General features: G+C 34.6%; 1 pseudogene; it reads right to left on the bottom strand.

Moving 5' to 3' along the window:
- Positions 1-33,841: 33,841 nt before the first annotated feature.
- Positions 33,842-58,504, bottom strand: LOC149569008 (basic helix-loop-helix protein A-like; annotated as a pseudogene).
- Between the last annotated feature and the right edge of the window lie 13,585 nt (positions 58,505-72,089).

Below are 72,089 nucleotides of genomic sequence, written 5' to 3'. Positions count from 1 at the left end.
ATTGGCCATCTCCCATAATGTTCTATTCTTGCACTCTAGAACCCCATTCTGCTAAGGGGTATGGGGAAATATTAAATGATACTAGATAAACTAGCCCAGTGAAAAAATATTTAAAAGACTGATTCACATATCCCCCACGATTGTCAATGTGAATATGCTTGACATTAAGACCAAACAAATTCTCCACAAATGTCTTAAAGATTGAAAATGAATCAAAGAAATCAGACTTGTACTTCAAAAAGTACACCCATGTGCATCTAGAGAAGTCATCTATGAAGGTAAGCAGATATCAAGAACTTGAAAAGGATGGAGTGAGGAATGACATAAGATCACTGTGTATCAACTCCAAAGGTGCCTTAGCACGTGTAGATCTACTTGATGGAAATGGATCTCTGTGATGTTTTCCAAGTGCATAACCTTGAAAAACATCATTAGTATAAGAGATCTAAGGTATCCCAATCACTAGCTCCTATGTACTCATCTTTTGTAAATATCTATAGTTTATAGGACCACAATGCTCATGCCAAAGCTTGATCACTGTGTCTGCATGAATAATAAGAGAAACACTTGTAGAATCAGAGCTCTCAAAGCCATCAAAATGATAGAAGTGAGACTGAAGATCAACACTCCTAGTAGAAACAACCAAGTCAAGATCATGGAGGTCTTGAATAACCACATCATGTGGTGAGAACTCATCTGTCTTACTAGAGCCAAAATAAAAAATCTGAAACATAGACAAGAGGTTCATAGAAATGGTTGGAACCAAGAGAACATCTTGTAGCAAACTACCCTCTAAAGAGATAGTCTTGAACCTAAATTTTGAAATTTTTGTAGAGTCACCAACTACAATCTATGTAGTAACACTCTGGGGTAAGTGCACCAAGTTGTGGTGCCAAAAAGATGACACCTTTTTTTTCTAGTTTTAAAAAGCGTGTATGTGCTATAACACATATGCACTTTTCAAAACAAAATAATTTTATAAATGGGCTACAAACCTGCAACCTATTTTATTTTAAGTTCATTTTGCAAGATTTTCTCCTCAAAAAATGTACACGAGTTGAAGATTGAAGATTTTTGTCACCTACCTCCATAAAATGCCTCCTCGTCGTCGAAGTTCGTGATCAAGATCACACCATATATTTTCTACCCTTGTTTTTGCATTGTTTTATATGTTTTTGCATAGTTTTGTAGGTATTTTTCAATTTTTATTTTTATTTGTTTATTTATTTAGATTGCAATTGGTTTCTTATCAGGAAATGTGAATAATGAACCGAAAAATCTCCAGCAAGATCAAAACCAAAACCCTCAACAAGATGAGAATCAAAACCCTCCACAACAAAAAAAAAGAAATTCTGTAACCTACACTGATTGGAAGACCTCCTCCTAGCATACAAGACAACATAATAAATGAAATAGAAAGACGGAAAAATGAATTACAAGAACTCATTGGTAGGTTGAAAGCTTGTGGACAAACCAATCCAATGAGAGCACAATTGGCATCCTCCCTCGAGTCCATTATGACACATGTATCTTCTATTAGTGGTCAGTTAGATATTTGGCATGTTGAGAGGGAGGAACAAAAAAGATATTATGCAAACAAATTATCATATCAAGATGTAAAAAAAAAAGATATACCAAAAGGTAGCATTTGGCATTGTTTAGAAAGCCTGGTGAACAAAAAATTATTAGAGAGATAACTAAATGGTTCCCCATCCATTGGTTCATACGTGTGGTATTAGAAATAATTTTTGGGATAATGGTGGATGGTCTTTGATGCCCCTCCCTGCAATAATCATGAGGTCCCAATGTATTTCTTAAGGAAATTGTATTGTGAATTTGTCCTTGGGGAGATCCCCAATTATTTTGATATATTAGAATCTTAGGGTAGAGGTAGGGGGTCATCATTTGAGAGGCCAAGGGCACGTCGTGACCCTAACTTAGTTAGGGAACCTATTGTCAAGCCACAGGGTGAGCATGTAATTATTCCTTCAGTTATGAAGGGACATGTAGCGGCCAACAATCTAGGGACTATTAATGCTTTGATGTAGACCCTCATTCATTGTATGAGTCCATTAGTTGAGGAGGAGCCTTCTGTGCATCCTGGTCACATGTGCACATCATGTAGATCCTTATGCACATTTAGCAGTCATGCTAGAGATAGTATCGATGATGGGCTAGTCATTGATCAGTTCCTGAATGAGACATTTTGCATTGACACACAAGTAAATTAAAATTATAATAAACTAATTTGATCACATTTCATATGTATAGTGAATGACTAATTAATTAGCATGTATTGACATTGTTCAAAATTCAGGGTCAGAGTGTTGGCAACCATAGTAGAGATCACTTGACCCTATTTTTTGTAACGTCAACGAGTCCAGAGATATGTATCAATTTAATCATTTAAGTTAATACATATATTTATTAAGTAATCATATGAAGGCTTGACAAATTTTTTTATGCATGTGCGACATTCACTAGGGACTCCAAGCCTAGGCATGATACGAGCTTTGTAGAGGTACATTTGTTTCATGTTAATTTAATTCATTTTATTATATTTGTTTCATGTTTCATGTTACATGTAATGTGTATTGTATGACATGCAACTCTTGACATCTGAGACTCCTCCTCATCTTCGAAAGTCCATCGATTGTGGAGTGGCTGCAGCTATGGCTAGTTCAGAGCCATTGACTAAGGTATAAAAGAATTTTCTTGGTTTTAGTTTTTGTTTATAATAGTTAGTATCGAAATTTCTAATGTTATTTATAAGTGATTATATTGATTGAACTGTTGTAGGGCCTTGTTACACCCGATCGTCCATGAGCCTTTGAGGTGGACTTGCAGAGTGACTATATGATGGTGGTAAGAAAATAATTAATTTTGTGTGTACATATATTTGATTTCATTGTATAATAATTATTGATTCATATCTACTTTGTTTGTATCAGCTTGATTTAGAGAAGAGCCTAAAAAAAAGGACAAGCGAACATGTGAGGAAGACCCCATCATCCCCATCATCTCCCTCCACATGACGATTGAAGACCTCTAGAGATTTGTTTCCTTCCTCTCGTGGGAAGGAGAAGATATAGTTGATAGAAACACATGTATAGGCATCAGTGGAAACATATGTTGGATTTTATGTCTGTGGACATATTCTATATACATTTGATGTATATATGACATTTTATATTTGATGTATGACATATATTTGATGCATGATATTATTAGACTTATGACATTATTGGTTAATATATGATATGTTTGTTCATGTACAACATAATTGGTTATCATAATATATTATGTGTTTGTTAATGTATGAAATTATTGGTTATCATTTTATATTATATATTTGTTCATGTATGATATTAGTGGTTATCATAATATATTATATGTTCATTCATGTATGACATTATTGGTTATCATAATATATTATATGTTCATTCATGTATGAAATTATTGGTTATCATAATATATTATATGTTCATTCATGTATGACATTATTGGTTATCATAATATATTATGAGGTTGCATGGGTACTTGTACCCACACCCCTGGTACTCATACCCATGTACCCAAGTACCAAGTACATGTATCCCAAGTACTGGGTACTCGGTGGAGAGCATCATAGCTAAGGACAATAAACTTTATCACTATTCAAGCATAAGTATATCATTTCCAATATGTCATCGTCATATGATTTATGATCTTGTTTATATTTATAGTTTTCCTTCTCTGTTATTTGTTTATCAAGCTTAATTCAATACCTAATTAGTTTGAAACTTTGACACAATATTGATCAACAATAAACTTTATCAGTGTTAAAGCTAGAAATTTATCATTTGTAATATGTCATTTTCATATGATTTATGATCTTCTTGTTCATGTTTAAAGTCTACCTTCTATGTTATGAATCTAAACATTTATCATAAATTATTATTACAAACATATAACAAATCTGAAACTGAAAACAATACATTACATTTGCAAATTTTATCACTGTTCTCATTTTCATGACTCATAAATTCAGGTTTCCATGATGTCCTAAGGTGTTATTGGAACACTTGTACTATGCTTGAATGGATAAAAACAATGGGTTTGTACCCGATTTCAAGATTTCTTCACAAAAGGGCTACAAGGAGAGCCCCTAATTAGGCCTCCACCTAGATTTCTAGGGCCAATAGCTCCTTTGTCTTAGAGTTTCAACACCTCTAACCTTAAGAAAAATTGATACATAGGACCATGCTCAAGGATTTTTAGGGTCTCAGGGTGCCTACAGGCTATACAACAACAATAGCAAAATTGAGGGTCTGGTAGGGTTTTCTTGGCTGCCAGTTGTCCCCACTTTTAAGACACCTTCCACACTTCATCAAGAATCCTCCTCCACAATTTAGAATCTCCTCATAACCCTCTTCAATCCCTTAGAGGGGAAAGTCTTCATTCTTCAAGCTTTTCTCTCGAGAGCTCTTTCTTTGCCGACAGTCCCTAGCTGAGCATTGCCTAGCTTGCTTAGGGCTTGGTCAAAGAATTCTTTACACTCACTTTCAGGGATCTTTCTTGCATAATATAATACATTAGGGTATATAGCCTTGAATTCCAGAGGACCATGGAATTTCCATGGCGGAGACAAGACTTATAGCCCTTTCATGATATACAACTCCAAAACTAGCAGTAGACAGGTATCTTTGAAGAAATTTACAAAACCTTTCAAATCTTGGTCACAAACTATAACTAATGCATGGAAAATGGAAAAAAAAAAAAAAACTACAAAATGCAACAAAATGATAATATCCACGTGATTTTCCTCCAAACAAGATTAAAAACTAGTAAAATTTGTGCTAAAACAGTCACAGTATGTGGCATGCATTCCAACAGTACAGATTCATACAGGAAATGAGTTACCAACCCTTGATTAGGGTTCCTCCAAGAATAAAGAGGTTGCTCCTTGAGTTAGAGATAGGTTTTAGGGCTTTTTCAAACCTTCTTTACAAAGTAGGTCTTTTAACAACAATTGGAAAAAGTTGCTCAACAACTTTTACAAATTGCAAGCAATTTTGGGATAATTTTTATTGCTAAGGTAGTCTTGTTTTGACTCACATTTCAAGACCATGCTACGCCTTCCCAGAACATCCTTGGGAGTCAAAATTTCACTATCTTTCTTCACCTAAGAATCCCCAAACTCATAATAACATCCCTTCCATAAGGTGGCACATTTACATAACATTGCATTATTCATGCACTTTGGCCTTCTAAACAAGTAGTCCACCTTGGAAGGTTCTTTTAATGCACACCCAGGCCTAAAATGAAATAAAAAATCCTAAATAAACCTTCCACCAACAAAGAGTTAAGAAGGATACCAACCCAAAGTCAAGGTACCATTCTCAACAGAGACCAAAGAGGAAACTTTAAGACCTATCCTACCTTGGAAACACAAGCATGAGCTAAATGCCTTTATTGTATTCACATACTTCTTCAAAGAAGTTAATCACACCAAAAATGATATGGTGGAAGCATTGAAAGGGTGCTCCTACACCACCTTCCAAAAGATTCTTCAACATCCTATGAGTGAAAACAATCTTCCAACATCCTATGACTGTATTTTCTTTGCAACAACATGTAATTTGTTGATTTTTTGACAACTCTTCACAAAGGGAAGTGGTTATGTTTCAAACCCATGAAATGAATATTAAGACAACCAAGAAGATCATTAATATCTTCCACTAACTCCATTCAATGATAACATGTAGCTATATAAGGTGTAATGACTCTCAAAACACTTATTGAGTTAACTTATTTACAAAAACAACAAAGAAAGAAAAATCGTTAGGACTAAGGCAATTTGGGTTTATAGGTAACCTCAAGTTCCTTGACCTTAAAAACAAGGATTACCTTATTACCATTAAAAAATAACATGTTCAAAATGATGTGTATGATCACCCCTTTACCTTCTATCATGAGTTTCAATTATTGGATGAGATGACATATCTAGTTGCCACAATCAAAGATCGCTGCCCTATGGCATTTAGTGACTCTTAGGGACATTTCAGTTTAGTGTGCTCGAGAATGTTTGAGTGCTCAATGGGATAGGATGAGTTTGGGCCTAGGGTTTACCCAGCCACCCAAAGCTAATGGAATAGATAGTTTGATTCCACGATGAATGATGAGGGAGATTTGGCAGTTGGCAACTTTGTACTAGCCAACACTACAAGTTTTAGCATCACCCGAGATGGAATCACAAAATCAAAATGGAGTAAGATCTCTAAAAAGTGAGAGAGGTTATTGTAGGTCTCTGCAACATGGTCCAATAGGACCTAGAATTACATCCATACCTCGCACGAGCTCTGAGATATGCCTCGCCAAATATCACTACCTTATGGCATTTAGTGACCCTTAGCGATGTTTTAGTTTGGTGTGCCCGAGAATGTTTGAGCACTCAATGGGACTGTATGAGCTTGGGGATAGGGTTTACTCAACCACTCAGAGCTAACATAATAGATAGTTTGATCCCACAATGAATGGTGAGAGAGATTTGGTAGTTGACAACTTTCTACTGGCCAACACTATGAGTTTCAACATCACTCAAGATGGCATCACAAAATCAAAATAGAGTAAGATCTCCAAAAAGTGAGAGAGGTTATCGTAGTCTCTACAACACGGTCCTATAGCACCTAGAATTGCATCCATACCTCACACGAGCTCTGAGATATACCCTATCAAAGATCGCTGCCATATGGCATTTAGTGACCCTTGGGATGTTTTGATTTGGCATGCTTGAGAATGTTTGAGTGCTCAATAGGAATAGATGAGCTTGGGGCTAGGGTTTACCTGACCAACCAGAGCTAATGGAATAGAAAATTTGACCCCATGATGAATGGTGAGGGAGATTTGGTAGTTGGCAACTTTGTACTGGCCAACACTATGAGTTTCAGCATCACTCGAGATGGCATCGCAAAATCAAAATGGAGTAAGATCTCCAAAAAGTGAGAGAGGTTATTGTAGGTCTCCACAACATAGTCTTATAAGACCTAGAATCACATCCATACCTCACATGAACTTCAAGATATTCCCCATCAAAGATCACTGCCCTATGGCATTTAGTGATCCTTAGGGACGTTTCAATTTGGCATGCCCAAGAATGTTGGAGTGCTCAACAGGACTAGACAAGCTTGGGGCTAGGGTTTACTTGGCCACTTGGAGCTAATGGAATAGACAGTTTGATCCCACAACGAATGGTGAGAGAGATTTGGTAGTTGGCAACTTTGTACTGGCCAACACTACGAGTTTCAGCATCACCAAAGATGACATCACAAAATAAAAATAGAGTAAGATCTCCAAAAAGAAAGAGAAGTTATTGTAGGTCTCCACAACATGGTCCTATAGTAGCTAGAATCACATCCATACTTCACACGAGCTTTGAGATATGCCCTGTCAAATATCGCTGCCCTATGGCATTTAGTGACCCTTAGGGATGTTTCAGTTTGGCATGTCCGAGAACGTTCGAGTGCTCAACAGGATGAGACGAGCTTGGGACTAGGGTTTACTTGGCACTTAGAGCTAACAAAATAGATAGTTTAATCCCACGATGAATGGTGAGGGAGATTTGGCAGTTGACAACTTTGTACTAGCCAACACTATGAGTTTTAGCATCGCCCAAGATGGCATTACAAAATCAAAACATAGTAAGATCTCCAAAAAGTGAGAGAGGTTATTGTAGGTCTCCACAACACAGTCCTATAGCATCTAGAATCACATCCATACCTCGCACGAGCTCTGAGATATGCCTCATCAAAGATCACTGCCCTATGGCATTTAGTGACCCTTAGGGACATTTCGGCTCGATGTGCCCGAGAACATTTGAGTGCTCAATAGGATGGGATGAGCTTGAGGCTAGGGTTTACCTAGCCACCCAGAGCTAATGGAATAGATAGTTTGATCCCATGAAAAATTGTGAGAGAGATATGAGCAAGATATGTATGCGTAGGCCACTTTGCGCAAGATATGAGCAAAAGTTGCTAATTAGGCCAAATTGAGTCTTTTTGAGTTTTTGGTCAAGATAGCCTAGGATTAGGTGTTTTTAGTTGTTTTTTTAATAGTTTGGAACCTTTTCTAAGTCCTAGAAGTGAAATCTAGTGAACTTTACATTAGTTGCACTTTTTGTGCAAAATTGCAAAAGTTGCTTAAAAATGCAAATCTAACTAGAAACCTTCTAGCCTTCGAAAAAATATTTCCCATGCTTATATTCCTGAGCATAGATCGTTACAATTTCCCAAACTTCCAAAATTGCAAAAGTTGCTCAAGCAACTTTTTGAGCAACATTGCAACTTTGCATTTATAGGACTTGGGAAGCCAGGATACTCAAGTTGGGCATGATCCCTCAAAGTTCTCATTGAAATATATTAGTGATCTTAATAGAACAACAAAAAGCTCATTGCCACCTTTAAATGGAGACTTCAACTTAAATGGAGATTGTCAATTCCCAGTCAAGTAGATGACTAGTTTACAAAGAAACAAATAGGAAACAGGGTCATGGAAATGAACTCAATGCTTAGGAAGGTTTAGCAACACCAAAATAACTTATTTCCAAATGCTCAGCTCTTCATCAATTCCAAAACTCCTGCCATTCACAAATCAACACATTACAAGAGGTCAAATCCTTGATGGTACTTGACCTAAGGCTTGATTGGAAAAATCACAAAATACATCCTCTACTCTTGAAACCCTAGAATCTTAAAAAGGATGCTACTAACTACCATTTCAAAAGTAGGAATGAAATTTAAACCAAAGAAATTGCAGTTAGAGGCCCGTTTTTGCTGTGTGCACCAAAATGCTGTCCTAAAAACCTAGTTTCACTAAAAATGCAATAAGTTGTGTTGAAAAACACGTAGAACGATGAGACAAGAAGAAAAAGAAATTTGATTCAAAGATCTATCTCAAAAATCCATCACATCTAGTTTGAAAGTCCATACATTTCATGCAGCATGCAAACAACAGTAAAAATGACTCGAAAACTGAATTTCTTTCTTTGCAACTTCTTCCAATCCATATATTAATGCCTTCTAGACCTCACAAATGAGGTATATATATTTCCTATGTATATTTTAATGGTTATAACCAATATTTTAATAGTTATAACCCTATTCCCACTAAGTTGCAAATTTGAGCAACTTTTACAACTTTCAACAATGCAACTTTGCACAAAAAGTGCAACTTTTACATTTTTCAATTGATTCCACTTCTAGGACTTGGAAAAGGTTCCAACATACCTACAACCAACTAAAAAAATCTTAGTCCTAGGATTTCTTGATGAAAAATAATAAAAATCTCGAATTTTCCTAATGAGCAACTCTTGCTTATAAATTGCATAAAGTGCCTTATGCATACAAAATGGTGTCTTTCTTTGACAATCATAGACTTCTCATCCAAGGGTTGTTTATTCTAACCTAAGTAGGTAAAAAAAACATGAAAAATAAAATATAAACCAAGTGCCTTGGTGCTCTGCACGAGGAACATACCCCCAAACATGAATGAAAAGAGAACAATGACCATGGACATAATGAGATTGGTGAAATGCAACAATAAAACTCTTCGTGTTTGCAAGTTTGCAATAAATGGAATCCAATACCCATACTAACAAACCTAGGTCCAATTTGAAGTTTTCATTTATTTAGATGAAGTTCTGTAGATAGTCATTTTCACATTGTTTTTGATGCAGAGCTTACAACCTTCTTTCACCAAAACCTTCCTAAGTGCTTAGTAGCACCCAACCCACTACAAGATGCCAATCAGGCTTACCAGCCTTTACCCAATGCTAACGACTATCTCACCAAGTGGACTCCACTTTTATAAGGTCTTTCCCCTTCTCTAGGGCTCTTAGCAAACTTGGGTCAATTATAGGTTTTAGGGACACTAGCCCTCAACTAGGCCAAATAAGGCAAAATGTGAAATTTGGTTTCCAAACTCCAAACTTAGACTAGGATCAACATCACTAGGCTCATAACATAGACATTCATGCACTTTTAGGGTTCTAACACCCCCAAAAGACCAAATTCCCAAAATCAGGCCTAGAAATCCTAGTAGGTCAATTTTTAGTTTTCTATGGATAACTTCCAAACTTTCCAAATGAGGTATCAAAAAAATTACCTTTTTAAATACCCCTTACTAGGTTCTTGAAGACTCCAAAATATCTTGGGCTAAACCTACTCCAGCATGTCCTAACTCCCAGTTGGTTCACTGACCTAATAGGCCTAATTAGGCTAGTTTTCCAAAGAAAGTGTTAGTATATGGGTTCATAGAACCATCACAACTACATGGAACTCTTCCTCCCCATGCCACATCTCCATTTTACCCTTTTCTTGGGTTAGATAAGTTGGTTTGGAAGTCTAATCACCACTTTTCCTACAAATCTAAGCTGAACACAGGGATGTTCAGCCTAGGGCCAGCTGGTAAAAATATGAAACCTTCTCCTCCAAGATTGAAACTCTACCATATCAAAGTAAACTCCCCTAACTTGCATCCCTCCAAGTGGAATTAAATTCCAACAGTGGGATTGCAAGTTAGAGGCACATGTTTGCCAAAACCCTTGAATTCAACCCCAAACAAGTAAATTGAACAAAAAATGCAATAACTTGAACAAATGGAAAGATAAATCCTTCAAACCAAAAGAAAATGAAGCCTATTTCATCAAGCTATCCAACCATGTCAATTGATCCCTTTCCCAATCCGTACAATTCTATACAACAAAAGAAGAAGTGAAAATGACAAAAAATCAGAGTTTTATTCATGCAAATGTTCACCAGTCTGTACCATCTTGTTGTCCTCTCCATGTACAACATATTTAAACATGTCCTCTATGTCTTCAATGGTCATAACCATATTTTAAATGGTTATGCCAACGTACAACCATTTTTGCAACCATATTGCAAAGTTGTCAGCATTTTTGCAATTTTTCCAATTTTTGACAATTTTTGACAACTAACTTCCTATACACCTAGGACTTGACCAAATGACCCTAAGGACCATTAAAACCTTCTAAGGATCACAAAGATCCTATTTGCATTTAAAAACCATCAAAATTGCTTACTTTTGACCCATTGGTACAATTTGACACTTTGGCTTATAATGGCACCTAGAGCCCAATTGACCTTAAATTTTGGTCTTATTACAATATAATTATTAATGTTCCAAATCCAAAACTAGGACCACTATCCATTTGCCTTGGTGCCCTGCATTAGTTTCCTTCAAGCAAAATGATGTAACCATCCCCTTTGTTTTCTAACTATTACTTGGGGATGGATTATTAACATGTATCATATGTAATTATGCATACTAATTTAGGGAATAGTCAAAGGATGTAAATGATTATCCAACTAGACAAGTTTGTAGTGCTTGGGTGCATGCAAATGCATTAAATTTGATACCATTGGTATAACAGCGAGAGATATGACTAAAGGAGGCCATGATTTTATGTAAAATAGTCAAATTAATCATCATAAACATGGTGTAGGATCAACTAACAAGTCCTGGAAGTGATTTCTTGGTCAGATTTGAAGAGGCCCTAGTTTTTGGCCTTGTTTGGTGAGGGTTTCATAAAAATCACATATAGAGAGTTTATGGGTTCAATATAATAAAATAATCCTCACTTTAGGATCATATTAAGATACTTTACCAAGTTTTATAGCTGGGGGATAATTATTCCATATAGTTCCTTTGTAAATGGAAGGGTTTTTATACCTAAAAAGTGGCCCATAGAGTAACAAGAGAGACTTGGTCCAAAAAAACCATACCTCATCTTTTGATATGTTATAGAGAAGCCAAATGGGTATCCTAATATTTAATTTATTTTCTTGATGTTATGGAAAAATGTGGAGAAAAATGCAAGAGGACAACATTTGAGGGCTAATTGGGGCTTGTAGGCCTAGTAGGCTAAGATGATTGGTTTACCTTAGAGATAGGCTCTTGGTATTTGGTAAAATGGCTATTTGGGGTGTATTAGGGTATTCAAAACCATTATATTACTAGGAAGTCTTTGGATAACTCATTTACCTGATTTGGGAAAGTTAAGCCTTAAGGTTGTATTCAAAAACCTTTGGGAAAACACATTGTTCAAAATATTTTCTCATAGAACTTGGAAAAACCCATCTTGATTTGCATCACTTTGCCTACAAGTGTCTATAAAGAAGATATGCAATCGTATGCTAAAGACTTGATTGCAAGTGTAGAAGAGATACAATATGTAATTAGGTCCTAGAGCTACATTATAAGTTGTAAGTTCAATACATGTTGATATGTAGTCAAGTCTCAAATACTTAACTATGATTGTGTTAAGAGGGTGATATGAAATTAGGTCTTCAAGGCTAGATTTTAGGGATGCAAGACTTAACCCAATGACATATGAAGATGCTTAAGGATCTTGCAATCAATTGTTAGAGACTTGATTACAATACGTGCCTATCGACATAAAATGATGACTTATTGGTTGGGTCTTAAGGCCTTCCAACCACTTAGACATGAGAAAAATTGCAATTAATTTTGTGAGACCCAATTTCATTTTGTTAATGCATGTAACTTATGACTTGTAATTGATGTCAAGGACCTTGACTACATATGAGAACTAAGACAAACTATTCACATGTTGAGATTCAAATATCAACCTATACACTAGTAACTCTGAGGATAATGCAAGGGAATTCAAAGACATAAAAAAGGGCCTAAGTGATGCAAGTGGTAGGGTACTAACAAGGTATATTGGGAGATTAAAACCTACAAGAACAACCTAACAAGGTTTGATAGCCCAAACAAGGCTCAAGACCCCACACTTGCACCTTGACAACAAATATTGCTTAATACAAGAAACCTACACCAGACATGGAACCAAGAACTTAGACTCAAGAAATGATGTTCTTACATTAGAATAGGCATATCGACTGGAATTGAAGACCCAAAATTGAGAAAAGGACATAATTCCTTCATTAACCTCTTGGATTCCAAGTAGCCCAAGGAATGAGACTTAGGTCTGCAACTTGTACACTTAGCATGAAAAGAAAATGCTAACACAAAGATTAATTACTATTTCTAATGTACTATCAAATTCCAATGTGGAGAGATCCCATTAGCAAGAAAATTGTCAAAACCCATGGGGACAACATTTAGACGCAAGGGCTAAGTAGGCCACATTTACAAAGGAGGTACCATTTAAACGTGTGCTAGAAACATGAGACTAATTGGAGATGTTGAGGAATGATCCAAATATGCTGATTACCAAGTTGTAGACCATAATATGAAGCTTTGAGGCCTTTAAGTGCTGGGACAATAGGTTTGTGTATTGATGCATACAAGGTATATGCATATAGGGCATCATATTTCTTCCTTCTTGTATCTTATCACTTGAAACTGAAAGAATCTTAAAGTGCATAAAAAATACAAGGATTCCACCCAAGGCCATAATTTTCCTATGGTGGAATCTCACATTATATCTTGATTTCAATCAAAATGCTTGAAACGCTTGAATTTTAGACTATTAGTAATAAAATAGGAATAACTTGAGTTCTATAGTGTTTAAAGACCTCAAACCAATTGCATTAGAAAGGTGATTCAAATATCTATCCAAGCATACTAAAAATAGATCCCTAGGCATCCATGCATGACCATACCATCTAAAAAAAATCCCAGAATGCAAAAAACAAGGTTCTTTTTATTGATTTCAATGCCAAAAACATAAATTGTACCTTCCACCTACTTGAAAGGGCTATATGAAGGTCTTCCCCAACTGATCCAATCATATTTGAAAGGTTGTGAGTATTGGAGGAAAGATTAGAAGCATTTTTGCTTAGTTATTCAAAAAGTTGTAAAGTTGCATAGCAACTTTTGCACTTTTAATGCATCTTTTACATTTTAGTGCCTAAAAGGCATTTTAACCATTCAAATGAGTCTAGATTGACCCAAAAAAACTACAAGACCCTAGATTATAAGTATATTCATTCAAATTACATAAATTGTGCCCTTGTGACCTAATTCAGCAACGAGTTCATAATATACCCAAATTGCTAATGGGCCACACAAAAGTGTTAAAGGTGAACCTAAGAGGTCCAAACACCCTTATTTCATCATTCCATGTGAGGGTGCTCCTAAACCACTAAGAGACATGAGACAAAATGCAAATGGATTTTTGTGTAGATTTATGCTTAATTCTTACTAAGCAAAAATCAAGAGCAACATATTGAAAGGTTATGATAAACAAAAATAATGTTGATGATGACCTTAAATCTACCTTTGAACACCCTTTTAAAGAAATTCAGATCTCAATATACTTCATTATTTAAGATGAAACAATATGTTATTTACTCTTTTCTATCCCCACCTATATAATTCAAACTTCTACTACATGCAAAATATTTTCTAACACTTCCAACTTGTTAAATGGGCTATCCCTTAGCAATTCCATGCTAGGGACCCTTCCCTAAGCTAGAGACTTATCTCTTAATTTTCTCATTTCCCTATGGTAAGGTATACCTTGACTTATAGGCCAATTAGTAACTCTTCCAAATACATTGTGACTTCCTACACCCTAGCTATCACACCTAGGTCTAATAACCCTTCTTGATGCAGAGCACACAACTTACTTTTGCCACTTGGTTCTTAAACCTCTACGGGTACCCAAACCCACTTCTAGATGATGTCTTGGTTACCAGCCTTTGCCAAATGATGACCTTTACTTATCCAAGTGTACTCCACTCTCCTAAGGTCCTTCCCTTTTCCTAGGGCTCTTGGCAAACTTGGATCAAAATATGGCTTTAGGGACACTTGCCCTCAACTAGGCCAATTAAGGCAAAACAAGTAAAAGTGTTTCAAGACTTCAAACTTAGACTTGATTCAACATTTATAGGACTAAACCACTAGGATTCATGCACTTTCAAGGCCCCAACACCTTCAAAGGATCAATATCCCTAACTTAGGCCTAGAAATCCTAGTAGGTCAAAATTTAGATTTCCTTGGAAAACTTCCAAACTTTACAAAGGACAAGGACAACTTATCACCTTTTCAAATACCTTTTACCTAGTTCTTGAAGACTCCAAAGGATCAAGGGCTAACTCCATTCGAGCATACCCAAACTCCACTTTAGTCTGTAGACCTAATAGGCCTAATTAGGTTGGGTTTCCAAGCAAGTGCTTGAAGATGGGTTCATAGAATCAACTCAACCCCATGGAACTCTTCCTCTCCTTCCTACAACTCCATTTACAACAATGTTATGCAAATGTACAACTATGTTGTCCTCTCCATGTGAAACATTTTTAAACATGTATTCCTCGCCTCCAATGGTCATAACCATCATTCAAATGGTTATGCCAACATTCAACTTCCTTTTCAATTATTTAGAAAGAAAAGTTGTCATTTTGAATTTTTTTGCATGACAACATTGACATTTTTTCTTTAATAACCTCCGAGACACCTAAATCTTTGCCTAAAGAGAACAAGGCATTTAAATCTATCTAAAGACCTACAAACTCCTTATTGCATACAAAATAACTCAAATTACTCAAATTTGACCTTTGGTTCAATTTGGTATCCTAGCTCATAATGACACCAAGGATCCAATTGACCACTCTTTCTCTCTTCCCTCTCTCCCTATTCAATCTAATGAACCAACTGGATCTACTCTACATTTTAATCTCTCAAGTATTACCTTGTGGTCTGACTCACAAACTTTCGAAAGAATCTTATTATGTGGTTTTCCACCATATTTTATCAAGCAAACATTTGATGCAACAAAAAGGTTCAAATAATGAAGAATCTTCCTCTCTATTTTCCAATCCTCGAATAACCACAAGTCAAGGTTCTTCATAGAATATCACCTAAGCCATGTGCCGGTTACAACCACTGCATCAATATGGTACTCTAAACCTTCACCATCTATAACTGAGTAATCCAATTTTTGTTTGGCTTGGACACAATGACACAAATAATAATCAGTCCCTTCTTTATTGTCTTTAGGTGCAATAATAGAAAAAACATGGCCTGCAGTGATAAATGTACAAAATGCGATCATTAATTCAGAAAATACTTAGATAAAAGTTATAAAGTTACATATTGAAATTACAAAGATGTATAAATATATATATTACCAAGTTGCACTAGATCAAACAAGCGGTCAAAGTTAATAGATGAATCCATCTCTACCATTTCCATTGCTTGTGGGGCACGATAGGTGTAAATTGGGTCCAAAACCTGTATATCCCATTTGTCCACCCATTCAGTTGACTCACACTCATCCCAATTTTTCTCTACACATGATGGATAGTAGCATGCCATTTTTTGTGTGTGGATACTCCATGAACCTACATTAGAGCTTCTAAAAGAGTGCAACTCACTTGATCCTGTTAGTGTGCAACAATCCTCATAGGGTGCAATGTTAGTATTATCTATCAACTAAAAAAACTTTGAACCATAGACTCACCTTCCTTACCTAGACCCATTGTAGCGTTACACCACTGGATGATAGATTTTTCATCTATCAATATTGCTCCATCTTTGTAGTTTAGTTCTTCATGAGCTAAGGCTCTTTTGATGCATGCACCTGCATCATTGTGCTCTCCCTTTCCATGACCAGTCTCTATGAAATTCCACATATATTGAATTCTACACAACCTATGAATCTTGCTCAACCAATATAACATCCACGCATTCTTGAATTGAGATGCGTAATTATCTGACCAAATAATGTGCTGACGATATGTTATGCCTCTATTAGCCAAATCTCCATAAAATAGTTGAAAACAACTATGTACAAACTCTATAGAATGTGATTGATCATCACTGATGTAAAAATGGTACTCTCTCAAAATCTTCCTGTCATCCTTTGTACTTGTAGGTGAATGCATGAATGCTATGTGAGCAAATATGGAAACTTGTTGAGAAGTATAATACTTTTCTTGCACCTCATTTTGTGGTTGTAGTGTGTAGTTCTTTGCGAAGTCTACAACCAAAATAATAGTATCCAGTGGAAATGTATCCTTGCACAACTTGAATTGCAAATCTAGCCATCAAGCTCTATGTGTATGCCTTGCATACTCGTAAATAATATTTTCATGAAAAATCTTCATGAACTCATACACTAGAATCTTTTCATGATTAAATCACATCTTTTACCCTATTTCTCATCTTTTAGAGCATATGTCACTGTCTTAAATTTTCTGTAATCTACTATTTCATTTCCAATTGCATGTGTACTATCCATATGTTCACAAGTTGATAAAAGTTTCAAAGAACCACAAAATAAGCTTGTACCATCCAAGAATGATGTCTTGTAAAATTATTGGCCATCCCTTATTTCACATAAAATGTTAGATATGAATTCTCTTGAAGATCTTGGTGGCTCATTCATGTCACAATCCTGCAAAACAAACTTAGAATGCAAAAACACACATATATGCATTAGAAAATTGAATATGTATCCTACAACAACAAGTTGTGCATGTGTGATTTATCTTCACATAAAAAGGTTTACCCATCTCAAAAAATATTTGACTTATTTGAATTTGAGGATACATACCAATAAATTTTGAAAAAAATCGTGTCTGAGTTGAGTCCAAAAATGTTTCACTTGTGGGTTGCGATTTTGGCTACCAATCCTCCTTTTTACAACATCTCTTTGATTAGGGAAAACACGTGTGTTATTTTTCCAAAAACCTTTAATCAATGATTTCAAAGCTTCACTAATTTCTTTATCCTTTGGCGTTATTCTACCACTAAATCTCCATAGCTCATTTTTTTTTGGATCTTCCAATCTCTCATGCCTTATCATGACTCTCTTTAGAGTACCTATACCAATTTTCAATGTTTTGCTTGTCTTTCTCATGAGTCAAGCTTTCTTCATTTGGGTACTTACTATTGTCAATGTAAGTACTCATCTTGTGATATTACTATCCTTGGTGCATGATTTTGAGCCCACTTAGTCATAAGCACTCATTAGATTCTTTACAATGCTTTTTTCATTTGAATCGTCCATCGTTCTTAGCCCAAGAATCTTCATGATAGGCCTAAATTTCAATTTCCTCATCATTTCAACAAATAATTGGTATAGACCTATAATATTTAATTCTTCAAAGAATAATCTCCGCATAGGATTAATTTTTCTTTGACAAGTATGCTTGTTGATCTTCTCAGGCATTGATTTCAAAATGTTAGGATCACTATCAATCAAATATTTTGGTCTTCTAAAATGAATTCTAGAAGGTGTTATAATCTCTTCCATTCCCTCAACATTTTGAACATCAACATAAGGTTGATTTTTTTGTGTACCTTGAACCGAAGATGATGTGCCTTGGCAATAAGATGCAAAAGATGAAATATCACCTACTTGATATGTTGATGTTGTGCCTTCAACATAACATGATGGTGTGTGTACATTGTCAAATCTACAAATTAGTGTCTCTTCAACATGAGAAGATGATATAACTCCAACATTGGAAGATGGTGTAGCTTCACAATTCAATTGTCTTCTTGAGCGTAATAGTCTCATTCGTTCTCTTTGTCTATCCAATTCTTCCTCTTTGTTTCTTTGTATCGGTGGTTCTTGTTCCTCTTCGAAAGTCAATTCTTTATTATTGCTTTGCAATTTTCTTTGTTTACATAGTAGTTTCATTTTATCTCTTTTAATTGCCAAATCTACCTCCCTCTCTTCCTTTGTTTGAGTTTTTAGTTTCTTCCTTGGCATGATGATGATTTCTATATGTCAAATTATTCAAGCATTTGAATTACTTACAATTTTTAAATTACAAATCATTCAAATACATATAAAAATTACAATTATTTCAATGAATACACAATATATATCAAACAACTTGCCAAATTTCTAACCATTTCCAAATAACAATTCATTAAAACATACAAATTTCAATGAATTCATTATATATTAAACAACATGTCAAATTATAATCAAATTTGTCTCTATATATCAACAAACAATATTTAAAAAGAACTGCACTAACCTTTTCTATAGAAAGAATATTCAAAAAGCCTTCAAATAGCGTATCCAATGATTGAATTTGGTGTTTGCTAGCTTCAAAAAGTCTTCAAATAGTTTTTGATAACTTCCAATAGCTTCAAACCCGTGTTTTCTATTGGAGCAACAGAATGCACAATAGACAAAAAATAGAATATGGATCAGCAGGGACCCAAACTTGCTATATGACCATTTTTTGGTGATTTAACACAGTGCGTATGCACTATAAAGTGCACACGCACTATAGTGCTTATGCACTATGTGAAAATAAATCTCTCCCTAGCCCACCATCCCCCATGCCCTACTCTCTCTCTCTCCCTACTCTCTCTATCCTCTCCCATCTCCTACTCTCTCTCACTCTCTCCCCTCTCCCATCCCCTACTCTCTCTCTCTCTCTCTCTCTCTCTCTCACTCTCACTCTCATACTCGCTCTCCCATCACCTACTCTCTCTCACTCTCTCTCCCATCCCCTAATCTCTTACTCTCTCTCCTCTCCCATCCCCTACTCTCTCTCACTCTCTCTCTTCTCCTATCCCCTATTCTCTCTCACTCTCTCTCCTCTCCCATCTCCTATTCTCTCTCTCGCTCTCCCTCTCCCACCGCCCACTCTCTCTCCTCCATCCCCTAATGTCTCTCCCCTCTCCAATCCCCTACTCTCTCTCCTCTCCCATCCTCGACTCTCTCTCGCTCTCTCCCTACTCTCTCCTCTTCCATCCCCTACTCTCTCTCCGTCTCTCTCCTCTCCCATCCCCTACTCTCTCTCACTCTCCCTCTCCCACTCCCTCTCCCACCATCTACTCTCTCTCTCTCTCTCTCTCTCTCCCATCCCCTACTCTCTCTCATGCTCTCTCCTCTCCCATCCCCTACTCTCTCTCATTCTCTCTCTCCTCTCCTATCCCCTACTCTCTCTATCACTCTCTCTCCTCTCCCATCCCCTACTCTCTCTCTCAGGCTACTCTCTCTCTCTCTCTCTCTCTCTCTCTCCCCCCCCCTTACTCTCATCCTCCTCTCTCTCTCTCTCTCTCTCTCTCTCTCTCTCACTCTCCCTCTCCCACTCCCTCTCCCACCACCTACTCTCTCTCTCTCTCTCTCTCTCTCTCTCTCCCATCCCTTACTCTCTCGCTCTCTCTCTCTCACACACACACACACTCTCTCTCTCTCTCTCCCATCTTGTTCTCTCTCTACCACCCCCTACTCTCTCTCACACTCCCACACTCTTTTCCATCCCCTACTCTCTCTCTCACACACACTCCCATCCCCCCTCTCTCTCCCTCTCCCACTCCCTCTCCCACCACCTACTCTTTCTCTCCCATCCGCTACAATCTCTCTCTCTCTCTCTCTCTCTCTCTCTCTCCTCTCTCCCATCTCCTACTCTCTCTTTCACACACACACACACACACACACACACACACACACACTTCCATCCCCCCCTCTCTCTCCTCTTCCATCCCCTACTCTCTAGATCTCTCACACACACTCCTATCCCCCCCCCTTTCTCTCCCTCTCCCACTCCCTCTCCCATTACCTACTCTCTCTCTCTCTCTCTCTCTCTCTCTCTCCCTCTCTACTCTCTCTCCCTTCCCCTACTCTCACTCTCTCTCTCCCTCTCCCCTCCCCTACTCTCTCTCAGACTCTCTTCCATCCCCTACTCTCTCTCTCTCTCTCTCTCTCTCTCTCTCTCTCTCTCTCTCTCTCTCTCTCTCTCTCTCTCTCTCCCATTTTGTACTTTTTCCTTTACCACCCCTACTCTCTCTCACTTGGTGCACTTATCCTCTGAGCAAGTGAGGTAACCAAATTGAGCGAGTGTGGCATATGGTGGGAAGCACCTGAATCAAGAATTCACATAGCTATAGAAGACAATGCTCATGTAAAAAGAGCATGTTCTTTCCTTGAAGTAGGAGGTGGTAGCTTTAGAGAAGCAATACAATGCTGTTGCATGGCCTCCTCTAAAGCCTCAAGATGTTTCCAAAACCTGAAAACTTGATGCCCTTCCTTGCCAAAAAAATCACAAGGATCACCTATATACTTCTTATTCTTGGAGGAAGAATCACTAGACTTAGAAGATTTACCCTTTGGAGTGGATTTTTGAGCATCTAATTTATTGGCAAGCTTGGAGGAACTCTCATTACTTGCTAAATTTAGCTTGGACTTTGGTTTATGCTTCAACTTCCCTATAGATGTTTGAGCAACCAATGCCTATGTCTTTCAACCTATGATAGTATCTGACTTTGTAAGTTTGGACTACTCTCTAGTCAATCAATCACAAAAAAACCTCAAAAGTGGACATGGTAAATCTGGGACCCAAAGCATCCATAGTGAAATGGAAGGTAGAAGAGAAAATGTGAAAGTTTCCTTGAAGCTTTGATAGAATCAAATAGACGCACTCCTTATCTATCTTCTCTTTCGTACATCCCTATAACAAAGCTCTTTGCTATTTGAACTTCATGAGAAAGTCCTCAATAGAGGGAAAAAAATATGGTATAGGAGAAGTAAGCTCTGCCTTAATTTGAAGTGCTCTAGACTCATTGATGTTACTAAAAAAGTCATTGAACTTGTCACACATTTCTTGAGGAGTGGAACACTCATCAAGATGAAACTGTAAGTTATTTGAAAGACTCAAAGAAATCAGAGCCATGACTTCATCCATCTTATTTTTATGTTGTAAAGTCTAATATTGACTTTGAAATACTAGCTACACTATATCTAAACAAGACCATAAACCCTTTGAATGGAAAAGCTGTTGCATAACATATTTCCATGTGTGATAGTTATGTGGGTTTAGAAGTACTAGACAAGAAGAAGTCTCAACCATTGTTTTAAGAAAGTGTTTTGAAGTTTTTTGATATAATTATATTGTAACATAAAATAATGAAAAAACACTTACCACAATGTAAAAAATTAAACCCCATCTTGCAGAAGGAATGTGTATACAAGAATAGAGAAAAAAACCTTTAGTTGAGTATCACAAATATATGGTAATAAATAGTAGTTTTAAATGATAGATAATCTAGAAAGTTTTCGAGAATATCTTTTTGGTGGTTCTTTTGGATCCAAAAATGGAACTTAAATGGGCAAGTTACGCCCCCTAGAAGATAGAAAACATCATTTGGAATCAAGAAAAAAAAGGCACCAAACTAAATAATTTCAAAAAATACCTTCACCATTATGTCCACCTCTGAATCATTTTTCTGATACTTCTTTCAGATCCAAAAAATGCCTCTGTTTTCTCAAGTTAGAGCTAGAAAAGCTGTCAGGCACTTTAGAAGGCTAATTTTTTTTAAAAAAAGGGTACTAGCCCCTAGCCCCCTCACATGACAGCGGGTTGCCACTAAGAAGAGCAATGGTGGGGGAAGGGTTGCAAAGCTAGAGGTGGAGGAGTTTCGGTGGTAACAAAGCAATGCTAGAGTGGTGCGGAGCGAAGGTGGGTAGGCAGTCAGTCGGGAAAGCATCAAGGTTGCCATGGTGGTTAGGGAAACCATCGCGGTTAAAAATCCATGCAAAATTTTAATTTTTTTTTGCGATTTTTTAAATTGCGCCTCAGATTTTGTATTCTTCTCCATACCACTACCATTGCCATAATCCAAACAACAAACAAAAATCGAATGCAAGGGAAGTAAAAATAAACATGAACAACAATATAAAAAACAAAACCATCATATTACTCCATCATACGATTACATGCATGGCGGTTCTCTGGCTAAAGGCTAGAGAGCCAATCTCTTTCCCTAATTTTTTTTCAGCTCCTCAAACCCATACTTTTCTTCTTTTTTTTGGTTACAAAGTTTCTCTTAAAAGAGATTCTCAGATAGTTATAAAACTGTCCCACTACTTGATGGCTCATCCTATTCCATTTGGATTTTGGTTGGGAAATGTCATATGATGTATTTTTAAAATACATTTCATGCATTTTTAAATACATTTCATTGTAATTATAAGAAATTACACCATTTCTTCACATGGTGTCATGAATTCAAAAGGAATCAAACATTAAAATATTCTAAAACTCATCCTAATTCTCTAGGGTCGAGGTGCTCTCATGTCAACAAGTATATGTGTACAATTGATAGGTTCTTATAATGAAAGTTTGTTATCTCTGCATTTGGAAGGGATGTCTTGTTAATAGATGAGAGCCCGTACTTACTTATCTATTTTGAGTAATGTGTCTTAGAGGGCACAATGACAAGATGTAATGAAACCTGACAAGGAAGGTAAGTTGAGAAGATGTGTCATAGAATGGGCAGTTTAAGATTTAATAGAATATTGGGATGGTGATTTATGTTATGAAGAGTGAAGTTTCAAAGCTATGAGGTTCAAAGTTGTGTGCCATCAAAGCATGTTACATCAAGTGGTATCAGAGATTATAAATACATTTCATTGCAATTATAAGCAATTACACCATTTCTTCACATGATGTCATGAATTCAAGAGGACTCAAACATTACAATATTCTAGAACTCATCCTAATTCTCTAGGGTTGAGGTTCTTCCACATCATACTTCTGAACTTCAAAGATTTCCATGTCCCTATGGAAATGTTGAGGATAAATTTGGAACAAAGCTTCTTGGGCATGCTTTTGCTACTTGCTCTGATGCTATAGCAAACTCCCATCATTGGAGTACAAATTGGTCTCTATCCACCTTGTTTCATGTTGCTTCACACAACCTCCATATTGTCACACACATGAGATCCTGGAAGATGCTTCCCACCCTACACATAATGGTTGCCTATTATGCACCTTCTACCCAACTTTATCTAGTTGGAGACAATACCAATCATGTAAGAACACTTCATCCTCTAGCAGCTTCAATGGAATAACTTACAACCATTCTTGAAAAACAAACTCTATCCTACCCAAATCTTTCACTAGCTCTAATACCACTTGATGTAACACAATTTGATGACACACAACTTTGAACCTCGTAGCTTCAAAACTTCACTCTTCATAACATAAATCACCATCCCAATATTCTATTAAATCTTAAACTGCCCATTTTGTGACACATCTTCTCAACTTACCTTCCTTATCGGGTTTCATTACATCTTGTCATTGTGCCCTCTAAGAAACATTACTCAAAAAAGATAAGTATGGGTTCTCATCTATGAACTAGACATCCCTTCTAAATGCAGAGATAAAAACCTTTCATTATAAGAATCTATCAGTTACACATATACCTATTGTTTGTCTTTGTGTTCTTACCGAGACCCGACCCTTGCTCTGTTTGGGTTTCTCCCATGAAACCAAGCTTACTTCTTCTTCTTTATGGGCTTGTACCACACTGCTACCTTTGCCTTAATAACACCCATGCCAACATTGGAAACTTGCTTGCCCACTCACGAAAATACTAAACTTTACGCTATTGGATTACTAACTAACTAATATGCCAAGCTTCACAAGCTTTTCTATCATGTCGTTGCTTGCATTTCACCACCCATAGTTTCCTCTTTAGTTTTTATCAGATTCCTAATAGCTTCAAAATCGTCACTTCTCCCTTGCTGTTATTGGGTTCATAAAGATGATGCCACCACCTTTCCATTTTTTATTAGATCCCCATTTACACAAGGTCGTTGCCATGCATATTGGGTTTTCCCTACTCGATTATGCCGCTCCCCTACTAATTTTACCTCCACCATCTTTTCCTATGCCATTTTATTCAAATACATTGGCTCCTTTAGTTTTTCCAACTTGTGGCCACATACAAATCAAGTTGCCAGGCTAGCCATTTCATGTTGGCTCTTTGCATATTGCACGGCTCTTCCATAACCTCATACAAAGTGTCCACTCTCTCCTTTCATGTGATATCGACTCCACTGTTATACTATCATACTTACCATAAATGGAAAGATGAATTTCTTTAAAACCACAAGCTTCTATATCTTCATCATATTCTTCTCCATACCACTACCATTCCCATAATCCAAACAACAAAGAAAAATTGAATGCAAGGGAAGCCAAAATAAACACGAACAACAATGTAAAAAATAAAACCATCATATTACTACATCATACAATTACATGCATGACAGCTCTCTGGCTAAAGACTAGAGAGCTAATCTCTTTCTCTAATTTTTTTCGGCTCTTGAAACCTATACTTTTCCTCCTTTTTTTCAATTACAATGTTCTCTCTTAAAAGAGATGCTTGGATAGTTATAAAACTGTCCCACTACCCAATGACTCATCCTATTCCATTTGAATTTTGGTCGAGAAATGTCATATGATGCATTTTAAAAATACATTTTATACATTTTAAAATACATTTTTGTGCAATTATAAGAAATTACACCATTTCTTCACATGGTGTCATGAATTCAAAAGGACTCAAACATTACAATATTCTAAAACTTGTTCTAAGTCTCTAGGGTCGAGGTGCTTCCGCATCATACTTCTAGACTTCAAATATTTCCATTTCCCTATGGAAATGATAAGGATAAATTTGGAACAAAACTTCTTTGGCATGATTCTGCTGCTTGCTCTAATGTTGTAGCTGACTCCCATTATTAGAATGCAAACTAGTCACTATCTACCTTGCTTTATGCTGCTTCACACAACCTCCCTATTGCCAGAACAGGAGATCCTGGAAGATGCTTCCCACCCTTCACGTAGTGGTTTCCTACTGTGCACCTTCTACCCAGCTTTATCTAGTTGGAGACAATACCAATCATGTAAGAACACTTCATCATCTAGTAGCTTCAGTGGAATATCTTACAACCATTCTTTAAAAACAAACTCTACCCTGCCCAAATATTTTACCAGCTCTGATACCACTTGATGTAACGCACTTTGATGAAACACAACTTTGAACCTTGGAGCTTCAAAACTTCACTCTTCATAACATAAATCACCATCCCAATATTCTATTAAATCTTAAACTGCACATTCTATGACACATCCCCTCTTTTCCCATCACTTTTTTTTGACATGGTAGAAACTGAGGTCAGCTTTAGGGAAGGAAAGAGATAGCAGTGCTGGAAACATATGAAGGACCAGAGGAGAGAGTTATGGGATCATAGCTAGAACATGCCTAACTTCCAAGAAACTCTAGGTACCCTCCTTTTGAAAATGTCTTCTTGAACAATATTGAAAGTGCTTATATGTTTTCCATATCAAAAATTATATTGGAAATTATTCATTCAGTTGTCTTTTATTGTGTTTTAGTTAGGCATTTTTGGTTCTCTCAAGATACCTGGTATTCATAGAAGGTTGTGAATGTGTTGAATGTGTGATTCTTCCTTAGTCTTCTAGCTAGCAACCATTTACTGCTACCTAGCTATTGATGCTCTTGTATTCTACAACCTTTTTTACATTTATTTTCTTGTTTGGTTATCATCCATGAAAGGCATGTACTCGATTAGAAAAATAAATAAAAAGAAAATCTTTATTTTACCAGGCGTGAGCTTTCTTGGCTGACTACATCATTTACGTCCCTTGATTCAAAATTGTTGTTAGAAAATTACTATAAAATCTGCACTACACACTCATCTTCTCCATGTTGTGTTCCTGCGAGCTATTAAACCCATGATTTCTTATGCTTAGTATGGTGAATGATATAGTTATCACTAATTGGACATTAGCCAAGGAACCATCCAACTGTAACCACACCAACCAATATACAAAGCTTACAAAATCTACCAAAATAAGAAGTCAATAAGGAACTATCCCTATTGATAGGGGTCACTTTGAGGCCACCTATGTGATAGGCAAAATTACTTGCCTCTAACTTAGAAAATATTTAGAAGGACACGACTTGGGTCATCCTTTTTTGGGGATCATATACCATCCTACGGAGCACTATTATAGAATAACTTGATATTAGAATGCCAAGAAAAGCTATGAATGTATGCCAAAACTTGTGTGATATGGGAACAATAAATGATAATACTCAAGTTTCTCTTAGTTGATAGATACGAGTGTTTTCTTTCATCTAGTAGGATCAAAATGAAATAGAAACAATGTTTTTTTTATTTTTTATGTTACTCTATTCAATGTTAATCAAAACTTGATTATAGTGTTTTCTTACATGATTATGTGTTGAATCTTGTGATTTATATGATATCTATTACACAGACTCATTTGCCAGAAGCTCTCAAATAAACAAATGGTATGTTCCCCACATAGTGGTTGAGTTATACATCATGCTCATGTATATCTTACTACTGTTTCTATCAGATTGGACTAACAAAATTTATAGAGACATGGAACTGAAATTATAGATCAAGTGAAATGCATAACACATAAACTTGAGTGATGATTCGTTGAGTCAAGTGTGATATTTAATTATATGAGGGGGAAAATTAGACTGGTTACTAGATGTCATTTTGTGCATTCCTAATATGTTGGATTATTAAACAAATTGTATTTATTGCATGTTATGAATACCATACCTTATGGTATACACAAAATTGTGTGAGTGCAAACCTTGCTTCATAGGTGTTAATAAGCATTTGAATTATTGTATGCCTATATTATCATAGTAGAAAAGGAAACTCTGTGTTATTTCAACATTTCATAATACATTTATTGAATTCCTTTATTAGTACAAGTGTGTTGTTTCCTTATGAGTTGGGAAGTATAAGGTTGAACATTGTGATCCTCATCGATTTATCCTTGCAAGGTAGCGAGTGAATAGGAAAGTAATTTTGTTAACAAACTACATGATTTGAAGACATTATCAACTAATATGGTAGAAAATGTTAACTGAATGATCTCCATAGACTTCTTAGAGATGACAACAAATAAAACATGACTACATATTATCAATTCCAACAATGCAAAAACACCATCATTGTTGTACTATTGTATCGAGAGAACAATAAATATCAAATAAGCACATATGATGTTATAAGCTTTCCGATCCCAGTGATTTGAATGACACAGGTCTCTTGTAAGTTTCATATCAATTTTGATTGTATGTTATGTGGTGACTTGCATTAAAAACATTGAGGATGTGATCATGTATAGTGCATAAAACGAGTATAGTGATCCTTATGAATTGAACTTAATGTGTGTTATTCTTGTTTGATTAGTCATGAAATTGTATTTTTTTTATAGAAATTATTACCAGACAGAGGTACAGACTCAAGTAAATGCATTAAACTATTGAAATCAAGTGATTTTTATTTTTGCATTGGCATTCTTGAGTTCAAGGAGTATGGTCTTCAAAATTATAATGTTTGATTATGTTCCATAATGACCTACTATTTGTAGGATTTTTCCTAAGAGAAATAATAATGATGGATGTGCCTTACACTTCTTTGTGAAATATGATGGTATTATGATTTTCAATGTACTTAAAAAAATTTGAAAGTACATTTCTTATGTTTCTTTGTGAGATGGACATGATTTCTTTTAACCACACTATTCCATTACTCTTCTCTTAGTTTTTCTTGTTTAGACTATCTCGTTGCTGGGCTGGGTATCTTTCATGTCAAGAAAGAATTCGGGGAAGCTTAATGGCTTTATGGTAGGGTGGTAAAGCAATCCTACAATATTCTTGCCCTTGTGTTCTTAGACAGGTTCTTGAGCTTCTCTCAAAATGGTCAACATAATTGGTACATCTCGATATTTTGGTAATGAAATTGTGGTTTCTTTTAGATTTGAGTATATATGTATATGTATCATTTTTGTTAAAGTTAATGATAGTTAATCAACTAATGTTGATTGGTCAATATTCAAATGACTTTGACTCTCGTTGAATTTTTTGCATTTTATGGAGATTGTTGATGTGACATTAGTTTTGCAGGGGTAGTCTTTACAAAGACACATTACTCAAAATAGATAAGTAAGTACGGGTTCTCATCTACGAACTAGAAATCCCTTCCGAATGTAGAGATAACAAACTTTCACTATAAGAATCTGTCAGTTACACATACCTGTTGTTTGTCATTGTGTTTTTACCAAGACCCAACTCCACCTTGCTGTGTTCGGGTTTCTCCCATGAAATCGAGCTTAATTCTTCTTCTTTATGGGCTTGTTACTATGCCACCACCTTTTCCTTAATAACACCCATGTCAACATTAGCAACTTGCTTGCTCACTCACGAACATACCAAACTTTGTGCTATCGGGTCACTACCTAACTAATATGCCAAGCTTCGCAAGATTTTCTATCATGTCGTCGCTTGCATATCACCACCCATGGTTTCCCCTTTAGTTTTTATCAGGTTCCCAACAACTTCAAAACCATCACTTCTCCCTTGCTGTTATCGGGTTCATAAAGATAATGCTGCCACTTTTTCGTTTGTTATCGGATCCCCATTTGCACAAGGTCGCTCCCATGTATATTGGGTTTTCCCTGCTCCATTATGTCGCTCCCCTACTAATTTGATTTCCACCATCTTTTCCTATGCCATTTTCTTCAAATACATTTGCTCCTTCAGTTTTGCCAACTTGTGGCCACATACAAATCGAGTTGTCAGGCTAGCCACTCCATGTCAGCTCTCTGCATATCACATGGCTCCTCCATTAGTGGATAACCTCATACAAAGCGCCCACTCTCTCCGTCCATGGGCTATTGGCTCCACTGTTATACTATAATGCTTACCATAAATGACAAGATGAATTTCTTTAAAATCGCAAGCTTCTATATCTTCATCGTATTCTTGTCCATACCACTACCATTCCCATAATCCAAACAACAAACAAAAACCAAATGCAAGGGAAGTCAAAATAAACACGAACAACAATATAAAAAATAAAACCATCATATTAATCCATCATACGATTACATGCATGGTGGTTCTCTGGCTAAAGGCCAGAGAGCCGATCTCTTTCCCTAATTTTTTTTCAGCTCCTCAAACTCGTACTTTTCCTCCTTTTTTTCAGTTACAATGTTCTCTCTTAAAAGAGATGCTCAGGCAATTATAAAACCGTCCCACTACCTGATGACTCATCCTATTCCATTTGGATTTTGGTTGGGAAATGTCATATGATGCATTTTTAAAAATACATTTCATACATTTTAAAATACATTTCATTGCAATTATAAGCAATTACACCATTTCTTCACATGGTCTCATGAATTCAAAAGGACTCAAACAACTCAAACATTACAATATTTTAAAACTTGTCCTAATTCTCTAAGGTCGAGGTGCTCCCGCGTTAGAAACCCTAAAAGGTAAATGATATTTAATAATTACTAATTAGTTGTTAAATGGAAATACGAGTGCATAAAGGGAAATCTTAATAAGGGAGTAAAAGTAATTTAATAAATGAAATTAAATTAACGCTTTACTCTAACAATGTGTAGGTAAGATCATTTGACAGTGTCATTGATGGTGGATTATACAGATTGATGCTTCGGGTAGGCAAGCTTTCTTGAGAGCTTGAGCTCTAATTGGCGGTAGGTTTAATCAATATTGGTTAATCAGTGGTAGGTTTGAGAGAAAAGGTTAGTAGCGATGGTTCACAGTCGGTAACAACATCTCAGCCCTACCAAAAACCAGGCCCTATAGATCCCACACCCGACACTTTATCCCCCCACCCTGCTTCGGCAAAACCCTATATATGTGTGTGTGTCTATATCTTACACCATTATTTTAGTTGTTTAAGTGAACAATAATGAAATAATAAGAAATATTTTTGGAATGATAATTGAAATAAGCACTTTCACAAATAATAGAACCCACAATATAATATATCTCTTTACTACCCAGAATAATATAATATTGATATTTGACACCTAAACCTAGCTATAATGACTATAAATATACTTCCTATAAAAACAATTTTACTAATAGCCAAAACCTAAAACAGCCTTCATAGGCTGAAAAGCATCGAGAAAGCATGAAAGAACATGAGCTCTAATTCATGTGGCCGGACGCCTCTACAGCAAGCCGTAAAAGCCAAGAGTCCATAAATGCGTCATCGTCCACATGAGCAGTATGTCAGCCATTATTGTCAAATATCTTAATCGGGTCAATCAATCTACACAAAATAATTACTCGAAATGGGTGTCTGCGACAGCTTTCTGTCCAGAAATGTCGCACTTATAACCAATCAGCGTCGCCCACTACTCGAAATTCCCTTCTCACAGACCTCCATTCAATTGTCCCGTTGACAGACTGCAGATTCGAACACGCATCGCACGGCCCTGTGAAAACAAACGATGAATATGGGTGCATTAAAGTTGCCGCATTAGCCGACGGCGTGACAAAATAAGGCAATTTTGGATACGGTCCATCATTATGCTCCTACTCAGGTCGTCCATGGAGGACGGAGTGCTTGTACACCGTCCCCTACAATGTTTTCCTGACACGTAAATTTGGGCAAAAATATATGAGAAAAAGAAAAAATTAAAATATTTTTAATTAAAAGTCAAAAGTAACATGATATGCATAATTATATTTAAAATTTTACTTAATTAATATGTAAACTTAAATTATTTTTATAAAATGTGTTTATAAAATAAATAAAAAATAAAAAAGATAGTTATTTTAATATAATCACGTTATGAAAAGTGTTTAGATAACATAACAAAAAATTTCTAAATCTAGGTGAAAAAATTGAATATGGAAAACTTAACACTAAAATAATTTAGCCAATAATGTATAGAGTATAAAATTTATAAGAAATAATTTTTTTAAAGAAATATTCGAATTATTAAAAAAAATTGTTTGTGATTGGTGAGAATTAATTAGTTTTACAATAGTATATTGGTAATATTAGAATTTCACCTAAATAATTTGTCATTTTTATTAAAAGATTATATCAATCAAACATTATTAATCCATTAAATTTTAGAAAAGTAATTCGAAAAAACTATTTTGTTAAAAAATTTACAATTTCATTATATAAATTATTAATTTTGTTTTTATAAAAGTTGATTGAAACTATAAAAATTAATAAGAATATTTATAATTGTCAAAGTATATTATAAAGTTAAATAGACAAATTTTTTTTTATTATTGTTAAATTTTGTATATTAGATACAATCTAAGTTAAAATTGTTTTTATTTAATCATATATTTAATTATATAATTTAAATTAAATATTAAATTATTTAATCATTAAATGAAAACAATATTAACATATAGATGAATTTAACATAAATTTTTTAGATCAGAATAAATTTTGACAATTATAAGTATTCATATTTACAATTCATAATATAATCTTTAAATTTATTTATATATAAGATATTATAATACAAATTTAATCACAACTAATAAAAAAAACATATTAAAAGAATACAAATCAATTTGATATTTCTAATTTGTTAAATTTATCATTTAAAAAATTCAATCAAATCATAAGATGCAATGTACTGCCGCGGGGTCCGTGCATGACTGATGGTACGGGACAGTCTGCCACGGGGTCCGTACATGGGGAGGGGCGGAAGGAAGAAAATGGAGGAGAAACGGCGTCATACCCAGCCAGTCGAAATAACTGGCTGGGTAGCAGTTGCCCTATGTTTGTAATGTGAATTCAACATTCTTCTGTAGTAAATATAAGTTTCAGGCGAGGAAACTGACAGGCCATTAGTCCTGGTCATAGTCATAGCTAATCGGGGTGCGTACTTGTGCATATCCTCGGAAATTATATCAGAGGGGACGTTAATGCTCAGAGTAGACTTTGATTTATAATTTAATGTGTTATGGCCGGGGTTCAATGATCATGATAAATTCAATTATCCTATTCAGTTTTAAAAATTGAAAATACGTGTATTAATGGCGATTATACATGTACTAGTCTTTTTAGTCCTGCCTACCTAAGGTGGAGACTATTGCTTTAAATCCACTTAATCTGCTTTTGAGAAGTCGTGCAATCTCCATTTAAACTATGGTATGTAAAAACAATATAAATTAAAGTGAAATATGTTCTTGAATGATTTTCATTTTTATTTTTTAATAACGACAAACTGCTTTATGCATGTTTCAAGAAGGTAGTTAAATCAATCTTTGACCTTAATCCTCATTTCACCTTATGAGATTTCTAATATGCGTGTTGTACCTGCGCCATATGCATCTTAAATTCCGTGCAACAATACATCAAAATCCGTAATTATTGAAACTAATATATTGTAATAGAATTTTAGAGCTCTCAATAGAAAAATGTGTACACCACATACTCTCGGTTAGCAGTAACTCAAGTAGAGAAATCAATTTTTTTCTATGCAGTTCAGCCATTGATAAAAGGGATAATAATGTTTTTTTTTCTAAATAGGTGTATATATGTTATAAACGAATGATATATTCTTCTCTAGGGGTTAGCTAATGAAAGAAAATTATTAAAGCATAGATATGAGCAATTTTGACCCTAAAACAAAAATGATAAAAATGACCTTACAAACAGTAATGAACAAGCTAAGAATTTAAAGATGATTGAGGAATGGGGATTGTGTCTAAGAGGAAGAAAGCATAAGAACTAGTTTTTCATGCACAAGCAGTTTCAAAAGGTCAATGAGAACTAAAATGATAATTAAAAAATTGGTAAGGATTTGATCCATAGGCATTCCAACACATTTTTTTTTGTTGATGAATAGTCATTTTCTATTAATAAATAATATACTTAGATGCAATTCACAAAAAAGGGGCTGGGGGATACAAGATCACCCTGCGAAAGTTCACACGGCCGCATAAATTTTTTTTTTTATAAGAAACAATCCTCAGGCAGCCAAAGTAGTGCCAGCTGAGGGGGGTGATTCATCTCGATCATGAAATCTTGAGTCGTCCTTGGGATTGGTAGGTAGGTTGGGAATAGTCTAGCCGTTAGTAGCATCGTCAGGGGCTTGGTCTTCATCTTTGGTATTAGTCTATAGAGGTGAAATAGAAAACTTTAGGCGAAAGGGCCATTTACCAAAAACAACATGCCAAGCACTAGGAGGGGGAGCCACTGGGCCCAGGGACCAACCTATGCCACCACGGGGCAAGGAAGTTGAGCGACGATGTCAACCACCATTGCCACCACTAGGAGAGCAGTGGTGGGAAGCTTGAGAGTGTGGCGCATGCAAGCGACGGTCAGAAGAACTACACTCTCGGTGGTGGCCCCTAGGCGGAGTAGTATCAGCCGAAGCATTAGGAGGCATTCTGGAAACTGCATAGAGAGCATTACCACAATGATTGATAAGAGCTCTTGAAGGTGGGCCACCTCTAGAGCCACCTTGTTGGCTTGTACTTGAATCTGCATCATTACATTATTACAAATGCATGCTTTAGTGTACATAGAAACATTTATGTCAAGAAAACTATGAGTGAAAAGAACAACATTTCTATCTTTCCATAGTGTAAACAAAATCTCCATCCTGAAAGTATGCCAAATCTGGATAAATTTTCTAGGGAACTTGGGATAATCACCCAAAATAACCATATGCCAGGAAAAAGGTTTAGGCCGAAACAACTTAAAGAAATCATAAATCCAGTGCCAATAGTTTTGAGCACGTCTACTAAACCAAAAAAATGCAAAAAATGACTTTGGCTGCCCACAGAATGGACATTGAGGATCTAGAACCCCAATATGCTTGAGCCGAGGCCCAAGGGGAAGACTTTGAAAAACCAGGCACTAAGAGAAATGTGCAATCTTGGGTTCTGTAATGAAACTCCAAATAGTGTCAAAATGCTTTCTCCACTGAGAAAGGGAAGACTGCAAATGTCAGCACTGGTTGAGGGTATCCACCATCGGCAAATGGCAAACAAAAACACTATGAATCATTACTATAACCTGATGACATTAAATGTATTTTAGAAATTGATAACATCATTGAATGCATGAAATGTTGAAAAATCTAAAAAAAAACTTTTTACTATTATAAAGTAAATAGCAACATGAAATACAATATTATAAAAGACTACACTATATCGATATTGATGACAAATTCTTAAATACCATCCATCATTTTCAGAATATAAATAATAATATAAGACAAACATCTACCATAAAAAGATAATGTAGATTCCATGCATAGGATAGTAATAAAGAATTATGGAGATTGAGTATACATTAAAAAAAAATGCAACATGTTAGGGTCAGGCTCTAAATTCTGATCACCCCAAACTTGGCTTGTAGCTGGTGAAGGGAATGGTAGGATACCACTTCCAATCCGTTCACCAAGGTTGAATACACTGAATACCCACCTTGTTAATTAAGTGATCTGGAATTGTAGAAAGCAACATATCAAAAGTTTGCCGATCTGAATTGGAAAGATGGAACTGAACTTGCATATCTTCCAAGGATCTGAGACTCATAGAGACCCTTGAAAAGAGGTCCTTAGGAGTCTTGATGCCACATTTGAAAAAATATAGAGCACTAGCACCTTGAGTCTTTGCCAAAGGAATACCTTGGATGGCAGACAAGGGAGACCACCAAATGTTCTATTGGTTCAAAGAGAGCCCATCATGGAACCTATCACCAGATCATCGAAGCCAAGGCTTGACAACTTCCCAAGCTTTTCATATGCTCTTAATAACAAAAGAGCCCTGTATGTGCATGGGTCCGTGCATGATGAGAAGGGTTTGAAAGCCAATCACCTTCCATGCAGGCCTATTAATAGGGAACCCAGAAGAAATGCAATGCCAAACTAGAACTTTCCAAGCTTCATCTCCAATAATGGCATGGATAATCCATTTGGTACAAAGAGTAAGGCCTTGCTTCTACGTGTAGAGAAGGCCAAGGCCTCTAGACTCTTTGGGGAGACAATAAAAATCACATGCAACTTTGTGAAAGCCATGATGGTTGAAACCAGAAGCCCAAAGAAAATCACAGATCAATCACTCTAATTTTAGATAAAAGGCTTTGGAAGGAACCCAATAGGAAGGGTAATAAACATGCGTAGCCAATAGTAAGCCAATAGTCAAGCTTCTTAGCAATCTTGACAATCACAATGTTCCACAAATCAACTGGAGAAGCTTGAAAGGAGAAGGGAATGCCTAGAAAGCGGAAAATCTCCCCGTGTGTGACCCATTTCCATTCAAATTGGTCAATCCAAGGTAGAGCTAGAATTTTTTTTTACTGATAATGGAGCATTTTGTGCCATTGAATAGTAGAGTCAGAGGCTAGACAAAAGGTGTCCAGGCATTGCAAAGCATTAGTGATGTTTTTCTCATCCTCCAAAAGAGTGAGAAAGGAATCATCAAAAAAGTTTCCATTGACTAACTGGGAAGAGGAATTTGGCAAGGAAATGCCACGAACCAAATTAGAGGAAATGGAGTGGGCTAGCAAGTAGCCAAACCCTTCAGTAGCAAGAACATATAAAGCTAGAGCTAGAGGGAAACCCTGCTAGAGGGAGTGAAAGAGCCCAAAGGCTTCAGATTGAGAGCTATTGATAATAATACAAGCATTAACATCTCCAAAAAGTATCTCCACAGACTGAAGAAAATTGGGACCGAAACCAAGAGCTTGGAGCATATCCAAAATGAAAGGCCATTCAATCTAGTTATAGGCTTTGGCAAAATCAATTTTCAAAAACACAGATAGTTGATTGGATTTGTGAGCCCACTCCATGCCTTCCTAGACAACAATGATATTGTCAAGAATATACTTGGACTTAATAAAGCTAGTTTTCTCTAGCCACATAGTTAAAGGCAGGAGATGGCAAATGTTAAGAGAAATTGCCTTATCAATAATCGTATAAGACACATTAAGTAGGGTAATAGGTCGCCAGTTACAAATATCCTCAGGATCACCATCTTTAGAAATGAAGTTGATGTTTCCTTTGTTGATAATAGCTCCTAGACTCTTAGAATGATAGGCTTCAAGAAAAAATTTGTGTAGGTCAGGACCAATAGACTCCCAAAGGTGTATGTAAAATTCACAAGGAAACCCATCACACCATAGGGACTTGTCATTAGCCATGGAAAAAACTGCCTCCTTGAGGTCTTGGATGGAGAGAAGCTACTCACAAAAAGCACGTTGCTCGACTGCTAGGTAGTTTGGATTAACATAAATACACTTTTTGAGGGCTTCCTCTTGAGCAACCAAATTTCCCTGTGAAGCAAACACATTTTCATAATGGTGAACAAAAGCTTGCAGGATGTTAGGGAGATTGGAGAGAACATAAGTGCCTTGTTTGATTTTTCTAATCCCAAGATTGGTATGATGGGCTCTAAGAGCCTAGAAGAATTCCTTTGAAGCCTTATCGGCAACCTCCAACCAATTGAGGTGAATTTTGATTTGGGCCCCTCAAGTAGCATAATTATCCACAACCTATTTGTCATGACGAAGCTTGGCAAATTGAATTTTCAAATCAACATCAAAAGGGTTAAGGGTGAGAGCCTTGAAAGTTTTCTTAAGAGCTATGGTAGTGGATTCATAAGACCATCATCTAAAAACTACCAATTGCTGCCCATAGATGCACAGAAATCAAGCACTTCTAGTAATAGCATCATTCCACCACTGAATTCACCCTATCTGAGAATACATACATGGTTCCAAATTCCAGACACATAGGATATGAGCAATAGTGGAAGTATGCATCAACACTGATGTATTGAGGAAAAACTAAGTCTTGAAAACTTGTTGGACAGTTGTGTGCCATGAAATGGAAAAATAAATGGGATAGTGGTCTGATAACGTCACATCTGGTAAAGGAATGACAGGTAAATCTTGATCCTTAGAAAATGAGAAAAAGGATTGTACAGTAATCATGGCATGATCAAGACATTTTAAAATGTGGTTACAGTGAGCTCAAAAGTTGGACCAAGTGCACTAGACCCCACTATGCTAGTGGTAGTTAGTATTGGGATAAAAAAGGCCCAATTTATTATGCATGTAGAACTAGGTTTCCCTTTCCCTAGTTGTCTAGTGAAAAGGAAAAATGCCATCTTTGTTAGAGTCCAACTCAACCATATTGAAGTCATTACACATAACCCAAGTAGCTGGAGGCAAGTTGTCAGCCATCCAACCCCACAATTGAGATCTTTCCACAACTTCATTGGAAGAATAAACATTAACTACTCCAAAAGAATGATTGTTGATAGAAAGAAAAAGCCAAATTATTCTATGCATGAGGTTAGAACTATGTGAAACAATAGTAGAATGAAGACAAGGTGATAGAAGAGTAACTACACCACCTCTACCAGAGTCATACTGAGAGGAAAACATAATGCCATCTAGCCAAATGACGTGACATGCATCGAAAAGCATGAAACTAGAGATTTTAACCTCTTGCATACAAAGAAAATCTAAATTACCAAGTCTGTGATGGGTATCCTTGAGATAGTACTTTCTAGAGAGGTCTGTAAGACCTTGCACATTCCATGATAAAAAATTCATGAAAATTCTTCCATGTCTTCCTCATCCTTGAGAGAGGAGTAACTATTCTGCAAGAAAGATGAAAACTTGGTTAAAGCTAGAAGGAAAATCCTCTAGACTGATAGCCTCTCATTTCTCCTCTAGTTTCTTAGCACATCTGAGGGGATTGCGAGAACACTACACATTCAGAGTCACAATTGAGGAGGCAATGAAAGGGGTGCGAATCACAATTGAGGTGTTAGCCCTTGCGAATGCCTTGATCCCTTAGGAACTACCAGGGTTTGAAACTTGTGAAACACTAGGGTTTGGTTCTAGAAAAACCATCATTGACACTACAATGGCTGGGGTTTTTTCTCCTATTGAAATAGGAGGAACTGAAATGACAGTCACATATGACTATTTAGGAGCCGAGGGAGCCTTGCCCTTCCACCCAATAGTAGTCCATTCTTATTTTTTCTTTCCTTTTGCTGGTTGGATAGGGGCCTCTTTAGTTGGGGGTTTAACCTTGGGCACAACCAAAGAGAAATCCCTAATCTTGTGTTCCATTGACTGGCACCTACAATAGGTGTTGGGCAGATTCAAATAAAGCACCTTCTAAGAGAAAGTTTGAGAACCAATTAGTATCTCCACAGAATCCTTGAGATCCTTGGAGAGATCATCCTCAATGCATATGCATTTCTGAGGACAAGCATTGAAATTTTTTTCATGTTCCTTGGTAGCTTCTATCATCAAAGACAGTGAAATCTCTTGACCATCTTTGAAAAACTAGTAGGGAGGAATACACTGACCAATGCCCATTGCTAAAAATTGTATCTACCTAAGATAGGTTGGAAAAATGAAATAAAAAAACCTTTGGTAAGGTTTTGTACAACGTCAAGGTAGACTCAATGAGGAGTCTAGCTCTTGTTAATCCATTCTCGGACCATAGCTTCAGGAGGAGTCCTACCCAGAAAATGCCCTATCAAGGTATGTTGTTCTAACTAATCACAAGTAGCATCAAATTCTTGCAAAGGAAGGGTAATATGAGTATTACCTCATGAAAGACCTTTAGGATGAATTTGTGAGAACATTTGTTCAATGGAGGTGCCATGGCTTTTTGAAGTAGCAACAGGAACACCAGTATCAACAACTGGTTCATCGTTGGCCGAGGCCATTATAAAATAGCTTAAAAACTCCTATAGTAAATGTTGTTTGATAGGTGATAAACACAGAAGGAGAGCTTAAACAGAGAGCCATACACAAGGAAACTCAAAGAACACATGAAACCCTAACACAAATTAGACCAATGAGTCATATCAGATCTACACTTGCATATTAGAATCCAAAGTCTCAAATTTTTTGATAAACTACCATAAAATCACTAATTAGAAGCATTCATCTGAACATTAAATGGCAAGTCATCATCTGACATCTATGTTACTTATCGAAGAAATCACTTTCATTGTTTTATCCAATTTCTAAAGCATTTGTTTATTTATTTATGGTTCTCATCTTTTAAACCCAAGATAGATTCTAAAATGGTCTTTTTGGTTTTTCTTTTGAGAAACAAAACTATTACCACACATTAAATTCTTATGGGTGCATTTGAGCCACCATTATTGGACAGGCAAGATCTTAATAAGAAAGGGTTCAATTTTTACAACTTATCAATAATAAGTCAATAGGATAACTCTTGACATTTAAAATAAATGAATGAAAATAAAGTAAAATATGACATCACCAATAAGAATAACATAGCCATTAGGAAGGCCTGACGACCATCGCATTGGTTAAGGATCCATGGATAGCTTTTTCTCTTGAAATCAAATTATTTCATGTCTTTTATATTATAGAAGCTTCAACGCTATTGATCCATTTAGGCCAAATCTTAGTTCATAAGTCACAAGTATACTTATTTCACTAGTTGAAATAAAACCCCTTCAATAGATTTGGAAAGAAATTAAAGAAAGACTTACTAAAAAATCAACTACAAGTAAGCATATAGTGCACTACAATATAGTGTAGAAATCAAGTAAGCATAAAGTAGTAGATAATGAACTTCAACATAGTGCAACAATCATTAAATTGATAGCTACTAATATAATTAAGCTTTTATTTAAGATGTTTGTCATCATCATGATACTAATGTTAAAAACATATTCCTTTGTTTGTAGATTTGATAGAAGATATCAACATTTAAGAAGATGCAAACATCTACAAATCCTTTCCAATTCATTATATTTTCCACCATAAGTATGATGAAATATTGTACTCTTCCTTTGATTGGGCAACCTAAGAATATTTTTGATATGATGAAATGAACTTGTTCTTGTCGTAGGTGCCCCAAATTAGGTATGGATATTTTATTCACAAATATAGTATTCCTAAGTACAACACACTCCCTCTTGATTGTATTCAAAATGATTGCATGATTTGAAAATGAAAAGAAACTTCTCAGTGAATGTATTAATAACGAAAACAAGAAAATTATGAATAATTAATCCTTTTTGTAATTACATATTAATTACAAGACTATTCCAATTAATGGGCCCTTCATTACCTTTTTCTAGAATCTCCCATAAGTCATTTATTTTACATAATAATCACTTATTCTTTCAATATTTTACATTGTAAAAGTCTTAAATTCTCTTGTCAATATCTATAACATTATAGCTATGACTTGACCACTACCTTGACAAGCTAGGCACTCTCCTCTATTTTCACAACTAAAATTCATTGAAATAGATTCTTATATAGACCTAGTTAAATATAAAAATGGCTGAACAATCTTCTTCTAATTCCTCTTCTCAAGTATTGTATAGTTAATTATAAGAATGTTCAAATTAATGGGCCATTCATTGCATTTTTATACAATCTCTCATAAATAATTTATTTTACATAACGATCACTTATGCTTTCAATATTTTACATCTTAAAAGTCTTAGACTCTGTTGTCAATATCTGTAACTATATAACTCTAAGTTGATCACTACCTTGATAAGCTAGGTAGTACTATTTATTTTGACAACTACAATTCCTTGAAATAGATTCTTATATAGACCTAGTTAAATATAATTTTTTTTGAACAATGTTCTCCTAGTTCTCCTTCTCAACTATTGTATCATTAACTATAAGTCTCTTTAAATTAATAGGCCCTTCATCATTTTTTTCTAGAATCTCCATTAAATCATTTATTTATCATACTAATCACTTATTGATTAAATATTTTATATCTTAAAAGTCTTAAACTCTCTTGTCAATCCCTAACTTTAATACAACTATGACTTGATCACTACCTTGGTAAGTTAGGCACTCTCATCTATTTTGACAACTACAATTCCTTGAAATAGATTCTCATATAGATCTAGTTAATTATAAAAATGTAAACAATCTTCTTCTAATTAAATTTTCAACTATTGTATTGTTGTCACTAAGGTTTGCACCCTTGTCCAAAGCCTATGCATGAGGACAACCTAGTGAAACATGGAAACAACCTCCAAGCTGTGGGACTTGAACTATGAGGTTGAGTCTTCGGAGAAGGCTGGCTTCCTCTTACTATCAGGGTGCACCTAACTACTCTTGGAAGGGAAAAGGGAGAACGAGATGCAAGAAAGAAAATCTACCTATTCTAATCTAGGGAGGTCATGCACCAAAAATAGAGTGTTTAGATCAATCTCTACCCATACATGCACTATTGAACCAGAATGAAACTAAGGATATACACATTCAGGCTTGCTTTAATCTAATAATCACATACAGATCAAAAAATCCAATATGAATGACACAAAGAAAGGGATATTCACTTACATTATCATTCATAGATCTAAAGAGATGTAGTCATGCAGATCATAGATCTCTACAAAACACTAGTGAGAGGCAAAGAGTTCTTACACTTTCACATCAATGGCTGAAGGAGATAAGGTAGAATATTATTCGGTTTAGAGGCAAAGGGAATTTTACAATGAAATTGCAAAGGAACATCATAGAACAATAGAGAATGATCCGACCCCTTTTTAAAATTACAAAAAATTGCCTTTATAGATCAAGCATAACTGAGATTTTCCCTCCAAAACTATCCCGCAACCACCACCATCAAGGCTCTACCAAGAATAATCATGGGGATCTGAAGAAATCTGATCTAAGTATAGCTTTAGGTACCATGAAATCTGATTTTTTGTGTCAAATAATGCCTTGAGAAGATAGAAATGGTGCCATTAAGCCATTCTGACCTGGTAGATGGATTGGATCGAAGGGGGAGAGTGTTCTTCCTTATCTAGCATTCATTTCATGGTGGTTGGGATTGATCACATATATCAAATCATGCAAAAAACCCGACTTCTTATGATCTTTGGTGCATGAATCAGCAGAGTCAGCGAGTTAACCGAATCTCACAATAAAAATGCACCATGTGGACCAATAGTCTCATTTCTTTATGCTACCTTGCGGGTCTCCCTGAATTTGACCAGATATTCCAACTAGCCATTCCACCTTGCAAACCCTGACCGCGACGATCACATTAACTGCTAGCACTGATCATAACCAGCTGGGCCGCTAAGACACGTGTCTCTCAAGTGCTTCCCCGTGTTACTTAATTTCCTCGCGACTTCGTAATGTGGGGAAGCCCTGATCGTTGATCTCTGCAAGATCAACGATCATGAAAATCCTCTCTAAGTTTGCACCTGCCTTGGATCCGGGCCCGCGACACCTAGCACACACCTCAGCAACCATACCACAACTAACGACCCTCGAAGAGATAGGCTCCACATGGACACGTGACAAAAAAGCGCATTCCAACATTCTTTAATCTCTGCGCAACTTCATAATGCGGGGAAGCCTTAGCTGTAGATCTGTTTGCATCAGATGGTGAGAACTCATCAAGTATCTTAATGCGAGGAGGGTGAGCCTATGACATCATTTGGGATAGGTGTCATCGGGGTACATACTTGCAATGTTTAACTCAGTTGCAACTTCATCAAGCGGGGGTGCGCCGATCGTCGATTACTGAAGATCCGACGATGCCCAAAACTTGTGTGTTGAAACTTGACGAAGACCTTGCGTGACATCATGCTGTCCACGCGTCAGAAAGGGGCAATCCCGCAATACATAAGATCCTCACAACTCCATATTGCGGGGAAGCCGTGATCGTAGATCATCGCAGATCTGACGGCAAATAAAACCTGCATCTCTGCGGCTGGCCAAAGGAAGACGAACCCACCTGCCACATGGCACAAAAGCGCTTGCCCACAATACTTAAAACACTTGCATTTGTATCTTGCAGGGAAGTGCCCGCCGTAGATATGGAAAGATCTAATGGTGAGGAAAGTTGTGGGCCGGCAGGGCAAAATATTAAAATACCCTAGGTATTAAAATATCATTAAATTTGGCGGGTAGCCATTAGATGGGCTGGATATTCAAATTTGAATTTGGCGGGGAGGCAAAAATGGCAACATGTATCATTAACTATAAGACTATTCAAATTAGTAGACCTTCCATCGCCTTTTTGTACAATCTCCCATAAATCATTCATTGTCAAAATTATAATATCGTACTTCAATAATCTTAATTACTCTGATTATATAATGGAATTGCTGAGGCATTAGAAATTGAGACCATGCATCTTTGCAAAACTCATTTCCTAGCAATGCAAAATGAAGATTTTAAATGAAATCTAACAAAGTGGTTAGCGAACTTACAAACAACTTAAGAAAAGTAGAAATATACAAGTTTTTGTAATTTATTGAGACCAGAGCCTTAAAAGACACCATGTAAAGTCATGCAAAGGTTTTAAAATAAAAATATGTTAATGTTTTATCCTTTATTAAAGAAGACTTATTTTATATCTTAGTACAAATAATACTATAAATAGAATAATTGTTGTGCATCGTGCATCAAAATATCATAGCTCTAAACTATTCTTCGTTTGCAAGGTGATTTATCTATTGGAAAAATTAGAATTTCTATTTGATTCCTCTCTAAATTATGCTGCCTTTGTTATGGGAAGTTTGTATCTACAAACTTTAGCCAAATTTTCTCTATCTCTTTCTCTCTCTCTCTCTCTCAACCACTTGAAAATTAATTCTACTTGGTAATAATAAGCTAAAGGTAGGTGAATGGTTTTCTCATTGTAGAAAAAGATAAACTAAAGAAATTTGAATAGTATCATAATAGAGAAGATTAGTGGAGAAAAGATCTTCATTAAATGAATATGCAATTACACCGCCTCTATTTATAAAGGGCTTTAACAACTTCTAGAATATGAAATGATAAACCCAAATTAAATTCTATTCTAACTTACTCTACACATGGATGATTGAGTGAGGAGGTGGAAATCTTAGAGAGTGTGTATATTAGAGCTCAACAAATTCCTATTCATAAGCAACAATAAATATGAACCTTTAGTTTATTTGTAACTAATGGTTATGTGATAACTAGTTATGTCAACAGTCCCCGTTAACTTCTACAACTAATGACTACATGTATGTGGGAGAAATTCTTATACTAAGAAATTGAAATAACTATCCCCCATAATTCAAATAGGATGGATCCCAACATTAAGTCTGCTTAGGTACCCATTTACAACGTAAATTTTTATTTTCTCTTATCACTATCACTTTGTAAAAAAAAATTGATACTCTTGTCATTATGCTTTAGTTTTTTAATTGGTTCACCCATAACCATTTGAGATTTCCTTCAAAAAATGAAATTACATTACTTTTGGGGGTTTTCACCCAAACAAGTGGTTTTGGCTTACCAAAAACCCTTTGAATACTTGACACAAATAACATTCCAATGATGGGAAAACTATCTTTGAGCTTTTATGAAATTTTACTTTTCATGTCCATGTCCTACTAGAAAATGATCTAATTTTCTCAAATCATTTGTAATCCTTCTTGAGAGTACACACTTTGATATAATTGTATTATTTCTCACACTTGAACATTTGCATTTACACAAGACTTAAGCATACCTATGATCTTATGGCAACTTAATCCAATATAGCTCATCCAAAGTTCAATTTTAAGAACTCTTATAAAACTATTTTTATAATCTCTATTCCAACATATCTTTTCACAATGACTTTTTAAACCACAAAAAATGCATAGATGTAGATCCCACCACTTGTCTTTCATATTTCTTTTCCTATAACAATTTAACATTGCATATAAATAAATAAATAAATAAATAAATAAATAAATAAATATATATATATAGTGTTTACATTGAACAAATTATCTTGCACCAAGATTATCATTTCTTTTATCTGTTGTTTATCCTAGTCATTCATACTTTGGTCTTATTGTTAGTTCAATAGGTTCTCTAATAACTTTTTCAAAATTTTCCCAATCCTTTGCCTTTGTAACCCATTTTCTTCATGATATTTCAACCAACATTCTTATTATTAGAATTGAAAGTATTTGATGCTCTATTTTCGTAATCTTTCTTACATTATTTATGACAAACAACTTCACCATAGTCATACTTATTGAGTAGTAAATCAAAATCATTTATAATAGATGAAACATCGCATATTGATTTTCTCTTCAAGCATAATTTTGTCAATGTAAGTAATTGATTCAATTCATCTTTTAATGCATCATTATCCTCTTCTAATTTCATCAAATTTATCTCTAATTCTTTATTTCTCTTCTTTATATCATAAAAAAAGCTTTAAATTTTGTTCTAGCTTTTCATTTGCATCCATGTAAACACTAATATCGTTTAAAAATTTACTCCTTTCTACTCTCATATTATTGCTTAACTTTGTGACTTCTTCTTTCAAAGAATTATTTTCACAAAATAAACTTATATTATCTTTCTCACTTTATTTACTTCTTCTAAATTATTTATGGAAAAAATTAAACATATATTCTCCTTTAACACTCTTTAAGCTTGCTTCCCCATTGTAATTAATCCACAAACAATATTTTCTTTGAATTTCCAATACAACAATATATTTACCTTACATAAACAAATCACATATGATGGTGAGAATTTCACATTTCTTCATCTAATCCTTTAAAAATTCAAATATAATCTTATTTAACATTATCACCATACAATTTCACATATCTTCATCTAATCCTTTAAAAATTCAAATCTAATCTTATTTAACATTATCACCATACAATTTCACATTTCTTCATCTATTCCTTTAAAAATTCCAATGTAATCTTATTTGACATTATCACCATCTCAATAGTAGTAGACCAAACTCTATGATATCTTCTATACATTGATGGAGTGTGCTAGCATTAACAAGACAAATAGTTGTACCTCTAACAATTTATTCTCCTCTTAATGCAGTAATATATGGAAATAAAAACAATTGATCTTCCATTCTATTCTACAATCTCTTTCCAAACATTATTTATTCTCCTTTAGGTGTAGCTAAAGAAACACAAAAATCCATTCCTTTGCAACAAAAAATATCAGAATTCACACAAAGAAGTTCTACCACAACCCAATAGTCATGGATTCTCTACTACCATATAGAAAAAGATAAACTAAAGAAATATGAACAACAACATAATAGAGAAGATTGGTGGAGAAAATATCTTCATTGATTGAATCTGTAATTATATTGCCTCTATATATAGAGGGATTTAACATATTCTAGAATGTGAAACTTATATTCTAACTTATTCTACACATGATCAGTGGCATGAGGAGGTGAAGATGTAGTTAACCAAATTTTTAGGGAATGGTAGATTAGAGACCAACACATTCCTATTCATAAGAAACAATAAATATGAACCATTAGTTTAGTTGTAACTAATGGGTAAGTGGCATCTAGTTATTCCAACACTAACCAATAATTTTAGATTCCTGGCACACACTACAAAATTTATTATCAGTTTTCATTGTGAACATTATTAAGTTCTCTACTACACTCTTAGCTACTAGTAAATGTTGTGTCTCATCACTTTCATCATCAAATTCATCTTCTATATATATTCTTTATTACATCCCAATTTTTGACCTAATTTAAAATATAACCATTGAGGTTCACATGAAGTTAGTTGACAGTTTAATTTGTTATAATCTTGCAAAATGGTAAGATGGTTAGTCATTATAATTTCAAGTGAGTTGATCATTTATCACAAATTTATGGAATTGAGAAGATGGTTAACCGTTAGGATTATTATGATAATATAATTTTTAATTACGAAAATTTTTCTTGTAGGAAACACATCGAAGGGGTGGAAGCATTGTCAGAAAAGAATTAGGCACAGAAGCATCACCATCACTAGGCAGATGGGTTGAGAACTTAGCAATTTGAAATGCGATACATTTTTGGAACCCGCATGAACTATTTAAATAAATAAATTGAGAAACATAAAATAATTGAGTTAAAATATAAAACATACCTTAAATGATTTTTGATCTTTCATCATATTATTTTAATAAATATTTATATATGTGCATATAAATATAAAAATGATTTGGCACCATTATAATTCAATAATTTAATAAAGTGATGCTTACATGTACATATAAGATTATAATAATAGTAAAATAAAATAAAATTTGAACTATAATATTTGAATTATAATCTTCCAACTCTATTCTTTCCATTTTAATATTCTTGCTTTGAATTGATTAACAATTGGCATGATAAATCAATTTAATATTTGGCAATTCGAATTATCTTATAATCTTTCCAACTTCTCTTTCAACCTTTTATTTTCTTTTCCCTTCCTTTTTCCAATTGATTAAATACTTGGGAATTCGAATGGCTTTTAATCTCCAAAAAACTAATAGAAGCCAAGAAGTCATGGCTTGCTTCTTTATATAGAAGCTGTGATGGGAGTCAGAGACGACTGCTCCCCATTTTCTTACTATCATTTCTACCACTGTTCCAAACTCCTTTGCAATAAGCCGAGTTCTAGATTTCATAGTAAATCATATACATCCACCAACACTCAAAGATTTTCAAATTAAACCTTGGTCAATTTGCGAGTTTAGAGGGTGCTGGACATAAGTTGAGTGTGAAAACTTTATATATATCATATTTCCTTATTCCCTCTTTACTTTACCGACAATTGTAGTCTAAGATCTAGTATAAACTAGCTAGGAGCTAGTAGCTAGAAGGAGTTCTAGCAAGGGCAAGAGGAGCTACATCTTAATCATAGGTCATGAATTTTAAACAATTGCATGTCATACTTTACCTTTTGTTTTCAAAATTTTAAGCCCGACTATAGTCAGCTGCTCATTCCAAGGTTGAATGAAATATAGTAAAAGCATTGTAATTCATAGTTTGATTATTCACTAAGTATAATGTCTGATTGTAATCAGTACATAATGATAGGACTATGAATAGAACGAAATATGTTTTCCAAAATCCTTTCTAAACCAAATTGAATATCCATCCATAGCCGTCTATGCATTGATAGAATGAGATCAAATTATAATACTTTGCTGTTGGTCCCCTGCATTACACAGAGATCATTGAAGATCTTCATCCAGTATACTTGTGATTTACATCATATACAAATTCAAAAGATAGATGTAGAAAAATTTGATTGATTGTGAATCAACATTAATACCATGCTATCATAATTTTTCCAAACATAATCAAAATACTTATAACAATGAGGAATTCACCGACAAGATGCCATAGAATTGGTGAAGAGGTGTAAGTAATATTAGAATACTCATAATCTTATGAACACTGAGAAATTCATCGAAAAAGAAGCCATTAGAATGGTGAAGAGGTGTAAATAAAACAAAATGATCATAATCTTTTAGGCACCTAGGATTCAAAGGTCAAGACGCCATAGAAAAGGTGAATGGGTGGAGATAACTTGCAAGAACCAAGAATGAAATCAAATATGAATAACTAAGTAATGAAACACTTAATAGCTCATGCATGATCCTCTTATTGTAATCCCCACCATCAAGTCAAATGGTGTGTTTAGATACCAAGATGCTCAATGGATAATAATATGATCCATGTCTATTTCTAGTAGGGAGGGCCTTTGTCGATAGAGATTGTTTAGGGATAAGTTATGGTCTGAGGTTGGGTGGTTAAGCCCCTGACAATGTTTCACTTCTCCCCAAGTTGTTAGATGTACAATAGACAAAGATAAGTTATACATTCAATTATTTTCCAAAAATAGGTATTTTACTTTTATAATGTATATACAAGAAGGTAAGATTGATTGAGTTATATTATTATTGCAATTATTTTTACACCGAGATGCGAGAGATAGATTTATGGATTATTTTCACATATACGAATATTAAATATGAGCATATTTTCCAATCTTGAGTTATTGCCATAGTTAAGCAATCGGAAGGAAAGAAATGATACAATGGTATCTAAAGCCCTAATTGGATACAGTGGTATCTGAAGCCCTAATTGATTCAGTGTTATTTGATGCCCTAAATAATCTAGTGGTAACTAAAGCCCTAATTGATACAGTGGTATCTAATGCCCTAAATGATCCAATGGTAATCAATGCCCTAATTAATACCATGGTATGTGATGCCCTAAATTTTATATAGTGGTATTTAATGATAATCATCATTTGATTTTGATTTAGTAGTATTGGATGGAAATTTTTATATGATATTGTTATAGTGATATTTGTGGACTAATCTGGGTGATTGTAGAAGCATCCCTACAATGTTTCTTGGTTCAAATTCCAAGGTATGTGGATTGTAATTTCTATAGTAAATTCACTGATAGGGTTTTAAATTCTTAGTTAAGAAATTTTGTTTAACGGTAAATCTCTTTCAGATGAACCTAACTGATATAACTACCTTCGTATGAGATGAAGTAATAACTAATTTTCTATGAGTATGTTACTTGTTAATTAAGACTTGGGAAAACTAGATGTTACATTCTTCATCAGTTTCCTCATATTCTTCATGCCTCCATGCCCACCCCTAAGAGTGTTAGGGGACGGTAATTTATCTCTTATTGGAAGTTGTAATTGATTATTTTATTCATGCACACAATTAGGAAAAACTAAGATCCAAACAATTAGGAGTGATAGTTAGTTATAACCCAAAACTATTTATGCTTAACAACAAGGTCAAAAAAAAGTAAAAATATGTAATTTGGAGTTAGGTCTATAGTAATGTATCCAATTTTTGTATCTAATATTTTCATAGTTTGGGAGTTCTTGAAATTTATCATACATCTCATACAATGAGAAGTTTTCTTATAAATGAAAGATTGGTAAAAGAGTTTTAGTTTTGCTCCATTTGCTTTTGGAGAAATAAAGGAAAGGAAATATAACGATTCAATTTCAAGCACTAAGTTTTAGAAGGCTCGTAGTTTTCTTATAAATGAAAGATTGGTAAAAGAGTTTTAGTTTTGCTCCATTTGCTTTTGGAGAAATAAAGGAAAGGAAATATAACGATTCAATTTCAAGCACTAAGTTTTAGAAGGCTCGTCTCTTTTATTTCACCACAAGCCAAGCCATTTAGATTTGTTGATAAGAAGAAGAATCTTAGGATAAGAAGAATAACCATGACAAGATTATTGATTCAAACAATTGTCAAACATCAAATTAATCTTTTTAAAGCTTGAGAAACATAGCAAGTGTGTGGAAAGCATGGTCTACCCATGTAATTAGCTTACTCATGTAATTAGCTTATTAGACATAGACTTGCACTCGAGACATGGAAGCTATACTCAAAATGCTAGCACTAATAATAGATCCTCATGATGTCTCTTTTCACACTATACAATGTCTTGGTTGTGGTGTAAGACTAGCTTGATCTTCTTAGGTACATAGATTATAGAGAAAGATTGTTACATATGGGACATAATTGTGTGCCCATTATTTAGATGATGCAAGCATATTTTTACATATGAAACATGGAATTTATAATCAAGACACTAGTTCTTATTTAAATAGCTTGGCTTAAGAAGATGTTGCTTAAGGAAAAGTTACATTGATGCCATGGGATGTCCTAATTACAATGCTAACTAAACTAAAGTTTTCCATGCTTAAAACAAACTCTATTTTGAGTTTACAAAAAATAATAATTTCATTAAATGCCAATGATATAAGCCCCAATGATATAAACCCCAGAAAAATATTTTGGAAATGACACAGTGGACTCAAACTAAGCCCATGATGTAAGTTATTTCAAAAATTACTTGCATTAAACATGAGCCAAACTTCACTATGCAACTCAACACTAAATTCTGGCAAGCTTTAGATACTATGCTTGTCTCAAAATACTGTTTATGATTTTAAGATCACAAAAGTGGAGGAATCAAACCTTAGCTTTAAGCTCCATAAGAAATATATCAACCACCACTGAAGATTGGACATAATATGTGTCAAAATGAAGAACACCAAAAGCCTGCAACAAATTGAGGAGAAAAGCAACTCTCCTAGGATAGTGTATCTATATTGACACCTTACCTTGTTTGGTGAGAGAAACCTGCACATCTGAAGTTGCACATCAACTTATATGGAATTCTTGAAGGTCATAGAATTTCCTATTCTCCAGTCTTGGATATTGACAAGGTGGCTTTGTGTTTGTTAAGGTCCAACTAAGTTCCCCATCTAAACATTGCATTTTGTTTATGTTTCCATCACGTGTCATCCATGCACAACAACTTTAGTGAATTTGGATTTTTGGTACCAATTTCTGTTTCCATTTGTTGGAAGTTTCCAACTCCTCTACATGCTTCTTAAGTTGTTTTAGATATTCTATGGCATCTTCTAAGATTGATGCCTTGTCCATTTGCATTCATATGTTTTGACATAATAAGTACATGTAAAAGGTAATACAACAATTCTTGAATCTTTAGAGACAGGTTTTGACATGCTTAAGAAAATGGATTTTCAAATCCTTGACACATAAGTACATTCTAGAAATCCAGTGCAAGGTATAAGGTGTTCAACATTTGCGTATCCTAGTTATGAATCCATATCCAAGTGAAAGAGTTATCTCAATTCAAAAAAGAAAACCAAAAAAACTTCAAAATTCAGATGGGTAAAAAACACTCCAAAACTATAAATTCTAAACAAAATGCCCTTCAAAGCCTGCAACGCTGAGACTTCTTGATGAGTTCGAAAAAAAAATATGGTTTTAAACTTTTAAGTAAAATTTTTAGCGAAAAATCTATAATGCAAGTAAACTATTTTTTTTCAAGATGGTTTGAACTTTCAAATGCCAAAATTTAGTTTATAGCCATATTTCTTTCAAACATAAGAAAAGCTCTACCAATGAAGAATACAATTTATGGTCTTGAACATAATTTGACAAAAGGGTCTTTACCTTGGTTACAAAGTGTAAGGAAACTTGGCAATAAAGAATATAACCGTTTCCACATAACCCATCATAGATCTGAAAATAAACATGGAATTAAAATCCACATGCAAGAGAAATAGACAACATACCCATAAAATGTGACACAAGATATACCCTGGGAAACCCTCATTGAGGGAAAAAAACCCAGCCTCCAAAAGCATCCATCATCATGTATTATTCAGCAAAAAATACCATTGCCATACAACCATGAAAGCCTTCATGGCCATAGCCACAACCGAGCAAACTATGTGAACAAGCATGAATCCACACATCCCATGCCATGCTTCCAACCTTCACAAATGCTCCCTTGGCTAACCTGTCAAGCCTTGTCCCGCTCGACTCTTGCCTTTTTTCTTCTTGTCACTCTTTCTCTCTTTTTTCTCTCTACAACAACTACCTTTGTGGCTGCTTATATAGTAGCAAGTCCCACAAAACCACCAAGTGGTATTACATAAACCATGTGCTAAAACCATGTGCTACCTAACCCACTGACCCTACATTTAATATTGGGCATTTAATTCTTTTTCCCAATATTAAATAATTACATGAAATATTATCACAACTCATCAAGAATATTCTATGGGAATCTTTACATGTTGCACGTCCATCTAGGTACAACATTACATAATAAAAATAAAATAATAAAATAACAATATTATGCAATGTGTGCAACACCCATTATCTCAACAATCTCCCACTTGTTGTATACATTGCATAGGGTCAATCCGTAGCCACATAAATGAACAAGGAAACAATCCCTCCCAGCACATCCACCATCATGGATCAAAATACACCAAGTGCTCCATCCTGGTACCCGCAACAAAATCAAAGTATCCAGCATCTCGAACATGAATGATCTCACCTCCTATTATGCCACTCCCACTGGACATACATAGAAGCCATCCAAAGAGAAAACCACCCAACCTGTCGCATTAGAAGATCATAAAATTCTGTACCAACTAAAATTCCAAGCACAAAAAACCTGATCCAAAGGTAATCACATGTATCCGTAGTTGTCAAAATATCCATAGCTGAAATAGCACCCACAGCAAAGTGCCAAACCCATCCAACTATCCATACCTCAAAGGTATAACAAGTGAATCTCATATCACCGACATATCCAATCAGCAACTTGCAATCACAAGCCTCAAGAGCAATACCTGCCACATATATACCAAGAAGCTCCCACTACAAAAGATAATGTCAAATCTATAACCAATTCACTCAACACATCTCAAAAAAGTGAATCCATGTAGTATCAAGGACATCCACAATACATAAACTGATATCCTGCAAGAACAACTCACCAATGCTCTCCCAAGTTCACCATAACCAACAGAGGAAAGAGATAAAGGAATAACCATGTCATCTCTCACATGACATACATGAGCACAAACCAGTGATCACAATCTCTAACCAATCTCAAATCCAATGTAAGCAAAACTGAACATCCAGGAAGATAACCAAGACCAAGAGAAACCATGTAAATCATAACCTGTATCATGTCCTTCTACACACACCTCTAGATGTAAATTGTGCAAGTATGATCTCCTCCATAAAACCCCAACAAGAAGCCTCAACAACACCCAAACCATACCATATAACTCATCATGGATGTAAGCCTCTCACAAGAAGATCAAACTCAATAAAACCATTCCTAAACCAAGGAATAACCATTCCTAATCCAAGGAAAATGCCCAATATAAAACCATCTCCCAAATTCAACCAGCATAACAACATATGCACATGGAGATAACCAATGCTAAACCATCTCTCAAATGAACCCTCCAGAACTAACTCATGTACCATAGCTCAAGATTCATATCCATGAAAGACAAGCATAAATATAATGCACTTGAGAAAAACAATGGGCTATACCTCTCAAGTAGCAAACCGCCGAGTAGACCAAGAGTGGGGAATGAGAATGCTCATCAAGATACCCAAGTCTCCAACCAAGACTCATCTAAGAACAATCTCCTCTCAAGTCCATATCAGGTGACTGCCGCTTGGACTTCCTGCTGAAACCATCAACCATCCCAACAAATATTTCTCTAATCCAAGAGAAAATCAGCATCACCACCGTCTCTAAGTATCCATGAGCACCTGTAACCAATCAATTCATGCCAACTCCAAATGCAACATAGCAATATCATGAAGTATCCAGCTTATGATCAGTGTACTCAATACCAAGAAACTAAACCAAGATCAATGTCAAAGTTCCAACCATGGCCTCAGGAACATAAACATGACAACATGATCTAACCATCTCAACTAAAGAGATAACATGCTTTATATGAACATACCATAACATGTCACAACTCTAAACGCGTATCAAGAGTATACCATGACATAATAATGAAACCATCCTCATACCAAGGATAATATGCCAAATAAAAGCATAAACCACACCTTTGCCAAGAACCCTGTGAGTCCTCAAGATGCAACCATCTCCACACACCATGAAGAAAAACCATCTCCACATACCAGGAAGAACCATCTCCACACACCATGAAGATAACCAAGAACTCCATGAGTCCTCAAGATCTAACCATCTTCAAACACCATGAAGATAACAAGTGCACCATGCAAATGTCAAAGACGCTTCTGCAGCAACAGGATCTAAGACAAACCTCCAACATCTGCAAACACTCAATAAATATATCAATGCCAAAAACTCCCACTCAACTGTGGTACCAAGTCACCTATGGCATCATAAAATCCATCTCCTATATGAAGATCCAAATCAAACCAGGAACTAATCCTGCACTGTCACCCCATCACTGTCACAAGCTCCCACTAAACCGTGTATCCAAGCTATCCATGACATCATGATGAAAAACCATCCTCTAACCATGAGAATCAACCAAGGCATCAAACCATCAAAGAACTCAAAGTGCACATCATGAGCTCCTCAAAAAGAAACTAAATAACTATGATCCTCAACCAAGAAGATATACCACCATAACTGAATCAGAAATCCAAGCTAATGAACATCAAGGATGTACCTGTTATCCAATCATGTCATGCCAAAATCCATGACACCATGATCACATCCATGAACCGAGCATCTGGCTCTCAATATGTCCAACCTGTCAGCATAGTCAACCACAATTCTCCACCATGACTGTACCTGGTAACAACATCTCATCCCTTCTACATGAAGATAAAATTATAAAATCATGTGACTTAGGGCATAGACAACCCAAATCCAAGTCACCAATCTGAATATGCATCAATAATGAAAGATCAATGGGCAAAGACAACCCATAACCAAGCTATAAATGCAACTTGTAAGTATAGACCACTTACAACACTGCACAACTTGTAGACCCAACAAGTCATCATGCATATCCAAACCAAACACTGATAATCATATCATCATGAGACCAACCTTGAGTATACAATGACATCAAAACTTAAATCTCCAATGCCATAAACTCACAATGTTACCATAGTCAAAATATACCATAAACAGTTCAGATAAATATATCAACAAATAAATCATGCCAAACCTGCACCAAATCTGAACCAATGTGTAGAGCTCTCCAAGAGCTTTCCGTTGACTACTCGAAGTCCAAAATCCGACTCCGTATGCCCAAGTTATGCCCTAATCCGTTCTCAAAATAAATAACATCTGACTTTAGGGCTCTTAAAACCTAACAAAATTTCAAAATCATAGAACCAAACCTACACCATGTTGTAGTGCTCTGAATTAACTTTCCAACGCCTATAAGAACTCTGAAATCCGATATTCTGAGAGAAAGTTATGGCCATTTTACTAAGACAGTCTTTTTACCATTTTCAGTACGATTTTTTCATTTTTTATTTTTTCAGTGACGAAAATTCCGACGGGATTAAATTTGACGGCCATCACGGGCTGAAACTAAAAAACTCTTTCATTTCCTCTGAACATGGCCAAACTAGGGCATATTATATATCAAAATTTATGGAAATGTCGACCCGGATCCAATGGTGAGGTCTGTTTTTACCCAGGAGGTCATTTCTGCAAGCTACCCCCCAAAAACCCTCATTTTAAATGAAACATCCGAAAAACTCTTTTGTCCAACAATTTCCCATGCCCAAATCTTTTAACATCCCATCATAACAGCAAATCCAAAGCCCTAAGATCTGCAATAATTTTTCATATATCTTGCCATTTCTTTTATCCTCTCATGCATTCCCATGGATTCAATCTAGGGTTATAAACAATAAAACCATAGCTCTGATACCACTTGTAAGGAAACTTGGCAATAAAGAATATAACCATTTCCACATAACCCATCATAGATCTGAAAATAAACACGGAATTAAAATCCACATGCAAGAGAAATAGACAACATACCCATAAAATGTGACACAAGATATACCCTGGGAAACCCTCATTGAGGGAAAAAATCCAGCCTCCAAAAGCATCCATCATCATGTATTATTCAGCAAAAAATACCATTGCCATACAACCATGGAAGCCTTCATGGCCATAGCCACAACCGAGCAAACTATGTGAACAAGCATGAATCCACACATCCCATGCCATGCTTCCAACCTTCACAAATGCTCCCTTGGCTAACCTGTCAAGCCTTGTCCCGCTCGACTCTTGCCTTTTTTCTTCTTGTCACTTTTTCTCTCTTTTTTCTCTCTACAACAACTACCTTTGTGGCTGCTTATATAGTAGCAAGTCCCACAAAACCACCAAGTGGTATTACATAAACCATGTGCTAAAACCATGTGCTACCTAACCCACTGACCCTACATTTAATATTGGGCATTTAATTCTTTTCCCCAATATTAAATAATTACATGAAATATTATCACAACTCATCAAGAATATTCTATGGGAATCTTTACATGTTGCACGTCCATCTAGGTACAACATTACATAATAAAAATAAAATAATAAAATAACAATATTATGCAATGTGTGCAACACCCATTATCTCAACACAAAGGGAACTAGAAATAAGAGTAAAAAACTTCCCATTTTATTTTTCTCTCCACTTCTGCTTGGCAAGTACATGACTAATACCTAGATCATCCTACAAATTTTGTGACTCACTACTTTGCTATCAATGTCATCTTTCATGATAGCAAGGGGAATTTTGTCTTTGTATCTATTATGAAAATAACACATTCCAAGCAAGACCTTTTCCAATAGGCTCTGGAGCAGATGGCTTAAACATCACATACTAAGCTCACTCGGGAAGGCAATCAATACTTTTCCATTTGGTAAAACAACTCCGACAAACAAGTTGTGGGTGCCCAATTTTTGTTGGCTTGTTGCTCCAGTATACTGGAAAATGCCAGAGAATAGTGAGTGTCATCCAATGACCGAGGTGCTAATTCTAGGATGGTATCAACAAAGACACTTAAACTTTGATCCAATCCTAGAAGGGCATGCATCTCAGGCTCTAAATAAATGCATAGATAAGGGTCAACAATGGACTGAGATATACACTCACTTGAAATACTAGACACTTGTAGTCCATGATTCATCTCCTCTTGCATATAAGCCCAACTTTCAAGTGTGGTTGGATCTACATTCACATGCTTACCATTTTACTGCTTGTATAGAACCTGTAAGGAATCATTCCTACCTGCCAAAGAAAATTTAGGACCAGCAATTTTAGAACAGTTTTCAAGATGTATTATCTTTTCTATGAAATCTTTGCAAATGGAGTAACAAATCTTCAGAATTTGGTAAAAACTGTCCACATATGATAGTTTGCACCAAGATATAAACCCTGGTAGTCAAAATAATTTGGGTATTGCTTATTTCATAACCTATTCAACAAAATCTTAAGTTGAATTTAAAGCTAGGAACTAGATTGTGATACCTCAGTTGAAGTGCTCTGAAATAGGAAACAATGTCATTTGTAGCAAAATTCCATGCATGAAGCAATCAATCACTCTTTACGGCATATAGCCTTGCCTGTGTTCTCCACAAAACCAAGATATTTGTATTTGCCTTGCCGGAAACAAATTTGATATGTCCATTTTTTGAAAATATGGCTGGGCTTTCTCAATAGCCGTGCATTGCTCTCTTTCCCCTTCTTCCTCTGCCTTCGCCATATTTAAAGTAGTATGTAAAATGTCAAAGTTTAAATAAGGCATGTGGATCCATGAAATATTGCCATCTTGTGCTTGGAAGGAGTGATTTCAGAATATAATTGCATTTCTAACAATCTGCCCTCCACTTTGATAATAGTGCTTTGTCTGTTGTCATTATACAGAAATACATTTGTACACCTTCTGCAAGACCAATCCGAAGAGTACAAAATATTTTTTTAATATAAATTTTAGTTAAAAAATTAGTAACATAATGGGAAAATAAGAGATACATTCAATCTGTGAGCATTTTAATTGGCCTAGTAAATAAGAACGGAAATACAGTTTTAGCCACCCATCGAAAACAATATAATCTTGTCAACACCTGTGCTGAAATTCATCATCCATATGGCACGACTGTATTACATGTGTAGCATGCCATTAGTACCTGCATTCCTATTTTTTTATCAGATACAACAACTCCTGTCTACCAGAACGGCTTTATATGTTTTGCACCTCGCTGACAATCTGAAATTAGATATCGCTTACTGCACCTACTCATGCTTCGTATTGTGCATAGAGAAACTAAAAATCTATACTGCCTTTTCTTTGGCCTATGGAGGTCTGCCAACACTTACAAATTAGAGGGGAATGTTAAAGGTCAGACATCTTTTGGTTGTAAACATTGTATAATAGTTGGGTAAAAAAAAATCAAACAATACTATTGGTTTTTAGAAGAATGTTTAATCACCGTTTAAGACAATACCTTGGCAATAGTTCTGCCATGGCAGGAACTAATAACTTATTTTGTGTTGTAGCACATTGTTATATTTTCCTCTATTTTCACCTGTGTGTCTATATTCTCTTTTTATCAAATTGGATCAGAGCTAGGTTAGGCCCAACTTCCTTGGGGGGGTCCGAATCCAAGATTAGGTTAGTGGTAAATAGCTCTATTTGAGCTATTGTAGCGGTCCTAAGGAAGACCAAGCATATTGGAGAGGCTACAATCCACAAGAAAGGTGTTGACACTATCAAAAGTAAAATTTATGAAGTATAGGGTAATGAAAGTGATCATTTGGAGATTTAGCTATAGCTAAATAATTAGGAAAATTGAAGACCCAGTTGTAGCTGAAGTGTCATATGAATGAAGGTTATAGTCGCCACATGAAAAAACAAATTACTATATGGAGGATCGCAACATTGGAGAAATCAGTGAACTATAAGTTGTAGATAAAGCTATTGGATATTTCAAGAAAGATCATGGAAGGGAGGAAGTACGATGTTTTTTGGAGGTGATTGTTTGAGTTTATGGAGCATTGTTCAAATCTAATAGAGATTGACAATATTTGTAGACTTATTTGCAGCTAACTAAGGAAGAAATATTTTGCTTGAGATTTATCAAGTTGATGGTTGTAGAAGTAAACAATGGACAATGGAAACTAAGAAGAGTAATTAATAGTCGAACTAAGGTCTTACATATCACAAAAGGAAGTCTGTAGTCTTGTGATTGGAGAAGATTTATTGCAGATTGTTATTGTTGTAGAAATTCCAAGTTTGTTAACTTTTGAGAAATTCTAACCATTTGAAAATAATGACTCATATTTTTTGGATCTCAATTATGAATTTGTTATGAATGATGTTTGGATATATTTATATTATATCAAAATATAGTTGAAGCATATCATCAATGATAAGAGGTGAAGAACATAAGAAGTCTAAGAGATTTCCACCCCTTGTTCCTCACTCTTAAGAGTTTCCTCACTATGAAGTTGGGACTCAAGGCTCATGACTATTGTGAAAGGATGGAAAATGGGGTGAGTTGGAAAATATACATTAATTAGTTCAATGTTTCTTTGAAGCCCATTGCTTATGAACTCCTCAAACATCTTAATAGTTATCTAAAAATATATCTTATTTTGGGGACTATACAATTAAAACTATGTTTGAGTTGTTTGATTGGAAAAGGATTTGGGATAATAAGGCTACACCCAAAATCAAACTCATTAACTAGATTATTTGTCATAACGAGATTCTTACATTAGATATTCTTCAAAAAAGAGACAATTAGATTATCAATATACATGTTCTATGTGAAAAGGATGTTGAGTCTATTGACCATATCATCCTTTCATGCCCCGTTGATTGTAAAGTTAGACAAAGCATAATGAGTTTTTTCAACTTTTGACGGTGTTGGAACAATGAATCCAATGGTGTTTTCAGCTCTTAGAGGTCCCTTCACCTTGTCCTTTTATTTTTGAACTTTGGTAGTAGTCTCTTTTGTATGGTAGTTAGTACTTGTGGAAGGAACAAAATAACTAGATCTTTAGGGACAAGTACAAAAATGCAAAATTGATGATTATAGAGCTCATCCATAATGTGAAGGAAAAGATGAGAACTTTAGATCCCACTAACCATTGTTCCTCCCTCTTGACTTTTGATTGGGAGGTTGTTCATCTATGGAGATTGTTGGACAACCTAATAAATTTTTAAAATCATGCACATGAAATATTTGCAGGAATATAAAATGTCTCGCCCCAACCCAAATTGGTTCAAGCTAAATTTTGACAGTTTTTCAATTGGTAACCTTGGTTGAGCAAGTGTGGGTGGTCTTTTAAAATTCTCAAAAGGTGAATTGTTGGTGACCTACTCTATCAACTTGGGTGTCCAAATGGCTTGAGTAGTAGAGCTTCTTTCCCTTCATCATGAGGTTATTGTGCTAATGAGGAGGAATTTCAAAAAATTCATAATTGAAGGGGATGACTTAAAAATTATTAATATTTTAAATGGTGTGGCTAAGATTGACTGGAATGAAAGAGATGTAATCCAAATAACTACATAGTTAATGAATTTTGAGGAGGTATCATTTTTCCACACCTACTGTAAATGCAATCGTGCTACAAATAGGTTGGCAATCATGGGAAAATATACAAAGGGGTTAAAAAATTGGGATGACCTTATCTATCTTGATAGAGGAGTACAAAGTGACCTTGGATAATTACTTTGAAATCTTGTATTAATAACCATGTCATTATTTCTTTTATTGGGGTTTGAATCCCGTATCTTTTTGATGAGTTGGGTTACCTATTGGGTGTTGGAGTTATTTATCTTGTTTGCAAAGAAAAAAATTTGGTGTTTTACTATCTAGGGTTTGTTCTTTCTTAACACCATGTGTAAAATTTATAATAACTAGAGAAAGAGAAGGATAGGGGGGTCCTTATCAAATTGAACCTGATGAATGGAAGGAGTATCCGAGTCATAAAGGGATTTGGGAGACCCTTAAACATGGTGTGATCACTAAGTATATCACAAAAATGAAGGGATATGACCTGGAGCTCTCCCAAAAAATTATGGAGTCTTCAGTTGATGGTAAGGTTATGATGTGTTGTGACTCTTTTTTTACTATGTAGAGACCATTTGTGCCATCACTGGGTAGGGCATGGAAGGACTAACTATCTTGAGTAACATGAAAATGTCCTTTGAAGAGACTCTAGAGAACTTTCTTGACCCAAAAAAAAAACTCCTAGGCTTTATCATGGATTCAATAGAGAAGCAATGAAAAGGGTATAACAAGCTCTGGTGAAGGTGCTCATTAAATTCATTTCTATGAAGGAAGGTGCAAATGGTTTCATTCCCATATTTTCCCCATTTTAAATCAATTTTTGAGAAATGATTTATTTTGTTTCCCATTTTGGATTTATTCTTCCATTTCACTGTTTGTAGAAAATTGTAAAGTTAAAGGCTCCTTGCCAAAACATCAAGGGATTTTGTTTAGACTGTATGAATTCCATTGGAATCCAACCCTTTAGCCCTTCCCTCACCTTGCACCTAAGCTCAATAAGAAAGTTTTTGAGACAATTTATTCCTCAGTGAGGAAATCTCATACCCTGACCACTCCTAAGACCTCCTTTGGCTCAATTGTCTAGACCATGCCCCTCGTAAAGCAAAAAACATGAAACATGATCTCCAATGAAACTCTAACTATCTCAAATGACTCTAACAAGGGTTCTTCCTTAGCTACAAATAGTTATTAGACCTCAAATATATCTTCTCAAACTTTTACTCCTCGTTCCCTAGGTTCCAATATGTACTCTCCCTCCCCTACTATAGATTTAAGCTACTTGGGTGACCCTTAGGTTTGTAGGGAACCTTCTTTGGGAACTTTTCTAAGGAAAGATGATGATACTATTAATTTTTATGCTCTAACATTAAACTCAATATTTATGGTCTCTTGTTACAAAAGGTTGAAAGTGGAGGCTAGGTAGCTTCTCTTCAAAATGCACATTTTCTATAGGAAGATTAACAAGCTAGAAGTGATTGTGGAGGCAGAGAAAAAATATGTGGGTTAGATGCTAGGATATAGGGATGAAGTGTGGTGGGAAGTGGGTTAGGAGCTGGGTGAAAGTCTTCATAATTAGGAACATATAGAGGAGTAGGTGGAGGAAATCAAGAACAAAGTGCCCTTGGAGGATGAAAGAACTAAAATGCTGAAGGCCTTGGTGTCTATTAAAAAAACACTAGCATCTCCTTGGGGAAAAAATGAACAATTTGGTTTCCTTGAACAATTTGGCATAGGCCAAAATGGAGGACATTGACAATCTAAAGGCCCATTTGGAGGAAAGATATTTGAAGAGGAAGCACGAAGAGACTCCAAAAAAGGAAGAAGGTAATCATGAGGCCTATAAAGGGTTGAGTGAGACTAGGCCTTTTTTATTCCCATAACCTCTCTATGTTGGATCATCTCAAGGAGTTGCAAAAGTCATGGACTAGTTCGTGTTGTATTTCCTTTGGGTGGTATGTGTTGGGTCCCTAGTTTTTTCGGGTTTGCTACTAATGATGCTAGATTTTATTTGATGGATGGTAGTTGTTGGTTTGGTTTAGTGTGGCAGTGGTATTTTTTGGCTAATGGGCTCATCAGTGTGGAAGTATGTTTCCGAGTTGTGGTATTTTTCTTTTTGCTACTGTCATCTTGTTGTTTTTCTGGTGGTGACAAGTTTTTGTTTGGCTTGCAACTGAGTTAGAAATTTTTAGTTTGTTTCTTTAGCTTTGTAGTTGTTTTTTAGTTTGGTTAACATTATGTCTAGTAGGTGTCACTATTGTTGGAGTTGATGAAAGCCAACTCCGAAGATGCCCAAGATCACCTGCATGCGAAACCTGTCAAAGAGAAGCCAAGGAGAGAAGAGCGTAGAGCAAGGGAAAAAATCTAAATGGACATGAGAGACCACATATGCAAACACAAGAAGAATATGTATTTACAATGAGAAGTGATTATGTGATGGAAATACAATGAGGGAGCCCGCTTATAAAAAGCTCATGGAAGCTTGTAGAACAAGCTAGAAGGTGGTAGAAGATAAGGATGACAACTCAGCACACATCCACAAAAGGTGGAACATGCTAGAAGGGAACAAACTCCTGTGTTGTCAACAACTAACCACTACATGCATTAAATACAAAATATTAAATAAATGCATTAACCTAAGTAAGCTTAAGTAAATAGAATAAATAATTAGTAAATTAATTATTTACTCTAACAGCTATTTGTGACTTTAATTTTGTTGTCTTTGGACTTGATGTTACTATTGATGTAATGGGTTCAAACCCTTCCCGCTTTACTTAATTTGAACAATGAGATATTCATAGCTAAAAAATAAAGATAATAGGATAGCCTAACAAAATATCTCCCAACCCTTAGATTAATACAGTACATGTTGCAAACGCTAACCATACTTCCAAAAAGACTCTTAATAAATGATTTTACTTTTAATCATTACGAAGAAATTCAAGAATCATTTAAGTTTTAGCTAAGGATAATGACTACAAACACTAAAAATTCCAATTTCCTTTAGTGCAAAAATCAAACGACAAGAATGTGTTGCCTCATTGAGCTAAATATTACCTTTATAACAGGTTTTATCAATTAAATTTATAAAATTTCAATGAACAACTTCTCAATAGAAGGATTTTTGAGTTGTCTTTTTGGTACTTGAATTTATTGTTAGTGAAATCTTTTTATGCTATTTTATTTTTAAACTTGATGTTATTTCTATTTTTTAAAAAGTTGATGTTATTTTTGTTATTTTTTAAACACTTGATATTATTCTGGCATTTGAGTTTGAACCCTCTCCTGCTTAAATTAATCAGAACTTATGCAATTTTTATAAATGTTTAATAAATAATATCATGTCTCAAATAAATGTACAAGTACAGGGAAAAAATTCAAGCCTGAGATGCTCTTATCATTGAAATTGGTTTCATTCATCTATTTCAATCTTATCCCTTCATTTTCCCTGTGGTTTCTCTATATTCTTCTTATTCTTTACTTTGGTACCATATATTGTTATGCACTAGTGAATATTTTAATATACTATTAAAGATCTAAAAATATCTTGTCAAAAAGGAGATGAGATGTCATTATGAAATTGAGCAAGAGGTTGAGCAATCGATATAACTATAGTAAGATCCATGGAACTAACAATGAAAACAATATAATGATATATAATTAACATTTATGTTAACATATCAAATAGTCATTTGGCTATTTAATAAACAACCTTATGGTATTTTTTAGGAGTATATGTTGAAAATAAATGTACTCCAAATTACAAACCAAGCATGATATCTACTTTAGAATAGAAACCAACTACTTAGAAATAATTATAGAAGTCTTTGTTTAAAAGAATAACCAAAATCATACAATCTATTTTACAAACAATTTTTACTCATGAGACTTGTTACAGTAATGATTGACTAGCTGCATATGTGGCAACTCAAGTTTAAGTTATTGGCAACAAGAGTCCAATTTAATTGTAGTTGTGTCAAAGAGTTCTAGTTTGAACAAATGACTAACTATAGATATGTCTCTGAGATCCTGTAAGTTGTCTATAGTAGTCCACTTTTGATCAATTACTCTTTATGTTTTTTCAAATCCTCTTAGTGTGTTGTCAAACTCTTAACACTTTTTTGTTTATATCCTTTGTAATATTTAGGAATGTAGGTTTCTCATTTAAGACAATAGAAATAGGCTTCCATTAATAATAACAAGTTGCTAGATCTTCTTCTCTTACCTATTTTCTTCTTGTGTATTGCATTTCTATATTTCAATAAGATATTAGAGCCAAGTCTTAGATTCATTTAGTAGTGTTTTCAAATTTCTTTAGAGTGTTGAAAATGCTTGATATGTTTACAAAAGAAGGATTTGCTACAAGTTTTGTCAGCTGGTGTGGTGATATCATTGGTGTTATTTGGGAAGAGTACTCATTGTGACAATACTCTCAAGTGTAAAAATTGTTTTGGTAAAAATTTCTTGTTAGATAATAATACAACAATTTTAAAGAATTTTTAGATGGAAGAGAATATACCCCTTCTTTTGAGAATTTTTAAGGTACCATTCTATAAAAAGAGGAGAGAAAGAAGCATGTGAATAACACATCTCAAAGTGCAAATTCAAGTTTGATGGCAAAAGAAAAGAATCAATATAAAACACAAGCAATGGTTAAAGAACAAAGGATGGGGTAAGTTTGAAAACCAAAGGAAAAAAGAAGAAAAAAGGTATCATGATGAGGAAACATCAAAACCAAATGTAAAGAAAATTAGAAGTTGTAATTATTGTGGAAAACTTGGTCATTATGCATATGACTATTATAAAAAGAAAAATAACAAGTCCAAAATCAAATATGAGGGTAATTTTTTTAACAATGATGATACAATAAGTGACAACCTTCATGATTTAAAGATATTTTACTGATTGTTCTATTTCAGCTGAATCAAGTGATTTTAATGATTGGTTTATAGATTCAGGGGAATCATTTGACATGACATGTCATAGAAATTGGTTTAAAAAAATTTAAGAGAAAGATGATGGTAGCAAGATCTATTTAGGAGATTATAGGTTACATGATGTTAAAGGATATAGTGATATGAGTGGACAACTACCTAATGGTCATGTAAAGCAACTTTCTAATGTTATGCATGTCCCAATAATTAAGAAGAATTTAATTTTTGTTTCAACAATTATTGATCAAGGTGTAAAAGTTGAATTATTGAAGACAAGTTCTCAAGTTAAAGATATGGAAAATCATAATAATGTGATTGTTGAAGATGTAGTGCCCACCTATAGTTTTTTCTTCCATTATATTTACCAATCTCTTTTATGCCTATTTCATGGATGTGTTAGTTTCAAGGATACTATTTCATAACTTGAACTTGGACTAGAGATATATCAATGGTGATTACTTAGTAGACTATATTTCATGTGTTGTTTAATGATTATGGTTACTGGTGCATTAATGATGCTTTAATGATTCGTAGTTAATAAATGTGATTCCTTTCATAGCAATGTCAGATGATGCTTTATTGATGATTACTTCATATTTGTAATGATGCATTATTTTATCTGAGCATTTGATGTTTGACTTATAATTGTTATGGTACTTACCCCATAGTTGCATGTGTATGGTGCGTGTGTCTATTTTATCTTTCTATTTGTCATGTTTGATATGGTTAAGGGATGGAGTCATAGTCACTTGCTAGTCAGGATCTACACAATGTACCACTCCCTACCATTTCTTGTTTAGTTTAGATATATTTATATACATGTACATGCTCGTCCTTTATGCAAAATGTATGTATCAACCATCGACTTAACTAAATTGTCGGGATGAGGGTGCCCTATCACAATAAATCAATGGTAAGAATGGGGAGATAATGTTCAGGTCCAATCCTAGCCATAGCCTAAATACTTGTCTTGCAAGGAGAACTCGTAACTAACTTTCCACCCTTTTTAAAACCTGTGAATTTATCTTTGTCTGTGTTGTTTGATTTTGAGTTTCGGTCTGTTTTGGTAATGTTGCTTTTATGTGGATTTCATTATGTGATTTATTTGGTAAATGATTTAATTATAAATCATATCATTAAATATTATTTGATTAAAAAGAAAATATTAGAGCATGAGAGTATTTAATTAATTAAAAAACTAATTAAATATGTTCTTTAATTTAAAAGTTTTAATTTAGAAGTCTAAATGTAAGAAATTGGTTAAAGAGAAATTAGAATATGATGATATTTAATTAATTAAATATGTACTTTAGTTTAAAAGATTTAATTAAAAAGTTTAATTTGAGGAGTTGGACAAAAAGAGAATTAAAATATTAAAGATTTAATATTTTTTATTATAATTATTTATTTAATAATAATTAAATTAGAGTTGCATTTAAACAATGAGCTTTGGTTATTATTATTAATATAAATAATAAATTATACTTTAATTAGTTCTTGCACTAATTAATAAACTGGAGGAAAATAAAATATAAAAGAATGAAAATTAAAGATAAATTTATAGTTCTAATTGTGGCATAGTTATATTTATTTAATTTAATGATAATTATTTAGGAGTTTTATTTTAATAATGAATTCTAAATAATTTTATTAATTAAATTAATAAATATATTATGAAAAACACTTCAAAAATTAATTAAAGAGAGAAAGCTAATTATTTAAATTAAGATATTTTATAATTAAATATCTAGAAGAGTTGTACATAAAAGGTAAAAAAGTAATAAACAACAATAGATCAATGAATTCGCTCTCATGATTGCACAATCAGAGCCCCAATTTAGGGGAAAACTCTTTGTCAGAGATCTAGAGCTCATTTTGCACATACATGGATTTTTGGGAGCGAAAATTTATAATTGGATCAAAAGAATTGTTGAGAGTTTTAGAGGGTTTGGGATTTGCATGCATTTATAGATTATCTCAAATTTTAGCTATGGTTTTGAGGTTTTGGGAGTGAAAATTTAGAATTGGATCAAAAGAATTGTTGAAAGTTTTAGAGGGTTTGGATTTGCATGCATTCACAAATTGTCTTAGATTTTAGCTATGATTTTGAGGTAAGGTTTGAAAACCCATTATAGAATTTTATTGAAAGGTTTGTCTACTTTGTGTCTTCTTGGGTGTTTTCATATTGCTTATTAATTTACTGTATTGATTGTTGAATAAAAAATTATGTTGTAGATTTTGAAAAAGGAAAACTTATTAATAAAGAAAACTTGATTGAGGAAAATTATAAAAAAATTGTAGAAAGTTATTGTTACTTTGATGTTGTTTAAACTTTAAAAAAATAGTTTCGCAAACTTTGTAACATATTAGGTTTATTTCTCTTGGGTTCTCGAGTGGGGCGTTATAGAAGGAATCAGGATGAGAGGTTTGTATAAATTTGATGTCAAAATGGAAAGTCATCATGTAATGACTACTATAGATGTATCTACTAAAGAGCTATGGCATAAGAAGTATGGTCATGTAAATTTAAAAGATCTTATTTCTCTATATAGAAAAGTGATTGTGTAAGGTCTTTCAATATTTAAGGATGAACAAATCACTTGTGATGGGTGTGCATTAGGCAAAAAAAACATAGAAATGAATTTCCAATAGGAATCAATGTGAAGAAAATAATTATTCTTGAATTAGTGCAATCATATATGTGAGCTCTTATGAAAAATCAATCACTTGGGGGAGCATCTTACTTTATTATATTTGTTGATGATTACACTAGATACATTTGGGTGTATTTATTAAGGAATAAAAGTGAAATTTTTGAATATTTCAATACATTCAAAATAAATATAGAAAAACAAAGAACTCACAATGTTAAGATTATTAGATCAGATCAAGGGGGAATAGAATTCTATTTTTTTTGTGAAATATTACAAAGATAATGACATTCTTAATAAATATGTAGTTTCCCATAGTCCTAAACAAAATAGTGTAGTTGAAATGAAAAATAGAACAATTGTTTAAGGTTCTAGGAGTACGTTGAAAGAAAAGAATCTCCCTCATAATGTGTTGGCTGAAGTAGTTAATACAATTGTGTATTTTCAAAATAGAAGACCTACCAAGTATCTTGTAGTTAAAATTCCTTATGAAACTCTTCTTGGAATTAAGTCAGTTATTAGTCATTTAAATTTTTTTGGAAGGTATCTAGTGTCATATTCCAAAAGAGAATAGAAGAAAACTTGATGCAAAGTCATTCAAAATGTATATTTTTTGGTTATTGTATTGATCACAAGGTCTACATGATTTATAATCCTACTACTCATAAGGTATTTTCTAGTAGAGACATTGTATTTCATGAATTTGCAATGATGTTCAAGAAGAAGAAAAGGTGGACAAAATAATTTCATTGAAACTACTTGAGGAAGACAATGAAAGTTCAAATATTGTAGATCAAAAAACTCATGATCAAAGTAGGCATGATTGAGGTTAAGATGAGGCCATTCCATCCAATAATGAAGTAGTAAGAAGATCTGCAAGGCAAATCAAGGCACTAATAAGATATAATGATTATGGATTAACGACTCAAGTAAAAAGTGTAGATGATCCTCAAAAATTTGAAAAAGATATGAATTATAAAGAGTACATGAATGCAATGTATGAAGAATTTGTTTTAATTTTGAATAATGACACTTGGGAACTAAACTTGCTACTAGCTCAAGTAAAATCCCCATGAGTTCTAAATGGTTGTTGAAAACAAAGTCTAATGTTGATGGCACTATTGCAAAATTCAAAGCTAGATTGGTTGCTAAAGGGTACTCACAAAAAGAAGGAATTGATTATGATGATAGTTTTGCACAAGTAGCTAAAATGAATACTATTAAATTAATTATTTCACTGTATACTAAATTTGATCGAGTTCTTCATCAAATGGATGTTCAATCAGTATTTTTAAATGGCAATTTACGAGAAAACATTTAACTTGTTCAACCTAAAAGTTTAATAAAATAGGGAAAAGAGAATTTGGTATGTAAGTTAAAAAATGCATTAAATAAGGTATTAGACAAGTAGAAAGATCATCTGGTATGAGAAAATTGATAAATTCTTGTTTCAACAAGGATATATCAAGAGTAAAAATGATCAAAATTTGTATGTAAAGAATGATGAACATGAGAATATTTTTTTGATTTTCTTTGTATGTGGATGACTTAATTGTAATAGGAAGTTATATAGATTTGATTGATGCAATCAAGGAACCTCTATCATAGGAATTTGAAATAAAGAATCTTGGCAAAATGCATTATTGCTTAGGAATTGAAGTGTAAAAACAAAATGGTAGGACTTTGATTACTCCAAGTAAGTATGCAAATATATTAAACCAAAATTTTAATATGAAAGATTGTAAAGAAACATGTACTCCATTGGAACACAATTTAAATTTCTCTTGTGATAGTGATACTTCAAAAGTCAATGGGACATTGCATAGGAAGATGGTAGGAAGTATAAACTACTTGACCACTAGAAGACCTTATATTTCATATTCTGTCAACATACTTAGCCAATTCATGGCTAATCCTCTTGAGGTTCATTGGAATACAACAAATAGAGTCCTTCGATACCTATAAGGAAAAATATCTTTTGGCATTGAATATACTAGCCATATGAATGTTGAGTTGATAGGTTATTCTAATTCTGAATGGGTAGGAGATCCAAATGATCATAGTCTAACAACTAGTTATGCATTTAGCATAGGATCAGGTGTTGTCTCTTGGTGTAACAAGAAGCAGATAACTATTTCTCTTTCATCTACTCAAGCTGAATACAAAGCATTATGTAGTGCTATGTATGAATCAATTTGGTTAAGGAGAATTCTTGAAGATATGGGACAAAAGAAAGAGGGGCCTACTATAATCAAGTCTGACAATCAAAGTACAATCAAACTTTCAAGAAACCCTATTTATCATGTAAGATCAAATCACATTTAAATACAACTTCATTTTGTAAGTGATAAAATTCAGTCTCGAGAGATAGAGCTAAACTATTTTATTACCAGTGACAATGTAGTTGATATATTTACTAAGTCCTTAGGAAAAGAAAAGTTTGTAACATTTAGAGAGATGTTAACATCAATTTTTTTTTGGTTATTCCTTAAGGGAGAGTGCTAGAATAATGAATAACCATCTACACATGTGGCAATTCAAGTTTGAGTTGTTGGCAACAAGAGTCTAATTTAATTGTAGTTATGTCAAAGAGTTCTAGTTTGAAAAAATTGACTAACTATAGATCCAGTTAGCTTCCTAAAGTAGTCCACTTGTCTATTACTCTTATTGTGTTTTTGAATTCTCTTAGTGTGTTTTCAAACTCATAACAATTTGCTATCAATCTCCTTTGTGATATTTTAGGAAGGTAGGTTATTCATTCAGTTATATAAATAGGCTTCCATTATTCAATACTATCAACTTCCCATTTCTTCTTCTCTTATCTATTTTCTTCTTGTGTATTGTATTTCTATTTTTCAAGAAGACTACCATGCTCTACTTGGTCTTTGTGCTTCTCTTTTATAAATTGTTTTCATGAAGAAGTTAATCATCATAGGTTTCTTTTTCCTTCCTCATATTCAACCTTTGTACATAGCCATTTATTTCTCCTTTTTGATAATATAGTGTTATAAATCACACCTCACACAATTATGTATTACATAGTATTTCCACCTTATTTTAAATTTAAAATTCCACATTGACTTCTATTCACTTATTTGAAATCTTGACAATGTGACATGTTTGGCTGTAAATAGGTTTGTGTAATAGAGATATTTTACATCATCCACTTATCTAGCAAATTTGCAGAT

The sequence above is a fragment of the Cupressus sempervirens genome, chromosome 3 (genome assembly GCF_028749045.1).
Source record: "Cupressus sempervirens isolate cs-2001-9-10 chromosome 3, ASM2874904v1, whole genome shotgun sequence".
Lineage (NCBI taxonomy): Eukaryota > Viridiplantae > Streptophyta > Pinopsida > Cupressales > Cupressaceae > Cupressus > Cupressus sempervirens.
This window is presented reverse-complemented; position numbering and strand designations above follow the sequence as displayed.